The 72089-nt window shown below is 43.2% G+C and overlaps 1 protein-coding gene, 1 non-coding gene and 1 pseudogene across 4 annotated transcripts; all 3 read right to left on the bottom strand.

Annotated features, from left to right (window-relative positions):
- Window positions 1-17246: 17246 nt before the first annotated feature.
- TRNAV-UAC (transfer RNA valine (anticodon UAC)) lies at window positions 17247-17319 on the bottom strand. The gene has a single exon. It is a non-coding gene; the product is annotated as a tRNA-Val (tRNA).
- An 801-nt stretch (window positions 17320-18120) lies between these two features.
- LOC147422370 (uncharacterized) lies at window positions 18121-45873 on the bottom strand. 3 transcript variants are annotated; one of them, XM_086503606.1, is made up of 4 exons: window positions 45256-45802; window positions 19060-19133; window positions 18825-18970; window positions 18121-18486 (listed from the first exon to the last, which is right to left on the bottom strand). In XM_086503606.1, the coding sequence occupies exons 3-4, from the start codon at window positions 18864-18866 to the stop codon at window positions 18193-18195; spliced, it is 336 nt and encodes a 111-aa protein (XP_086359732.1). In that variant the 5' UTR covers window positions 18867-18970; window positions 19060-19133; window positions 45256-45802; the 3' UTR covers window positions 18121-18192. The 3 variants fall into 3 exon arrangements, 2 of the variants coding, with proteins under 2 accessions (XP_086359732.1, XP_086359733.1); XM_086503607.1 differs by lacking the exon at window positions 19060-19133 and having other exon boundaries at window positions 45256-45803; XR_015186845.1 differs by lacking the exons at window positions 18825-18970; window positions 19060-19133 and having other exon boundaries at window positions 45256-45873.
- Window positions 45874-65116: 19243 nt separating this feature from the next.
- Window positions 65117-66654, bottom strand: LOC147422371 (high affinity iron permease 1 pseudogene; annotated as a pseudogene).
- Window positions 66655-72089: the final 5435 nt, after the last annotated feature.

Consider the following 72089-nt stretch of genomic DNA (forward strand, 5'->3'; position numbering starts at 1 on the left):
TATGTTTATGCCTCTATGACAGCTCATTGTTGATGCATTTTGTGGCACAGTTTGCCTAGGCCGGTTGAGTTACAGGTGTCACGGGTTTATGCATTTGTTTGTGGATTTCTACGTACGTTTTTTGACCATATTATGGGCTGATTTATACTCTATGCGTTTGCTCTTTGATTGAGCAGCAGGTGTTGTCAGATTTGCAACACTACTTTGTTGTGGCAGTTTGTTGGTTGGTTACAGGTTTCTCATTGTTGCATTCTTGTTGTAATGGGCACTAAAGAGGACACAGTTTTCAATATTGAGAAGTTGGATGGTGCTAACTTCTCATATTGGAAAGATCAGATTTGGGATGTCTTGGTGCAGAAGAAACAGATTCGACCTCTAAAGTTGCAGGGAGTTAAGCCAGAGAACATGGAGAGGGATGATTGGGAGGAGTTGGATGAGATGTGCAGGTCTACCATTAGGCTTTCCCTTTCAAAGTCTGTTTATTACAATGTGAAAGATGCACAGGGTGGAGCTTATGAGCTATGGCAGCGGATTTGCGATATGTATGATAAGCATTCGACTGCTTCTATGGTGTATTGGATTAAAAAGCTTATTGATTTGCGAATGGAGGAAGGTGCTTCCATGAATGCGCATTTGAATGAGTTCAATACGATTTTCAGCCAACTTGCTACGCAGGAAATTACGTTTGAGGAAAATGTAAAAGCTATGTTTTTACTTGTCACGTTGCCTGAGTCATGGGACACATTTAGCACAGCCATAAGTAACTCGGTTCCTGCGAATGAGTTGACAAGTACTAATGTGGAGTCTAGTCTTCTCACGGAAGAGATTAATCGAAAGAATAATGCAGGTAATAAGTCTTCTAGTGCAATGGTTGTCAGAGGCAGGACTATGGACAAGTATAAGTCCAACAGGGGTAAATCTAGAAGCAGGTCCCGTGCAGGCACAAGTAAAAAGGATGTGGAATGTTTCCATTGTGGTAGAAAAGGCCATTTCAAAAAGGATTGCTACAAGTGGAAAAGGGAAAATGGAGATGGTAAGAAGAAAGACCATGATGCTAAGGACAAGCCTAAATCCAATGTCAAGATTGAGGAGTTAAATGCAACACAGGGAGAGTGTAGCTCTCAAGATGACCATGTATGTGCTCCGACTAGTGCTACTAGTGAAGAGCTTGGTGATGTGTTGCTTGCATCCTATTTTGATGACGCTTTTCTTCTCACTCATGAGCGTAGTATGCCTATGGATTGGGTCATTGACAGTGGTTCTTCTTTTCACGTTACGCCTCATAGGTCGTGGTTTCATGACTATGATGCTTCGAGCACAAGTACTGTCAGGATTGCCGATGGGCGTTCTATGCAGATTCATGGCATTGGGGATATTCATTTGGCTATGCCAAACTCTACTACGTTTGTCTTGCAGCGTGTGCGTCATGTGCCGGCTCTTGCAAAAAGCTTGATTAGTGTGGGTCAGTTGGATTCACTTGGTTTCAATGTATCTTTTGGTGATGGAGGTTGGAAGATCTCTAAGGGCAGCCTTGTTTTGGTTAAAGGTGCTAAGAGGAATACGTTGTATTCCCTTTGTGTAGCTAGTGTGGCTGATCACATTGTGGGGATCACTGAGCAACCTCCTGCTTCTTTATGGCATCAGCGTTTGGGGCATATGTCACTAAAAGGTTTGAAGTTGTTGGCACGTGCGGATTACATTCCCGTTTCAGATTTTGGTGGTTTTGAGTTTTGTGAGCATTGCCTTTATGGTCGACATGCTCGGTCTTCTCATAAGAAAAGTGTTCCACACAGATCTTTGGAAAAGCTAGCTTTGGTGCATGGTGATGTATGTGGGCCGATTCCCAATGCTTCTCTTGGAGGTGCTATGTACTTTGTTACGTTCATTGATGATGCTAGCAGGAAGGTATGGGCATACCCCATTCGTAAGAAGGATATGGTGTTTGATATATTTAAGCAATGGTTGGCTCTTGTTGAGAACCAATCAGGTTGTAAGTTGAAGTGCTTACGTACGGACAATGGGGGTGAATTTATGTCTCATGCTTTCACAACATTATGTGTTGAGAAGGGTATACGGCGCGAGCTTAGTGCTCCCTATACACCTCCTCAAAATGGTGTGGCAGAGCGCATGAACAGGACTATACAGGAAAAAGTCTGTAGTATGCTTTCTATGGCTGGTTTGTCAAATGGATTTTGGGCTGAAGCTGTTGCCACTTCTATGCATTTGATAAATCGTTCACCTAGTGTTCCTTTGGGCTTCAAAGTGCCTGAAGAGGTATGGACAGGTTTTCCATCTTCGTATGGTCACCTTCGTGTTTTTGGCTGTGAAGCTTATGTACATGTACCTAAGGCAAAACGCAGCAAATTGGATCCAAAGAGCAAGAGATGTATCTTCTTGGGTTATGGTAGCTCTGGTGAGATGGGTTATCGATTGTGGGATCCTATTGACAGGAAGATTGTGCGCAGCCATGATGTTGTTTTTCATGAGGACTCTATGTATAGAGCATCACTGCGAACGGTTGAGGTTCGGCGTGTGATATTTGAGGAGGATGGACATCGATATGATGGTCCCATGGCTGCTCGTGGGCATCCCATTGACCCTCAAGTGGGAGATCGGCCCTTGTTGGGAGATCATGTAGATGTGGGACAGCCAGATGCACCTCTTGCACAGTCTTTGAGGCGTTCAGAGCGGCGTGCAAGACAACCTCAGCGTTTTGTGCCTTCTATGGATTATGTATTGTTGACTGATTGCGGGGATCCATCATGTTATGATGAGGCCATGTCTAGTGTTGACAAGCTCAAGTGGGAGCAGGCTATGCAGTCAGAGATGGATTCGTTGATCCAAAATGAAACGTGGGAGCTTACTCCTTTTCCAAAGGGTAAGAAGGCACTACCATGCAAGTGGGTTTACAAGATAAAACTGTGTTCAATGGATGCAAAGCCTAGGTACAAAGCAAGGCTTGTGGCTAAAGGATTCAAGCAACAGAAGGGCATTGATTTTGACGAGATCTTCTCCCCAGTGGTGAAGATGTCTACTTTGCATATTTTGTTTGCTTTGGTAGCTACAGAAGACATGGAATTGAAGCAAATGGATGTAAAGACAGCTTTCTTACATCCGGACTTGCACGAGGATTTGTACATGGAGCAACCAAGTGGGTTTGTTATTCATGGTTCAAAGAAGATGGTATGCCGGCTTCTTAAGACCTTGTATGGGCTGAAGCAATCATCTCGTGAATGGTATCGTAAGTTTGATGCATTCATGAGTTCATTGGGCTATGTACGCAGTTATGAGGACCCATGCCTCTATACTCGCAAGGCTGTAGATGGTAGTCTTATTGTTTTGGTTTTGTATGTGGATGACATGCTGATCGCAGGGAAGTGTATTTCTGATGTGGATGCCTTGAAACATAGGCTACATGAGACCTTTTCCATGAAGGATCTTGGTGATGCCAGTCATATTTTGGGTATGCGGATCACTCGTGATCGTTCTCGCAAGATGCTCTTTCTTAGTCAGAAAGAGTACATTGACAGGGTGCTTGAGCGTTTTCATATGGAAGGGGGGAAGGCCATTAGTAACCCGTTGCCTCCATATGTAAAACTCAGCCATGATGACTGCCCTCAGACAGATTTGGAGACTACAGATATGTCTCAGATTCCCTATGCGTCAGCTGTTGGTTCCTTGATGTATGCCATGGTGGCTACGAGTCCAGATCTTGCTCATGCAGTTGGGGTGGTTAGCAGGTACATGTCTAACCCGGGCAAGCGTCATTGGGATGCAGTGAGAGGTATTCTCAGATACTTGAGAGGGACTTTAGAGTTGTCCCTATGTTATGGTGAGAAGGATATGTCTGTTTGCGGATATACAGATTCAGACTATGCAGGGTCAGTGGACTCGAGGAAGTCTACTAGCGGCTATGTGTTCACAGTTGCAGGTGGACCGGTTTCGTGGGCATCACGTTTACAGCCATGCGTTGCTTTGAGCACTACAGAGGCTCAATATATGGCTGCCATTGAGGCTGCCAAGGAGGCCGTATGGCTCTCACGACTAGTGGGAGATCTTGGTATGCCTTGTGATGCTCCGATTCTACATTGTGATAGCCAGAGTGCCATAGCGTTGGCACGGAATCCTGTCTTCCATGCGAAGACAAAGCACATTGAGGTGAGGTATCACTTCATACGAGAGGTGCTAGAGGACAAGCGCATAGAGCTTGTCAAGGTACACACTGACGATAACCCTGTTGATATACTCACGAAGTCGTTAGCCTCACAGCGGTTTGCACACTGTAGATCGCTGATGGGTATGGCTTGACTTCTTTTGCTGTACTTTGGCCATTTTAAAGGCACACTGCCTTTAAGTGGGAGATTGTTGGGTTAAAGGCCCCTGTGCCCGGCTGCCCGTTGTTCAGCCGCCCATGTACAGCCATTCATTTACTCATTCATAATAACTATACTCATAACTACACATTGTAGTGTGAGTACCGCCCCGCCACACACTGCGTCTATCTCCTTCTTCGTGCTGGCTCTCTGTGTGTGTGCTCTCCGATCCCAACAATTTCATTAGAGTAGATTCCTAATGAGAATTACAAGAGTGCTTGGGTGGAGAGAGCAACAAAAAGCATAACACCTAGTTATATAGCATCGACAATACTTTCAAAAGAGAGAACAATTAAGCTATTGACAACAGTTGAGGACCGGATTTTCATGGAGCCGGTCCCCCCTCCAAAAGGCTTTGTATTATGGTTTCTCCCATCAAGAGAGACATTGTACAATACAATTCTTTGTGTTCCTTCAAGACTAGCTAGTGCAATGAAGATGGAAACTTCATGCACTAAGCAAAACACTTAACAAACACAACTTGAATTATCCCCTTTCTCAGACCCAAGACCTCACACACCTTGGAAGATGGTGAGAGCTAGCAGGGTATGAGAGTAGATTGAGAGGAAGGAGTATCTTACGAGAAAGATGTACATCTCCTCACATAATCACTCATATGTAGCATAGCTTAGCTTAGGAATTAGCTTGGTAGAGGAGATGAGCATGCATTGAAGCTTGGCTCTTGGTTGGATTTGCATCCACATGCCAAGCGAGTGTTGATGTAGGCTTCTATCTCACAAGCTTGGAGTAGGTGATGAGTTCTCCATTAAAGCTTGGGAAGAGATAGTCTTCTCTTTCTTCACACATGAGCTTGTGTGAGTGTGTGTGTGTGTGATAATGCCTTGCAAAAATCAGCCCCCTCTCTCTCTTGGGCGAGCCCTCTTGCTAAATGCTCTTCCTGAAGCCTCATTGGCCCTCCCCAAGTCAAGCCAATTACAATTAAGCAGCATAAGTGATAGCCTTCTGACATGTGTCCCCCTTTCCCCTTTTGTGAGAGCTTTAGGTAATTAAATAATTAAACTAAACTCTCATTGGACCCCTTTGCCTCCTGGCCAATAGGAATCAGGCAAGCCATGGGGCTCCTGAATGCTCATTGGACCCCTTGGGAGACTGCCCAATAGTCTTCTAGAAGACTTAATTCTCATTGGTTTCTTTTATTAAATGTTTTTAAATTAATTAAACTAGATTTACTCTGGCTTAATTTTCATTGGTCCACTTCAAGGGTCATCCAATAGAAATTGGGCACACCTTGTGGGCATCTGGCCTAGGGAGCTGACATGTGTCCCTCATTCCCTTTGTGTGAAGGGAGCTTGTGTGTGTGTGTGGCTTTCTCTCTCATCCCCTACCTTTAGGGATTGCCCCCTCCCATGTAGGGATGTGCAAAGACTTTTAGGGCACACACAAAGCATCCAATTTTCCCTAGGGTTGACCTTTGGACACAACCTTTGAATTTTGGAACCTTAGCATTTTGGAAGTCTTAATGGGTTGAACCTTAGGGTCTTTTTAGCCCATTGTTGCACATGGCTCTTTTGCAGATGGCCCCCCCTTTGGATCCTTATTTTCCCTCCTTTGGATCCCTACTGTGGCCGGTCTGCTAGCTTAACCAATATTCTAGCTTTTTCTCCCATGGCCTTCCCCACATTAAATGATCAGTTTAATATGAGAAAATCATTTAGGAGAATTAGATATTGATTATTATGACAAGCAACCTACTGTGGCCACTTCGAGTTGTGAGGCTGAGTATAGGGCAGTCTTCACAGCTACGGTTGAGTGTGTATGGCTCAGACGCCTTATGGCTGATTTGGGTGTTGGACAGGACACTGCCAACACTATCTACACTGACAGTCAAAGCGCATTGGAAGTTGCGAGGAACCCAGTTTTTCATGCTCGCACGAAGCACATTGAGGTGCATTACCACTAGGTCAGGGAGAGGCTCTCAGCAGGAGAGATCAGCTTGGCTTATGTGCCAACACAGGACAACCTTGCAGATCTTTTCACAAAGGCATTGTCTCATGAGAAGCTTGAAGCTTTCCGCAAATCTTTGGGTTACTCCCCTTTGTGGACTGATCCTGTCCTCAGGGCATGGCACTTCCCTTTACTCATGTGCCAACTCTCGTTCACTGCATCACTCCAGGGGGGATTTGTTACCATATACATGTGGTAGTGATGTGTGTGAACACACTAGGACCGCCGGGGCATTTTTTCCCTCTTTAGGAGTTTTTTTCCCCGTGCATTGTATATACGCCCATCACTCTAGGGCTATCTATCTTTCCATTGCACACTAAGTAACACACTCTCTATTGTGTGCCTTGAGCTTCCTTCGTCTTCTCCAAGCTGTGTGCGTTTCTCTGCAACCCTAATTCCAACACTTTTTATTATCTCTCTCTAAGCTGACCTGGCATTTCTTACAAGGCCCATTTTTTAGTCCAAACTTTTCCTAATGTCTACTCGTAGCCAAAGCTGAACCGAATGATTGCAATCAAATATGTTTTTAGGAGACTATGCTTTTCACCACAAGGAATCTTATCTTAAATCTCAAAGTAATAGTAAAGCCTACCTCAAGAGAGATGCTCTAGCTAAGCAAAATGTATTGCTTCTACTTCTCAGCTAATAGTCGAGCCTACTTCAAGCAAGGTGCCCTAACTTTATTAAAAAAAAACTTATTGATCTCATTTCTCAGCTAATCGTAGAGCATACTTCAAGCAAGATGTTGTAACTAAACAAAACTTATTGCTCTCTCTTCTCTATAAATTTCTTCCAAACTAGACTGCTTTCTACTAAATACCAGTCAAGCAGTTGCTAGGTAGTGAGCATTTGGACTTTCTTGTGGCACATGAAAAACATTTGGCACCCTAAGTCTCATAGGTACATTCACTCTCCAAGTGCAGATTAAATCCCAAACTGGTGTTGTTCTTGTAAAAGAACAAAAGCCTTTTGAGGAGTATATTCTCCTTAGCTTAGCACGATCCCTACAACTTCTTAACTCCACAATTTGAGGGAGTTTATAGTGTGTCCAATCATGGCTTCACATAATTGAACCTTGATCCTTTCGCTTAAATTGTGCTCCCTTACAGTTGCACATTGCCTCTAGTTTGAGTAGCCAATGATGTGAAAATTTGAATTATAAACACATCTAATGTAGACATATAGTGTCATGATGTAGTGAAACTGGTCTTGGTTTGCAATTTGCTCAATATGCACTCAAGATATACCATACCATCTTGTATATATACTGATAGAAAGTGGCAATATAATTGTTGATGAGAAAAATCAAAACTAGAATTACTCATCATACTTACTCTTAGCCATAGCCGTCTTCTGACATGCTTAGACTGCCTTAGTCTAGAAACTGCATAATATGATAGTACATATGATCAATGTTATAATCAAAATTGCACACTCATAGTGTCTTGATGAGAATTAATCTTGGTTTAAATGTTCACCAAGGCATTACACTCATAAAACATACCATACCACCTCACAGAGGTAATGATAAAATTTGCACTAGAATTGTCGAATAATAAATATAGTTCCTATGCTACTTGCACATCCCCAAAGATGTGTGAAAGTATTGTAGAGGCAATGATAAAATTTATACTAGAACTACCGGAGAATAAATATAAATCATCAATTCCTATGGTACTTGCACATCCTCATAGATGTGTGAAAGCATTCATAATTTTGCACTTAGAATGCAGCTGGAAATTTTGACCTCCACTCTCTAAACGATCATAGCATAACAAAAAAAATACCATTAAAACTAACATCATAGTCTTGCCTTTCTTTGCATGGATGTGCATAGACTTGCCTTACTTGGCATACACGTTATATAGAGCCTTGCTCTGTCAAACCTCAGTTGCCCATTAATTGTAAGCCATGCTTGATGATCACTAAATTAGTAAGAGCATGATTTAAATTACTTGAGAGAGATCGTTACAAGTTGTGATGTAAAGAGTCAAACCTTGCTTGATATCCTCCATGCTTGTAAATAATCAAACCTTAAACCTTGCTTAGACCTCGTAACGTTATATTGAATGAAAATCTCATCAAGCTTTGATGGCTCCTTGCCCTACTCCAAGGCCATGGTTTGCCTTGAATTAGACTCCACATCAACATTAACACATGAATTTCATGGGCGATAGCTTGTAGACCAACATACCCTCTTTGGTTGTTCCTCATGTGGGTGTGGCTACTCAAGCCATGCTTACTTGTGGGAATAGTCCCCTTAAAAGGGTTTTAAAATAAATTGGCCGATTAGGCCACCAAATTATCCTCAAAAGGGGATAAAATAATAGTACTAACTCACTACTTTTTGTGTAGGCCAACCCTTGCCTTCCTTGTATGAAAGACATGCTTCTCGCATGGATCACCGCTCATTCAAGCTCACAATGGAAGATTTTGCATGTCCATGCACATGTCATAGTGGCTCTCCACGACCCTCCTTTCCTAGAAAACTTAACTGCTCTGATACCACTGGAAGGACAAGGGACTCAAACATGATCTTCTTTACTTATAGGCCTCCTAGCCCATCTTTAGGATACCCTGAACTTGCATGCCTAGCCGGCCGCTTGGTCCTACGCTTGGCTTGAGAATGACATGCTAGTGAGTAAATTTAACTCGGTCATTGAAAGAACAAAAGTTTTCTCATGCTCGCACCTATTCAAGTTCTTCTCATTTTGGTATGAACCTATTCAATCCACTACATGATGGTTGTTAGCATTTCCTATGATTTCACAAAAGCATTAAGTTCATAACTCTATAGAATTTGTGCCACTTACTTTGTTTACAACTCATGTACCTTATTTGTTAAGAGGTTTCTAAGAGTACCTATCTTTATTGCTACTTGATGTAAGGGAGTGTATCTTCTTCGGGCTTGCAAACTTCAGAGGTTTAAGCTTCATATGCATATTACATAGGCTAATATTAAGGGCATGCTTACCTAGACTGTTATCTCCTTCGATGTTTTATCAAGTTTTCATGGATGTTCCAATTGGAAGACCATTATATAATGTTCTTTCTTACGTAATGCACTCATGACTATGTTATTTGATTACATCTATTTTGCTAATTCATTATTTTTCATCAAATGTTACCGTATACATGTGGTAGTGATGTGTGTGAACACACTAGGACCGCCGGGGCTTTTTTTCCCTCTTTAGGATATTTTTTCTCCCGTGCATTGTATATACGCCCCACTCTAGGGCTATCTATCTTTCCATTGCACAATAAGTAATACACTCTCAGTTGTGTGCCTTGAGCTTCCTTCGTCTTCTCCAAGCTATGTGCATTTCTCGACAACCTTAATTCCAATATTTGATATCAGAGCAGGTTGCGTCCTCCCGGGCTTAGTCGCCAGCAGCTCCAGCACACGCCTGCTCACTTTCTCTAATTTTTGCGAGCTTTGGCTTAGTCTATTCAGATTTTTGATTCGGGCTCATTTCGGCCTCCATTTTCACTACAGACAGGTCTACACAGGCAATTTCGTCATTTAGTGCATAATTTCTGTCAGTGCCGTTTCTTGCATAACATGTCCTATACAGTCTACTATGGGTTGTGCTAAATAGCACGTGCTGGTCTCACTCAGTTTCTCCTCATTTTGGGCAGTTTTCACATTAGGTGCAGACATTTTCCATGCCTAACAACAACACGTATGTGTTCAAGATGTTTGCTGCTAAGGACAGGTTGGATGGGGACAATTACCCTATGTGGGCTTACATGATGCAACTTGTTCTTGTGTCAAAGGGCGTCTGGAATATTGTGCAGGGCATTGATGTACGTCCTGGTTTTGAGGATGTAGGCAATGTTGAGGATGTTGTAGGTCTTGCTGCAAGGATTCCTGCTATTAGAGTTGTTTTGCCTACGGCAGAACAAGCTCGTTGGCATGTAAAGGATGTGCAGGCTCATGCATTGATTGTGTTGTCTGTGAAGCGCACCATTACTCCTCACATTCGTTCAACAAAATCTGCAAAATAGGCTTGGGATATTCTAGCAGGTCTTTATGCAAGCCGCAATGAGACTAAAATTGCTTTGCTGCATAAAGAGCTGGAATCGAAGATTATGCATGAGGAAGATGATATGGAAACTTTTCTTGCTGGTGTCAAGGATATCAATGAGCAACTTATTTTTGCAGATGAAGTCATTTCAAACAGTTCCCTTGATTCCTTACCAGATTCTTACCAAACTTTTGCTAGTACTTGGAGACTTATGACCCAAGGAAATCCTGAAGCTTTCAAGTTTGATGCATTACACATTGCCGTTGTAAGAGTCACTTTCTAGAAAAAACAAGAGTAGGTAGCGTGCAGTTGAACAGGCTTTTATTGCTTCTCAAAGAAAGGGTGGTAACAGCAATGTAGCCACTTCTTATGGTTCTGCTGCGGGTGGCAAAAATTCTGTTCCTAATGCTTCAGCTGGCAGCAATTCATCTGGAAATTCTAGTGATAAGGGCAAAAAGAAGATGTGTTGCCATTATTGTAAATCTAATGATCACTTGATCAAGCAGTGTCCTAAGTTGAGCCAAAGAGGCTAAGAAGAAAGAGGGTGGTTCCACTAGAAATGCAGCCATTGTTAAGTCTTCTGTGAAAGGAGATTGTGATGCTGACGTTGATGCAAAATGGGCTTTTAGTGTAGAGTGCACTTACAATCCTGTTGTCCATGATTCATGCATGTCAGTTGTTGCAGATTCACATGTGTGGTATTTTGACGTTGGTGCTACAAAGCACATTACCTCACATCATGAATTTTTCACCTCTCTCGAGTTTGTCCCTCATGGGAATTCAGACACTTGTGCCAACAATACCTCTTATCTTGTTCACGGGGTTGGAAAGATTGTGCTTACTGCTGCAAATGGCAGCTCTTTCACACTTGTTGATGCACTTTAGTACTTGGGATCAAGTAGAATCTTTTGTCTGTATCTGCACTTGCTAGACTTGGACTTGTAATCAAATTTGTGGATGACAGATGTACAATTCATGATCTCAGTTTTGGTGATACAATTGTTGCATCTTGCCTTTTGTGCCGTGGGCTGTATAAGCTCACTTTGTATGACAAATTTGGACAAAATTTTGCAAATGCAGTTGCAGATTCAAGGGCTGTTTTAGATGCAAAACTGTGGCATGCACGTTTTGGGCATCTGAATTTTTGCTAGTTTGCTACATTTGCAAAAATTTGATATGGTTGCTTCTTTGCCACCTCTTGAAGCACTTGTCAAACATGTTTGTGAAGGTTGTATCTTGGGTAAGATGCAACGTTCGAAGTTTCCAAAGGATGGTTCAATCAGGGCCACATGCAAGTTGCAGCTTGTGCATAGTGATGTTTGTGGGCCAATGCAAACTTCGTCCATGGGCAATTACCTTTACTTCATGACTTTCATTAATGATTACTCTAGGCATGCATGGGTATTTCCGCTTAAAGCGAAGTCCGAAGTTTTTATGTGCTTTAAACAATTTCTGGCTATGGCTGAAAACGTCTCGAAATGTACTATGGGCACCCTCCGTTCCGATCGAGGGGGGGAGTATATGTCTCATGAATTTAATGTATTTTTGGCTAGTCGTGGGATAAAACACCAATGTACAGTGCCTTATACACCTCAGCAAAATAGTGTAGCTGAGAGGAAAAACATGTCACTTACGGAAATGGCACAATCTATGGTTAAAAGTTAAGCTTTGCCGCATTCTTTTTGGTTTGAGGCCATCATGTGTGCCACTTATGTACTTAACAGGTGTCCTACGAAAGCTTTGCAGTCTATTACTCCATATGAAGCATGGCATGATAAAAAGCCTTCTATTGGGCACATGCGTGTTTTTGGTTGTTTCGCATATGCTTTGGTGCCACAAACACAGCGCAATAAATTGGATGATAAGGCTGTATAATGTATTTTTGTTGGTTATAGTGCTGAAAGAAAAGGTTACAGGTTGTATCATCCGCAAACAAAGCGTATTTTGGTTTCAAAGGATGTAGTGTTTGTGGAAGATTCTGTCCAGCCCTTGATGTCATGTACTAGAGACAATAATGTAAGCTCGCAGGACGTTTATGACACTTTGTTGCCGCTTTTCAAGGGTGGAAGTTCGACTGTAAATTCCAATGAGGCAAATGTACAGCCTATGGGGGTTTTTGAAAATGTTACAGATGATCCTATTACTGATGCAGATGTACATGATGTACTTGATGAGGAAAGGGTTGAGAATGAGCAGGCTAGAGGTATGCAAAAATGGCTGGTGCATACATTACGTAACAATAAATTGGATGCACCTTTGTCTAATCGTACTCGTTCAGGCTCTCGCCATGCATCTTATGCCTCAGATTGTTATGCTTTGGTTGTGCCTAGCTTACATGATGTTGAGGAACCTCTCTCTTTTGATGAAGCACAGAATTTAGAAAATTGGATGGCTGCCATGCAATCAGAATATGATGCACTCATAGAAAATGACACATAGACTTTATGTGATTTGCCTCTTGGCAAAAAGGCCATTGGTACAAAGTGAGTTTACAAGTTGAAACGCAAGCCGGATGAGGTTGATCGCCACAAGGCTTGACTTGTTGCAAAAGGCTATGCGCAGCAAAAAGGCATAGATTATGAAGAAACTTTTGCTCCCACTTGTCGTATAACTACTATGCGTTTTCTATGTGCATTGGCAACTCATTTTGGTTGGGATGTACATCAATCAGACATTCTTACTGCTATCTTGAATGGTGACATATTTGAGGAAGTTTATGTAATGCAGCCTCGTGGTTGTGGTTTTGTCGAAAGGACAAGAGGACAAAGTGTGCATATGTAAGAAGGCTTTGTATGGGTTGAAGTAATCTCCTCGTGCTTGGTATGAGAAAGCTGACACTCATTTGGTCAAACGAGGCTTTCGTAACAGTCCAACAAAAAGCACATTGTATGTAAAGCTGTGTAGATGATTTTCTGATCACTCGACCAAATGAGAGACATATTGCTTAATTTAAGGCTGATTTGAATGCTACTTTCAAGATGAAAGATTTGGGACTGTTGCATCATTACTTGGGTATACAGTTTAAGCAGTGTGATGGTGGTATTGCTTTGTGTTAGAAAAGTTACATCGAGACATTGCTATGTAAGTTTGGACTTAAGGATTGCAAACATATTGCCACTCCCATGGAAACAGGTTTTAAATTGAGTCTTCATGACACTGGTGGTCCTCCTAATGTCACTCTTTACCAAATTGATGTCGGATGCCTCATTTATATATGCAACAGGAGGCCAGATATTCAGTTTGCAGTCTCACAAGTCAGCAGATTTATGCATAGCCAAGTGTCTAAGCATTGGCAGGCTGTCAAGAGGATTTTTTGCTACCTTAGTGGCACTTTACATCTTGGCTTGTTTTATCTCAAGGGGGGATCATTGCCGCCAGACTTACATGCTTTTTGACACGCGAGGGTCTACAAGTGGTTTTGTTTCATGCTTGGCAGTTCATGTATATCATGGTTGAGCAAGAAGCAACCTACTGTGGCCACTTCGAGTTGTGAGGCTGAGTACAGGGCATTCTTCACAGCTACGGTTGAGTGTGTATGGCTCAGACGCCTTATGGTTGATATGGGTGGGGCAGGACACTGCCAACACTATCTACACTGATAGTCAGAGCGCATTGGCAGTTGCAAGGAACCTAGTTTTTCATGCTCGCACAAAGAACATTGAGGTGCATTACCACTGTGTCAGGGAGAGGCTCAGCAAGAGAGATCCGCTTGGCTTATGTGCCAACACAGGACAACCTTGCAGATCTTTTCACAAAGGCATTGTCTCGTGAGAAGTTCAAAGCTTTCCGCAAAGCTTTGGGCTTACTCTCCTTTGTGGACTGATCATGTTCTCAGGGCATGGCACTTCCCTTTACTCATGTGCCAGCTCTCGTTCACCGCATCACTCCAGGGGGGATTTGTTACCATATACATGTGGTAGTGATGTGTGTGAACACGCTAGGACTGCCGGGGCATTTTTTCCCCCGTGCATTGTATATACGCCCATCACTCTAGGGCTATCTATCTTTCATTGCACACTAAGTAATACACTCTCAGTTGTGTGCCTTGAGCTTCCTTCGTCTTCTCCAAGCTGTGTGCGTTTCTCTACAACCCTAATTCCAACATCAAAGTGTTGTTTTTGCTTCTTATTAGAGTAAGTAAAGCTTCACCAAATAATACATGTAGTGAGTCTAGGTGAAGTCAATTCAAAGTCATTACAAACAACATCATTAACGCTCATGAGTCATTGTTAAGTAAGTTGAGTGAAAAAGAACCCATGCTTCTGCAAAGCAAAAAGGACTTGGCTTAGCTGGGTACTCCTTGGCCATGTCAGCACCATCCATCAATCATGTTGCTATTAAAAATTGTAATAAACAATTTGTATGTGTGTCACCCTTTCCCTTTGTTAGATGTAAATTGAGTTCTCTTTGCTTCTATTATATGTAGAAATTGAAATAAACTATTTGCATGTGTGTCACCCTTTCCCTTTGTTAGATGTAAATTGAGCTTATCTTTGCTTAGATATTATATACAACTTGCTTATTCTCTTGCTCTCTAGACATCAATTATGTTTAAGTTTTGCACCATGTAGCCAAGTATGGATGCAACTTGTTATGAATATTTGTTGTTCTCTGGGCCTTTTGTAACCAATACATTTGTTTCTTAGTCCTCTCTCCTCACACTCGAGGTATGAGAGTTTTGGGAGAATCTTGGGTACATAATGGTTGATGTATTACCAAGATCTAATATTCTAATATTTCAGACATACTTAGACTGTCTCCACCAAGGTCCTAGGATGGTACCGTTGGATTCAAGGATACCCTTGTTTTTGTGATCCACTAGATATAGACATGAAGCAAGTGTTCATCATAATCGCTTGCTTAAGAGTGTTGAGCTCTAGGTTTTGACATCTACTTCACATCTCCTTCACATAAACATGAAGTATGTCTTCATGAGAATCACTCACTTAAAAGTGTTGAAGACACAAACTTTTTATGCTTTGAGTGGGACAAGAGATTCCCACCGAACTCCACAAGGTATGGTGGGTAGAGATTCAGACTCAAGCTTTGTCTTTAATCTTGAACTAAGGTATTCTTGGGTTACATATATTAAATCCTCATGATTGAATTGGCTTGCTAACAATTTATCTAGGAAGTGTAGTATGTCTCACTTTTTTTAGAGGGGTGTACTAGCAGTTGTGGTGCAGGCTACATGAATAAAAATGGAATTTTGTTGATCGTGGTTTCAAAATTGGACTTTAAATTAGAAACTGCACATCAAATTAATAGTTTATGATGTTTTGTTGGTATGGAATGCCAAGATTACATGAACTAGTTCGACTTCACATCAACTCTTTATGCATTTTTGGTGGTATGGGACACCAAGATTGTATGAATTATTTGGAGTTTACAACAACCATTCATTCATTTTTGGTAGTATGGGATGCCAAGATTGTGTGAGCTAGTTGAAATTTTATTAAGGTGTTCCTTGTTTGCTGCTTTTTGGTCGTATGGGATGATGAAGTTATTCTAGACATATGGTATGTTCCAAAATTTTCAATCGATTTTATAAAGTCTATATGGTATTCATAAGTGCAATACATTGTGTACTTCTAGTTTTACGCTTGTCATCATCAAATTTTCTATTAAAAGTCATATTTGATGGGTCCTTTTCATCGATAATCTTATCAATATCGATTCGAGATGGTACATAATGACTTGTGAGAGTATTTACTACAAGTCTTTTGGTCATTACATCATGATACGAAGTGTAGAATGTGCATCATAAGTTATCTTTAATCATTTGTAGGATCACATCCTTCAATATTCAATTTAAAGGATTGCAAGGCCATTTAAGCAAAAGTCTATGGATGTAGGTTAGGATATTGCACATGATGATGTTTTAAGGGGAAAAATTATCTCCAACATATTGAGATTTCATTTTATTGCTCAACATAGGTGAAGAATCTAGTAAGGAATATCGACAGAGCATGAGATATCTAGTATAGAAATATCCTGAAGGCGTGAGATCAATGTAGCATGAGATATCTAGTATAGGAATATCTTATAGGCATGACCGAGCGTATCAAGTTGAGCAATAAGTGAGGTTCATGCATGTTGAATCAATAGCACTACAAATAAACATATTAAAACTTAACTTGCAATCATCTTAGACTTATACATTCCATGTTAGCATCTGACATAGTAACATCGTTGGTGGTAGAACCTTGCTACGACTTGAGCAGAGTGTCCTACAGGAGATAAGTTTTGTATGTTGGAGAGGCGAATGCATGTTTAGTTGCTCATGTGTGGTGGGTGGTTTGAATTTTTCCTAAGAAGGGTGGATTGTAAGCTTAAAACAAACAATATATAAATATAAACTTTTTTGGAAATCTTATCCTTTACACAAATCCTCGAGCACTAGCTCCTCGTGAGGTTGTTTGAATATTCATCTCAAGGTTAAGGGTCCATGCGTTAGTTAGTCCATTTGGCTCGTTGCAGAAAGATTGTGCATAGTGCATTCCCAAATGACCGAAGGGATCTATGGCTGACATTAACTTTTAGGCAGTGACTACAATCTTGGCCATTGAATGCAGTTTGTTGAAATACTGTTGAGCAATTCACCTCTAGTTCTTAGCTTCATCCGACGGCCAAGATTGTAGACGCTCTCCCCTACACCTAATGTCAACCATAGATCCCCAACAAAGGATCCCTACGCAAGATAGTAACAAGGGTGGTGTGTGCGTCCTTCAAAAGACTGCATAATAAGATGGAAGTGCTTGGCCCAATGCTCCACAAAAGTAAATGATCTCCCGTGCATCAAAGGAATAACACAGTATGGCCGCTTTATCTAACGGCGCGCAAGGTCAGGTGAAAAAACGTGGAATCAAAAGAACAAAGATGGTTCCAGCGAGTTTCGAACTCGCGACCTTTCGCGTGTAAAGCGAACGTGATAACCACTACACTATGGAACCGCAGATGACCTCAAATGAGAATAGTTAATATCTGTATCTGTAATATAACTAATGTCGGAACGTCGCTAAAAATCGCCATATATGTATAATTGGACTAATATATCAAGTCTAGAGATAAAACCGTCCATTAGCCTCAGCTCGTGAATCAGAAATATGATAGTAGCATCCTTAAACAACTACACCCATTAACCCATAATCGCAGCCATGGCAGACATACTTCTTTGCTAAACAAGATTACAAGGTTCTCAACATCAGCATACACCTCTTTGAAGATATTTCAGTACACCAGTTTTTTCTACTTGTCTTAAGTCTTTCTCAAGATAAAGAGCTTTCTTTGGGGAGTATTTGATTAAATTTTAACTCCCTAGACCAAAGAGTGTAAGTGCGTTTCGGCGAAAGGGCCACATAATTGGTTAGAGTCAAGAAGAGCTTTCTTCCTACCGCTCATGGGGACTCTACAAAGGTCCCTAGTCCTTCATAGATAGCCCATCTACATAAGGCCTTAGTAAAGCATTCAACTCTTGAGAATAATTGTGGATTGTTGGTGGACAAAGCTTGTCGATCAGCACCACATGCCAAGTTAATCATGGCTAACTTTTTTTGCTTCTATGTTTTATAAGAGGCAATAACTAAGGATTGCCTTTTTCATTTGTGACTTTTCACCTTGTTTCTTTTGCATCTGTGCACACGAGCAAACTACACAATGAAGAACTAGCAACTTCTTCAATATTAAAATGAGGAACAAAACCACAATAAATATTACCATTAAAAAAGGCAGGAAAAGAAGCACCACACAGCAGAGACAATCTATTGTGCCATCTTTGATCTTCCTGACTGAAACATCAGGACCTTTATCATGCATAGCTTGGACAATTATCTGCTCATGTCAATGGTGCCCAAAGGCTGCAACTTGCGATGGAAAACTTCGTCGCAATGCCTCACAATTTGAAAAAATACAAACTCTATTTCACAAAGATGGCTTCCCCGAGCGGATGATGGCGATACAAGTAACAAAGATGTGCATGGTTGAGCAATGTTTTGAGTTACAAAATGGTAGCATTCCTGAAGTGACCAGATAAATAAGAGGGCATAATATAACTTGGCAGCTGCATGTATCACAGCAAGATGTGGGACAGTTTTGGAAATCAAGCTGCCATGCTTCTCTATCTGCAGAATCAGCAAAGCAAAAGCATGAGCAAAATAGAAAAGCTAAGCAAACAAATCATCCGCACACATGCACAACTCCTTTGTATGAATGATTTGACACAAAAATATGAAATATGAAGTGAAATATGAAACCCTTACGCATTAGAGGTCAGGTATTCCCTGGTCATGAAGTTATGCTGCTACTTAAATGTGAATAACCAAATTTGCCTACTAGCATGTTCCCAATTTTAATTTTTTCCTTCCATCAGCACGGGGTTAGGTAGTAGGGAGAGCTTTATACATATCTGTGTATTTACAACCGGACTTGCTGTACACATCACATGCACAAGGGGCCATACCGTGGGAATGGCTTCCCCAATGGAGAAGTTGTTATCACCCATCGAGTGCAGCCCATGCGCCTCGAACCCTCTGCCTTGGGATTACATTATGACGGCTCAACCAACTGAGCTGCTCTCTTTGGGTATGTTCCCAATTTCACAAGTACCTAAAACATAAACTCCATCAATGTTGGTAAAATCGTCCACGTTGGCACACACTAAATACACAAAAGGAAAGTAATCCATGATCTTACACCTCAAGCACATCCAATAGGTTCTATCGGCCTCAGCCATCCCCCTCAATTCAACAGTTGCTCCTGGTGTAGATACCTGAAGGCCACAGATTTAACAGTATGCTCCTGTTTAGTTTGTTGTGGTTTGAGCTAGCTACAGGAAGTTCAACAAGGCTCTCTGAACATGCTTTTATTATACACACTATCAAGCATTTTCTTCCCGTGAATTACTTGGCAGTTCCTATGATATGTCACATTATGGGAGCTATGCACATAGCAACACTACCACACCTGATTGAGCTGAGCACTATCGATGAGTTTAGTCAAATTTAGGCAGTGCGCAGCTTGCACGTTAAGATGGTCTTATTTTCTGAGATTACTTAGCCAATATGTGTGGGGATACTCAGTTGGTTCTTCACAAGCAGCACTACTTAGAAGTGCTTAGCTCCTCTATTTTTTTTTTCTTTTTTCTTTTTTCTTTTTTTTTGGTCGGGGAGGGGGGGGTGTGGATTCTGCTTCAGCCTAACGGCCAGGCGCTTGCATTGGTTTCACTCATCTTGATAGCTGGCTTTGTGTCGTTTTCTTCAGTCTCAATACCTTAGTATTATTTTCCATTGAGCCTGTGCAACTCATATACACGGAAATATATAGTGAAGAGAGAGAGAGAGAGAGAGAGAGAGAGAGAGAGAGAGAGAGAGAGAGAGAGATGAAATGAAATGATATATTAACGTCTTCAAAAGGTCAAAATGACCTATGAGACCAATCCGTTACAAACTTGTGAATCTGGTACGTGTCTTGAGTACAAAAAAAGAAATACTAAAATGAATTTAGAAGTGCTACTAGCTCAAACTGTTTGGGGTATGTGTGATCACTGATACAATGGGTGCCCAATACAAAAGAAAGATAGAATGAGTGATGGATCCATCCTCATATGTACTCAGGATGTCGAGATAGTATGGCTCGAATCCTCTGTTGTAGTCTCCGTTGATGCTATGAAGCTCCTCTCCTAATCATGGGCGTCTCAATCTCCCTAGTTCCAATGCTCGATCAATGAGTGTCCCGCGTGTGTGAGTATGAGCTGAGCTTTGCAGTGGTGGTTGCTCCTCTATCTGTCCAGTGTTTGGTGTGAAGAAATCAGTAATCTGTCTCTGAGATTATCTCTCTCCAGATCTCCTTAGTCCAAAATGACCTATGAGACCAATCCGTTACAAACTGATGAATCTGATACCATGTTTGAGTACAAAAAAAAGAGATACTAAAATGAATCTAGAAGTGCTCCTAGCTGAAATTGTGTGGGGTATGTGTGACCACTGATACAATGGGTGCCCAATACAAGAGGGTGATATAATGGGTGATGAATCCATCCTCATCTATACTCTTCTCGATCTCCCTAGCTCCAATGCTCAGTCAATGAGAGTATCGCGGGTGTGAGTATGAGCTGAGCTTTGCAGTGGTGGCTGCTAGTGTTTGGTGTGAAGAATCCGTAATCTGTCTCTGGAATTGTCTCTCTCCAGATCTCCTCAGTAAACTATCTCTGTGTCTGTGTAACTCAAGTAGATACAGTCCAAGACATCACTGGTCCTGATAACTCATGACTCTAGAAAAGGGGGCAAAGCCCTCTCTGAATAGACAGTGGAAGCAACCCCGTATCTCATAATACACTATGCACTAACATATATCATGCATCTCTATCTCTGGCTCTGTATGGCATAGGCAGCATATCCTACTAGCTGCTTGTATCCCTCTGAATCTACCAGTCTCAATCTCAAGCTGGTGTGAAGATGTCGGTATCTGACCAATGGCACACCGCAAACCCATGAGATAGATGTGTACCCATATAGCTCGGTCCAATCACAAACCCATCCCTTGTGAGTTGGAGAAGATGCTCTCTATAGAAAGCCATCTTCATGCCCAACTCCTTTGTCGGCTCTATCCATGTCCTCCTGGTGTACAATTTGGGTCAGTTCCTGGCAAATGAGTCTAGTAATCTCCACCCATGTAAGAGACACTGAACACGATCAAGGGAGTACTTGAAGGGAGGCAAGCTGTCCATGTTGAAGCCATGTATCTAGAACCATGATGACATGTGCATACCATCATGATGTGTCCCCATGTAAAGCTAACTGTTTGGAGGACTCAAGGGTTAATGTGGCATATTTGTCTCTGGTGGTATCCCATAAGCTGTGCATAAAGGCGACTGATCTGGTAAGTGCCTTTATCTCCATGGGGGGGCTGCTAGCTCCGCTCTAATGATCTTGTGTGGCATGGAGACCTTGGCTCTAATCAGCCAAGAGATCATATCTCTCCACCCATCCTGACCCACAGAGGGTCCCCAAACCTGAACCCCATAGAGCATAGTTGAAGCAACCAAGGTATCAAAGAGCCACAGTTTTTTCGGGGTTCCTGGAACTGAACATGCGAACACATCCTCCAATCTTCCCAACACCCCATACGCTCTGGTCAGTCTAGTCTCAGCTGCTCTCTTCAAAGAAAACCCTGCCCAGTGCAGACTACCCCAAGATAAGTGTATGCATCTGTGTACTCCAACATTTGGGTCCACGCTGGGGTGGATGTTTCCTCTAAGCAGATCACTTCCATTTTATAGTCCAAACTCCATTCATCATAAGCTGTCTTCTCCTTTGTGTCACTGACCGGTCGTGCGTTGGGGGCACAATGCACACCAGAAGCTCTTGGTTACAGCTGTTCATTTACTGTTTCTTACTGGATTATACACTCAGGGATATGGTTTAACCCAATTAAACCGCTTAATCTAGAACTTCTTCAGGGAGGTTCTGATCAGATGCCTGATACGAGAGCTAGGTTGCTTCCACGACAATGATCATGCCACGGGTAGAGAGTGGATTGGGCATCATTGATCTGGAGATGCAAGTTTTGCATCGCTTTCCAAGCTCATTCGAGCTCCCACTCGTTGGATCCGCTCATATCAGTTTATTTTCAGAGGCTTCTATAACTTATTCTGAGTGTTCACCACTCATGTCGTGAATGCCCTGAAATAAACACAAAAATGAAATGAGTTTGATTTCTTACGAACAACAAGAACTAGGAACCAAAAAGACCGTATTTGGGGAGGGCGAAGCCTCCAGCACAAGAATTCACCTGGTTTTGGTTTCTCATTATCCGATTGATAAAAATGAGAAACAAAATTACCTACGTGTTCCGTGTCATGCAATTGGTCGGAGACAATGTCCATAGGTCGAAGGGATGGTGTGTAGGGAAATGATGATCCTTGGTAAGCACGGAATTGACCTTGAGAAATCGTTCACTATACCTGTCAAGAATACCCAAATTGGTCGAAGTCAAATGACCCGAACGACCGAGTCCAATACTCCACTGCGTAGTTTCCTGCTAGTGTGGACATGAGAGATTCAAGGAGACGATGCCATGCCTGTGTCAAAGTCGACGATGCAGGAGCGTAAAGACGATAGGGAGAATGCGAGAGAGAGAGAGAGAGAGAGAGAGAGAGAGAGAGAGAGAGAGAGAGAGAGAGAGAGAGAATCGCCTGAACCAACCAACCTTGGCAATGAATAACTGATGCTTAATACAATGGGGGATATGAGTTGCATATATACCCACCTCGGTAAATTTTCCTACCCAAACTTTCACAAATAAGTAAAATAAATACCTAAAAGTCAAAATAAATAATGGAATAACATTGGGCAGTTCACTTGAAATGCCATAACTTACCCTCTCTGCAGCTCATAGTGGACATAAATAGTGAGACCAAGTCGATGAAGAAGCTACCATGGACACTCTAGTGGTTGATCAGTCTACTGGATACACCTCGACTATGCTACCCTCAACTTTTTACCTCAGAAGAATGCCATCTTGAGCATCAGTTGCCTTTTAGAAAATTGAACTATAGACCACACTACATCCAACAATCCCCATTCGTGGACTGTCAAGGTTGTATCAGTCCATACGTACTAAACCGTACTATACGGCACGTTCGTACTCATCTATACAGTACAAGGACTAATCGTATTGTACGGCAGTTTTTTTAATGAAAAAAATTCGGGTGATTTGGTGTCCGGATGCGAGCAACAAGCTTATCGATTTAACTTTTGCACCAAGGGCTATGAAAATTTCCATACGCAAAGTGTACTTTTCAATCAGGTAAATGAGCATCCTATCCTCTCTCTCTCTCTCTCTCTCTCTCTCTCTCTCTCTCTCTCTCTCTCTCTCTCTCTCTCTCTCGTGCCACACACATACTTCATAGATAAGGCGTTGGTCCCTGTGAAGGCCGGATGGAAGCAGTTTGGATGCACCATCATCTCTGATGGATGGAGTGACAATCCTCAGTCAGAGACTGAACTACATTACATATACTCAGATGAATTTAGGATAAGCCCAGATTCACCCTTGAAGGAAAGTGCAAGGTATAGACCTATGGTAGTCACCCACAAGACAATATAACCATCAACTCCATCATGCATAGTATTGACTAAATACCACGACATCCCCACTAACGTCGTCAGTGCCAAATAGTGGGTGTAGAACTAGGTACTAACATATGCTCCCTAACACAACACACACCACACGCACACACACATGAGCATACATCAACACAAAGTTCAGCGTACTGAGTTTCTGTCATGACTCCGGAGATCAAGGGCAGACTCAGCCATAATGAAGCCTAGCACTAAAAGAAGCATGAAATCAAAAAAAATTAGCGCAAATGAGGTAGTTGATAGGGCATACGCACCACAAAAGATAGAAAGAATTAGCACAATATCAACTGGTCGTAACTCGGAAGAAAACTTCACAATGTGAAGTCTGCATGTCCGCTATACAACTAAAAAATATACTCAAATGAATTTAGGATAAGCCCAGATTCACCCTTGAAGGAAAGTGCAAGGTATAGACCTATGGTAGTCACCCACAAGACAATATAACCATCAACTCCATCATGCATAGTATTGACTAAATACCACGACATCCCCACTAACGTCGTCAGTGCCCAATAGTGGGTGTAGAACTAGGTACTAACATATGCTCCCTAACACAACACACACCACACGCACACACACATGAGCATACATCAACACAAAGTTCAGCGTACTGAGTTTCTGTCATTGCACAGTGTACTATAAGATACGGGGCCGTTTCCACTGCTTATTCAGAGAGGGTTTCGGTCCTTTCTCTAGGGTCATGAGTTATGAGGATCAAATATGTCTTGGGCTATATCTACTTGAGTTACACAGATATAGAGACACTTTACTCGGGAGAGAGAGAGAGAGAGAGTCCTAGAGATAGATTACAGATTTCTTTTCACTAGATATAGGAGAGCCAGAGGAGCAGCCATTACTGCAGAGCTTGGCCCACACTCATTCAACCACTACCGACACTCTCATCGACCGAGCACTGGAGCTACGGAGATCCAGATGGCCAGGATTGAGGAGAGGGACTACACAGCATCGACAGAGACTACAGCAGAGGATTCGAGCCATACTCTCTCGACATCCAGAGTGCAGATGAGGATGGATTCTGGTAGTAGCATCTTTGTTCTAGTTCTTTTGTACCCAGTGTCACAAGACGGGCACCACGTGCCAATAGAAAAGAACAGACTGAACATACTTTGAGCACTTCAATAACAACTGAACTGAAAGAGAGAGACGACACGCGACACGAAGTGGCGGAATTCCACTCCAAAGAGTATTGGCCCCAAACCTTGGCACCCCTTTTGGTATTTCTTTATATTGCACAGTACAAGCCTGTACTCCAGACTCTGCACCTTCTCCAGGAAGCATGCCAGAGAATGAGCCCTAACCTCATATTTAAAGGCCCTTGGCCTATGAAAAGCACTTTACATGAAAAGCCTTCAAACTCAAAAGCTTCTGGTCCAAAAGCAATGCCAAAAAGCTGCCAGCGTAAAATCCGGAATTCCGTACAATTGCCACGTCAGCAATCATCGCAAAACGCGAAATCCATACAACATGCCATGTCATCAATCAGTGTGATTTTTGGAAATCTGCCACGTCATCAACCAGCTTCGCAATTCTTTTGTGTGTGTGTGAATCCTGCTTTATTTTAATACTTTGTCACTTGGGGCCCCATCGGACGGAATCCCCATAAGTTGGTAGGACTTCTTCTTTTGTTACTTGTTCTTCTTAGGGTTTAGGCCCCTCGGCCGGCATCTATAGGTTGGCTACATTCTTTAGGCTTTGACACGTCAGCAGTTTGTTACATCTCCCCTTCTTGAAAGAGAGTAATCATCCACGATTACAGCATATCTACAAAACAACTCAAGTTAGCTCAAAAAAAATTCTGAGGGTCATTCCAAGGGACATTCAGTTTGCTCTTTTTGTTAAAGAGTTAGCTTCTCCTTTCAGCTCTTTTGATCAAGGAGTTAGCTTCTCCATTCATCCAGATCGAAACTCTTGATATTCCAGTGTAGTAAAATTAGCCATCACACCCAGACCGTACTGATCTTCCACGGGTGTCTTGATGCACTAAAATTACATACCCAGGCTGTCACATGACACATCCAACCCTATGTGTCCGTGGACAAGCTACACCATAACAGGGTTTCCGTCAGTCCAGTCAGTCTAGATTAGAAGTGATCTGGCACTTTCGTGAGTCTATTCGTAGACCGTGCATGCCCAGTCACTTAGTGTAGATGCATATCCTCCGGTTACACACAACATGATCATAAGCATTCCCATCAGATTCCATCAAGAGAATTTTCCAATGCATTTAGCCTATTTTACCTATTTTTGGCATTTCACTTATTAATTTAAGTGACTTTCCAACAAAAGTAGATAGGGCAATTTTGCTAAGTTTGTATAAAAGCAAACTAGAGCTAGCACTATTTGGCAGAAGAGGCAACAGGAGCCAAGCTCAGCAGGCAACTTCTCAGCAAGACAAAGACCTTGGTGGTTTCCCTCCAAGCAGCATACCCCCATCCTAACGTTTCTTCATCAGCATTGTCTGGCATTTTTGCACTAGCCAATCATCGCCATACCTCCCACTGCATAGCGTTCGTCATCAACATCATCGCCAGCAAACCCAAGCAGCTAGCGTTTTTTATAAACCCCAGCCTAGCGTTTTTGAGAACATCAACCCTAGCGTTTTGAATGACCTAGCGCTTGCAGATCCCAGCCTTGGCGATTCCAAGCAAAGAAAGACCAGCAGATCCAGCCATAAAGAAGTAGCAGATTCAGCTGGTAAAGACCTAAGTTTTCAGCCTTAAGAAACCTCAGTTTTCAGCCCTAAACCTGCAGATTTTCAGCGACAAAGACCCACAGAAAACAGCGCCCCAAATCAGCGTTTTTGGATTGTAGCATATTTCAGCCCATAGCGTTTTTGGACAGCAGATAAAAGATTGCAGATTTCAGCCCTAGTGTTAGCTTCGTCGTCATCGTCGACATAGCCTAGATTTGCATCAGTCTCATGCATTCAATTTGTACCAGATTGTGCAATAATAAGTAGAACACTCTCGCCGACGAGAGTGGGGCCTTCGAAGGAGGGTTTTACAACGTCTCTGGTATCGTATCTCTCTTCTCTCTCTATCTCTCAGTCTCATACACTTGCACGCACAGTGTCCATTCACTTTGTTTGTGATCATAGCATTCTCTCATTAAGAACAGAAGGCTCTCCCTTCCATAAGAACAAAAGGAACCCTTGAGCACAGTTCGGAGCACTCATCTTGAGCAAAGCGCAAACATTCATTCCGTTGCACCTAACATTGGTATCAGAGCTTTGGCAATGTTCTGTATCACTCAAGGAAAGAACCACAAGAATCACAAGTTTTTTTTTGCTTGTTGCGGTCGCACAAACCCAAGTTCGCTTCGGCGTGTCGATTCTTAATCGTGTTTTTGAAGAGTGACAGGAATCCCAAGAAAGAAGGGCTTGTCCAGCCTCCCCTTGTGTCTCTTTTCACTCATTGAGAGCGGACCGAGTACTTAGCGGCCGGACAATCGACGTGAGGTGGGAAAAAGCAACCTTGGTGTGAGCGCAAGGCCGCCAAGGGGTGCACCCACGGAAAGGAGTAGAACTCGGGTGAAGAGAAGATCCTTCTCAAATGCGGTTTGCAAGCGAAAGAAAACCCTCAAGAACCTCAAGACCCGCAAGAACCCAAGTTCCTCGTGAACTTAAGAACCCAAGACCGCAAGAACCCACGACTTCAGGATGGTCATCACTCGAAGCGGAATGGATACTTCGCTTGGAGGTGATGAGCATGAGAGAGGCGAAGAAGAATTTTCCCCACCAAGATGTTTTTCCGACCCTCCCCCATTCCCATCTACATCAAGGATTGCACTAACTCCTATGGAGGCTTTGGAGCTGATGTTTATGGAAAGGAATTTAGAACGCGAAGCAAGAAATGCAGAAAGAATGACAAAAATGAAACGCAGACACGAAGACGACAAAGCAGAAAGAAAGGCAAGACAAGAACAATGCGAGCGACACATGCAAGAGTTCTTGCGACTCTATTCTCAAGTTCAGGCACAGATGCAGAGATTTGGGGAAAGGAGACTCTCTCAGTCTCTTCTTCTCCCAAGCATGACACACAGGATTTGCATGATTATGAGAAGCATGATGATTTGAATGATAATGATTTGCATGATGATTTGGATGACAATGACAAGGATTTTCATGATCAAGATGTGATTTCTCACGAGCATGATGATTTGCATGATCAAAAGGCGATTTCTCACAAGCATGATGCTTTGCATGAAGATGACGTGATTGTTCACAAGGATGATGATTTAGTTGATGCTTTTTCTAGCGAAGCTAATCTCGTTGCAGATTCGATCAATCACGAAGAACTGATCTTGGCTCTCGAGTCGAGGTCCAAAGAACCCCCACAAGAAGATTCGATCAATCAAGAAGAACCGATCTTGGCTCTCGAGCCTAGGTCCAAAGAACCCTCACAGGAAGTATTATGTGTTCGCATGATTCATACGCACGCATTGTTCGAGTGTTTCATTCGTGATCGTTTCCTGTATTTTAGTCAGCGTCTTTATGTGATCCCTTTTCCTAGGCATGACATATTGTACGTTGAGCACGTTTCACTCATGAATGAGCATGAATGTATGCGGATTGTTCATGAAAAGATGAAAAGTATGCATTCAAGGACGTCACATTCCATGTCTCTTCCTTGGCATGACACATTTGTAGAAAGAGCACATGAAAGTAAAAGCACCAAGCATGGGCATTTCCGTTGTGAATTGCCACAGTTGATTGCTCTAGATCATAAGAGAAAGATTCGATCTCATTGTTTACATATGTTTGATGAACGGTTTGTCACTCCGTCTCTATGTTCATCTACATTGCATGCACAGTCTTTGAGGAAGACACGATTTTTTCCACTCACTTTACATGAAATAGGTATATTCATGGTTTTGTGTTGTAAGTGGTTTCAGGAATTTTCAGCCATGGAGATTCTTGAAGAAGAAAGAAGCATGACTCTAGATGAAGTTGAAGCATCGAAGGAGCCACAGAAGACTTTGTGTAGCTTTCGGCGCGGCCGAAAGAAGAAGGCATTGCAGACCTTTCTGAAGTTCAAGTACCGCACGACCCACACATCAGAGTGGGCCGGCGAAGAGTCCCTTCCAGGATTCCGGATGCTATTGGCGATCTCCCTCGACGCCATACAGTTCGGTACCAGTACCTCACTCTGAAAAGGAGGGGATGTCACGTGACACATCCAACCCTATATGTTCGTGGACAAGCTACACCATAACAGGGTTTCCGTCAGTCCAGTCAGTCTAGATTAGAAGTGATCTGGCACTTTTGTGAGTCTATTCGTAGACCATGCATGCCCAGTCACTTAGTGTAGATGCATATCCTCTCGTTGCACACAGCATGATCATAAGCATTCCCATCAAATCCATCAGATTCCATCAAGGGAATTTTCCAGTGCATTTAGCCTATTTTACCCATTTTTGGCATTTCACTTATTAATTTAAGTGACTTTCCAACAAAAGTAGGTAGGGCAATTTTGCTAAGTTTGTATATAAGCAAACTAGAGCTAGCACTATTTGGCAGAAGAGGCAACAGGAGCCAAGCTCAACAGGCAACTTCTCAGCAAGACAAAGACCTTGGCGGTTTCCCTCCAAGCAGCAAACCCCCGATCCTAGAGTTTCTTCATCAGCATTGTCTGGCGTTTTTGCACCAGCCAATCATCGCCATACCTCCCACTGCATAGCGTTCGTCATCAACATCATCGCCAGCAAACCCAAGCAGCTAGCGTTTTTTATAAACCCCAGCCTAGCATTTTTGAGAACATCAACCCTAGCGTTTTGAATGACCTAGCGCTTGCAGATCCCAGCCTTGGCGATTCCAAGCAAAGAAAGACTAGCAGATCTAGCCATAAAGAAGTAGCAGATTCAGTCGGTAAAGACCTCAGTTTTCAGCCTTAAGAAACCTGCAAATTTTCAGCGACAAAGACCCACAAAAAACAGCCCCCCAAATCAGCGTTTTTGGATTGTAGCAGATTTCAGCCCATAGCGTTTTTGGACAGCAGATAAAAGAGTGCAGATTTCAGCCCTAGTGTTAGCTTCGTCGTCATCGTCGATATAGCCTAGATTTGCATCAGTCTCATGCATTCAATTTGTACCAGATTGTGCAATAATAAGTAGAACACTCTCGCCGACAAGAGTGGGGCCTTCGAAGGAGGGTTTTACAACGTCTCTGGTGTAGTATCTCTCTTCTCTCTCTATCTCTCAGTCTCATACACTTGCACGCACAGTGTCCATTCACTTTGTTTGTGATCATAGCATTCTCTCATTAAGAACGGAAGGCTCTCCCTTCCATAAGAACAAAAGGAACCCTTGAGCACAGTTCGGAGCACTCATCTTGAGCAAAGCGCAAGCATTCATTCCGCTGCACCTAGCACAAGCAATCTCGTCCAATTAGGAATATTCAGTAGTTGGCACATCACAATGCCACACAAATGCTTACATATGCATGTTACAAGGCACAACAAGCAGCGCCGCTGAGCACTCCTCCGAGACAAACGGTCTACGGTATGAAGCTACTCAACAACTACCTCGTCACTCCCCCCGCAAATAACCTAAAAGGTCCGGGCCATGAGCTCAGAGGACTGTACAACCAAACGCTCCCACACCGCAGTGTGCGTCGCTCGGAGGTTCATGTATAGAACCAAACGCTCCCCAGGCATCGGCCTGCGTCGTTCGGAGGTTTTCTAGCATACAACGAAACGCTCCCCAAGCATCGGCTTGCGTCGTTCCGAGGTTCAAACAATACCAAAACAGTATTTCTCACTTCTCCACCCGGGAGTAAAAATCACCAATCAATGAAACCAGTATTAAAACCAGAGTCAAACATTTCAAATCGGCACCAAGACAGGTTTAAAACAGATACCATCCATTTCAAAAAAACTTCAAACAAGATCACTTAACAAGTTCTCAAACAGAAGTCAAACTTAAAAAGCGATCTGGACATCAGTCGAGCTCGAAAAGTTGACTGACTTTCCATCCTGGAACCTGCACCAAAAAGTAGGGTTAGGTTCATTCCATAAGGTTGTAGCCGAGCACAGCATGGTCCATGAGCTCTTGGGCAAACAGTGTTTCTTTGGCAACGATGGTAGTCCCAAGATAGCAATCGTACTAGACCTCCAATGTCATCTGCTCGTGAAGAGACATCTACTAGGAGATGTCGAGAAATTTCAAGTTATAATCTGCTAGGGTTTCCATGGCAAGCATTTCAGGATACCCCACTCTACAAGAAGTTGCACTCTGAAGGAAGATGTCAGAAACCATACAACTTCGGGCAAAATTTTTCTTGAAAGCTTACCAAGTACTTGGAGTATGTTGCTTGGTAGCTGTAGACATCAACATCTGCATGGCACTGCTTCTGAGAAAAACAGTGACTTGAAACAAATCTGGATCCTTCTCTTGCAAGTGATCTTAATTGGCTTATGCCCTGTAACACATGAGCGGTGAAGATGAGAGCGCGCCCGATGCGCGATGAATTAAGGGTGTCACGTGCGCACTTCACTTGCGCCACGTGGACACGCTTCTGCCATAGTCTAGTATGAGTCTTAGCTTAGGACTGAGCCTCGGGCACCTTTGTGAGCCTCTAGCAGGAAGTGCATGCCCATGCCAGACACACTTGCATACCCTCTCTTGCACAAGAACATTCATTTCATCATGCAGGCATTTTATCGCGTGAACCACCTCTTATAAGTCATTTTATTAAAAGTGACTTTTGGAATTCTTTTTGTAAGTTTGTTGGAAAATTGTTGAAGATCTATAAAAGAAACCCATTGGGCACTCAGTAGAGGCAGAAGAAGCAGGGACACAAGGAGGCAAGCAGCACCTCAGTAGGAGCCCTAGCGTTTTCTTAAGAAGAAGAAGACCCAGATCAGCCTGGCGTTTTCAGATTTCAGCAGACAGTCCAACGTTTTCAGTTTTCAGCCTTGACGCCGTTGTCGTCGCCGTCGTCATCGTCGTCGAAGTCCCTATCTTGACGACGACACCTTCGTCATCGTCATCGCAGATCCCTATCTTGACGACAACACCTTCATCGTCGTCGTCTCGCAGACACCATCGTCGTCATCGTCACAGTCACCATCGTCATCGTCATCGACATCGTCGTCGTCGACATAGACCAACAGTACCCGTCGTCGACATCATGGTCTTTGACATAGACCCCGTCCTCGACACAGAACCGTCGTTGACTTCACCGTCTTCGACACAGAACCGTCATCGACTTCACCGTGTTCGACACAGTACTATCGTCGACTTCATTGTCATCGACAAAGACCCTTAGTACCTCGTCGTCAACTTCATCGTCTTCGACATAGACCTCGTCTTCGACATAGAGCCCGTCGTCGACATCATCGTCTTCGACATAGACCCTTCAGTACCTCAATAGCATCAATACCCTTCAGCATCAGCATCATTGTAGTCGCATTTGTGCAAGAATAAAGAAAGTACTTGCTCTGGCAACAGAGCAAGGGGGCCCTTGAGGGTTGGGACCCGACATCCCTGTGTCGTCTCTTTTCTCTCTCTCGTCTCTCTCTTTCTTTCAGTATAGTTCAGTTCTTTCAAGTGAAGTAAAGTGTCCCTTGTGTTTGTGTGTGGAGTACTAGATCCGAGCAAATCCTTTTTCTCTCCCGCTGCACCTGACATTGGTATCAGAGCTCTGTGCGTGCTTTGGCTTAACGAACTCAAGGGAAGAACCATCAAGAACCTAAAGAACAACCTCAAGAACCAAGAACCCCAAGGAACCCAAGAAGAACCATCGAGCCCAAGAACCCAAGGAACCTCTCCCAAATTTTTTTCCCTGAAGAATCTTTGAGTCCCGACCATGGATTTACCAGATTCCATCTTCATTGCCATGTCTTTGAAAGAAGATCAACATCGGATACACGAGAACCCAGATCTTGAGTACCAAGATCTCCTAGCTTTGTATGCGGATATGGAAGGAGTTGGAGACAAGATCCCTAACCTCTTTTGCATTCGCATTTGCATGTAGCGTGCATCCATTTCCCTCGTCATTGAACCTTTGGAAAGGACTCCGGAACCACACGACAGTCCATCAGCATCGGTAATGTTTTCACCACAGTCAGTGTTCAGGGAACACCTCTTGCTACAGCAGGCAGAGTCAGCACTATCTGGTATAGAGCCCAGGCTGATATTTAGCAATCGTAGTAAGGCTGGACAGTGACCCTTACACGGTGTTTGCATCGCCAACAGTACCCACAGCACCCAGAGCACCCGCAGTACCATCAGACCCTGGTTTCAGAGAAATCTGCATTGGTTTGTGCATCCACGGCATCAGAAGCATTCATCAGTCAGCATTAGAAGTACAGAAAGAAATTCGACAGCTGTGCCTTACTTTTAACAGGGGGGAATGTCACGTGCGCACTTCACTTGCGCCACGTGGACACGCTTCTGCCATAGTCTAGTATGAGTCTTAGCTTAGGACTGAGCCTGGGGCACCCTTGTGAGCCTCTAGCTAGATGTGCATTCCCATGCCAGTCACACTTGCATACCCTCTCTTGCACAAGACCATTCATTTCATCATGCAAGCATTTTATCGCATGAACCACCTCTTATAAGTCATTTTATTAAAAGTGACTTTTGAAATTCTTTTTGTAAGTTTGTTGGAAAAGTAGGTAGGGAAAATTGCTAAAAGAAACCCATTGGGCACTTAGTAGAGGCAAAAGAAGCAAGGAGACAAGGAAGCAGGCACCCAACAAGCAGGCAGCACCTCAGCAGGAGCCCTAGCATTTTCTTAAGAAGAAGAAGACCTAGATCAGCCTGGCGTTTTCAGATTTCAGCAGACAGTCCAGCGTTTTCAGTTTTCAGCCTTGACACCGTCGTCGTTGCCATCATCATCGTCGTCGAAGTCCCTATCTTGACGACGACACCTTCGTCATCGTCATTGCAAATTCCTATCTTGACGACGACACCTTCGTCGTCGTCGTTGTCGTCGCAGACACCATCGTCGTCATCGTCACAGTCACCATCGTCATCGTCATCGACATAGACATAGACATAGACATAGACATAGACATAGATATAGACATAGACATAGACATAGACATAGACATAGACATAGACATAGACATAGACATAGACATAGACCAGCAGTACCCGTCGTCGACATCATTGTCTTCGACATAGACCCCGTCCTCGACACGGAACCGTCGTTGACTTCACCGTCTTCGACACAGTACCGTCGTCGACTTCACCGTCTTCGACACAAAACTGTCGTCGACTTCACCGTCTTCGACACAGTACCGTCATCGACTTCATTGTCATCGACAAAGACCCTTAGTACCTCGTTGTCGACTTCATCGTCTTCGACACAGACCTCCTCGTCGACCTCCTCGTCTTCGACATAGAACCCACAGAGCCCGTCGTCGACATCATCGTCTTCGACATAGACCCCTCAGTACTTCAGTAGCATCAATACCCTTCAGCATCAGCATCATTGTAGTCGCATTTGTGCAAGAATAAAGAAAGTACTTGCTCTCGCAATAGAGCAAGGGGGCCCTTGAGGGTTAGGACCCGACATCCCTGTGTCGTTTCTTTTCTCTCTCTCGTCTCTCTCTTTCTTTCAGTATAGTTCAGTTCTCTCAAGCGAAGTAAAGTGTCCCTTGTGTTTGTGTGCGGAGTACTAGATCCGAGCAAATCCTTATTCTCTTCCGCTACACCTGACAGGGTGGGAGTGGCTAATGAGTGCAGGTTGGATGGCGAAGATACCTCGAATAAAATTCCAATATCTCTGCCTGCTCTTTTGTGGGACCGGTATGCTTTTAGAAAAGCACATGCCTGATGCTCTGATACCACTGTCACAAGACGGTCACCACGTGCCAATAGAAAAGAACATACTGAATAGACTTTTAGCACTTCAATAACAACTGAACTGAAAGAGAGACGACACGTGACACGGAGTGGCGGAATTCGTATTGGCCCCAAACCTTGGCGCCCCTTTCGGTATTTCTTTATATTGCATCAACACAGTACAAGCCGGTACTCTAGACTCTACACCTTCTCCAGGAAGCATGCCAGAGAATGCAAACCCAAGCCATTGACAGTGCTAGCAGATCCGGCATTCGGCAAGACTTTGCAAGTTGGTAAAACTTCGTCTCCTCTTTCTGCTTTCTCATTTAGGGTTTAGGCCCCTCGGCCTGGATCTGCAAGTCGGCTACGTTCTTCAGTGGCTTGACACATAAGCAATTTGTGACATCTCCCCTTCTTGAAAGAAAGTAATCCAGCATTAGTTGAGCTCGAGAAGTCAACTGACTTTCCATCCTGAAAACCGCACCAAAAATTAGGGTTAGGTTCCTTCCATAGGTCGTAGCCGACTGCAGCATGGTCCATAAGCACTTGAATAGTTGAAACACGCCTCCATAGACAGTGTTCCTGTGGCAGTGATGGTAGCCGCAAGATATACCAATCACACTGGACCTCCAAGGTTATCAACTTGAGAAGAGACACCTGTTGCGAGGTGTCGAAAAATTTGAAGTCGTATTCTGCTAGGGTTTCCGTGGCAAGCATTTTCAAGTTGGCCCACTCTGCCAAGATCCGGACTTCAAAGAGAGAAGTCATGTAATTGCGTGCAAAGACTGTCTTGCAAGCTTGCTAGGTCCTTGGAGCATGCGGTTGTGTCGCGATTGAGCTCCACCACTTCATATCATTATCTTTAAGAAATCCCGTTGCTCGAGAAATCTTGGATTCTTCTGTATAGTTCCATAGAGCATAGATGTGGTCGAATTTTTGTAGGAACTGCAATGCTTTCTTCCAATCTTTCACCCCAAAAAAACTGAAAATTTTGATTGTTGTGCCGCCATCCTTGAAATCTTTCGGTTGGTTAGGCGCATATCCCGAGTACGGATAATAAGGGTATCCATATGGGCTCCAAACCGTTGTAGCCGGTGGCGGTGGTGGTGAGGGAGGTACCACCTGGGGCATCAGAGGGGGTAACATGTAATTCAAAAACTGTTGAAAACTTTGAAACATCGGACGATTCTGCTGAGGATGCTGTGAAAGAATGTCGCGAAGCTCGTCGAGGAGAATCTGCAAGTATTCTGCTGAATCCATGAAAGGCATGTGTCACGTGACACATGCAGCCCTATGTGTCCGTGGACAAGCTACAGCATGATCAGGGTTCAGTCAGTCCAGTCAATCTAGATTAGCAGTGATCTGGCACTTTTGTGAGTCTATTCGTAGACCGTGCATGCCCATGCACTTAGTGTAGATGCATATCCTCTGGTTGCTCACAGCATGATCATCAGTATTCCCATTAGAATCCATCAGATTCCATTAGGGGAATTTTCCAGTGCATTTAGCCTATTTTACCTATTTTTGACATTTTTCACTTATTAATTTAAGTTACTTTCCAACAAAAGTAGGTAGGGCAATTTGGGTAAGAAAATATATAAGCAAACCAAAGCTAGCACTATTGGGCAGAAGAGGCAACAGGAGCCAAGCTCAACAGGCAACTTCTCAATAGGACCTTGGTGGATTCCCTCCAAGCAAGAAACCCCATCACTAGCGTTTTCCTCCCACAAGAATCCATCGCCATCCACAAGCATCCCCAACGTTTTGCATCAAGCTTCATCGCCCAAGCAAAGCATCAGCATTGGCATTTTTGGCATCAGATCCTCCCGCAAGCAGATCACAGCAGCTAGCGTTTTTGGATGAGCCTCTCTGCCTCATTTTTGGAACACAACAGTCCAGAGTTTTTGGTCCCATCTTCAGCCTTGCAAATCCAGCATATGCAGCGATTTGCAGCCCTAAAAGACCATCAAGATCAGTCCTAAAAGGAGTAGCAGATTCAGCCCGGATAGACCATCGGTTTTCAGCTTAAAGACACCTCAGTTTTCAGCTTAAAGACACCTCAGTTTTCAGCCCTAACCCTGCAGAATTTCAGCAACAAAGACCCACAGAAAAAGCCCCAAAAATCAGCGTTTTTGGACTCGCAGCAAATTTCAGCCCATAGCGTTTTGGACCGCAGTAGAAAGATTGCACATTTCAGCCCTTAGGTCGGTCTCGTCATCGCCGACATAGCCTAGACTTGCATCAGTCTCATGCATACCGTTTGTACCAGATTGTGCAATCATAAGTAGACCACTCTCGCTGACAAGAGTGGAGCCTTCGGAGGAGGGTTTTACAACGTCTGTGGTGTCGTATCTCTCTTCTCTCTCTATCTCTCAGTCTCGTACACTTGCACGCACAATGTCCATTCACTTTGTTTGTGATCATAGCATTCTCTCATTAAGAACGGAAGGCTCTACCTTCCATAAGAACAAAAGGAACCTTGAGCACGGTTCGGAGCACTCATCTTGAGCAAAGCGCAAACATTCATTCCGCTGCACCTAACATTGGTATCAGAGCTTTGGCAGTGTTCTGTATTACTCAAGGAAAGAACCACAAGAATCACAAGAATTTTTTTTGCTTGTTGGGGTCGCACGAACCCAAGTTCGCTTGGGCGTGTCAATTCCTAATCGTGTTTTTGAAGAGTGACAGAAATCCAAGGAAAGAAGGGCTTGTCCAGTCTCCCCTTGTGTCTCTTTCCACTCATTGAGAGCGGACCGTGCACTTAGCGGCCGGCCAATTGACGTGAGGTGGGAAAAAGAAACCTTGGTGTGAGCGCAAGGCCGCCAAGGGGTGCGCCCACGGAAAGGAGTAGAACTCCAGTGAAGAGAAGATCCTTCTCAAACGCGGTTTGCAAGCGAAAGAAAACCTCAAGACCCTCAAGCACCCAAGAACCCAAGACCCTCAAGAACCCAAGTTCCTCGTGAACTTAAGAACCAAAGATCATAGTGCATGGTCGTCACCCGAAGCGGAATGGATACTTCGCATACAGGTGATAAGCATGAGAGAGGCAATGAAGAATTTTCCCCACCAAGAGATTTTTCCGACCCTCCCCCTTCGCCATCTACGCCACAAAGTGTACCAACCCCTATGGAGGCAATGGTCAAGTAGATGATGGACATGATGGCCAAACAAGAAGAAACTCGCATGAACATGATGGCCCAACATCAAGAAGCGAATCGAATTGCGTTGGCTCAACAAGAAGCAAATTGCATTGCTTTAAAACGCGAACGCGACGATCGAAAAGAAAGAAAAGAACAAAGAAAGGAGGAAGCGGCAGCACGAAGCGCGGCCTTGGAGGCCGAGCGTGAAGCTCAAAAGGTGGCCTTGGCGGCCGAGTGCGAAGCTCAAGAGTGGCTTTGGAGATCAAGCGTGAAGCTCAAAGAGAACTACGCACTCAAGAATTGATTTGACAAGTACTTGCTTCGGAATCCGAACCAGTCAAAGATCGTGGGAGTTCCTCAAGTGACGCAAGCCACGATGCGGATTCCAACCATCCAGTCACAGAGAAGTTGACTTTCAACTACGGTTATTCATTCTTGGTTGCATCAATTTAATGCTTATTTTGCGACAACTAAGAAGACAGGAAATAGCAAAGTTTTGACGGCAGCCATGTACCTTGCTGGTGATGCCATTAATTGATACCACGCATGGCAAGAGGCACAGTTAGCCGTGCACCTAGAGGAAGCCGACGAATTCACTCCCCTTTCCCTTCAATTGGGCTGATTTCCAAGACAAGCTCAAGACGCGGTTTATGCCACCTCAGTACCCCGCACGATTGAAGGACGATTGGCACGCTCTCAAGCAAAATGGTATGCCGGTTATGTCTTTCTCTAATCGTGTTTTGCAGCTAGGTACCCAATTACGCAAGTCAGATGATGAACGCAAAGAGGCATTCCTTTATGGATTGGACAAGTATATCAAGTACGATGTCGAGGTGCTCGATCCAATCGATCTCAACAAGGCGGTAGCGATTACTCTCGCACAGGAGATGAAGCACAACAAGGGAAAGCCTAAGGAGAAGAAGACTAAGTACCTCGCAAACTTCTCAAAACCCTCAGAACGGCAAGAACGGCAAGAACGGTAAGAATGGTAAGAATGGTAACTCTTCTAACCAATCTTCCAACAGTCTCTCAAAAAAGAATTCTTCCAATGAATCTAAGGGTAAGGCTAACACAATTGTTAAACCTAAGCTGACTCCAAATGAAAAGGTAGCACAAGGAATTGTAGGAGGATACATCACGTCGGAAGAGCAAAGCACTTATTCTAAGGAAGGTCGTTGTTTTCATTGTCACATTAAGGGTCACATAAAAAGAACATGTCCTAAGCTTCAATCGAATGAATCTAAAGAATCCACAGAACCCACTTCCTCTGTCAATGCAATTAATGATAACATGAGTGTGCCCCAAGTTTCTCATGACCCTCCCATTGATGATTCTCTCATTAAATGTTATGGTCATATGACGGGGCAGCGTTTTGTCATATTGTTTGACCCAGGTAGTCTGCATGATGTGATCAGTCCCTCTCTTGTTGAGAGAGCCCACCTAGAAGTTAGTCAGAGATCTCCTATCGAGGTCTCTAGCTTTGTTCCCGGTATGGACGCTCTCATCACGGAGGAGTGCCTTGATGTGTTGTTTGCAATTCAAAAGGCTGCCTTCACTAGAAGATTTGTTCTCTCTCCTCTCTCAAGATGTGATATGATTTTGGACATTCGATGGTTTCATGATGCTAACCCTCTCATTGATTGGGAGGCTAACACTTTCACTCTCAATGCCAAAAGTGATTCTCCCATTGTCATTCATGGAGAGGACGTTGTTCATTCTCCATCTCTCATTGCTAATATACAGGACAAGATTGAACGGATTCATGAGAAGGAGACTCTCTCAGTCTCTTTTTCTCCAAAGCATGACGCACAGGATTTGCATGATGATAAGCATGATGATTTGAATGACAATGATTTGCATGATGATTTGAATGATAATGACAGGCATGATGATTTGCATGATCAAGATGTGATTTCTCACAAGCATGATGATTTGCATGAAGAAGATGTGGTTGTTCACAGGATAGATGAGTTAGTGAATGCTTTTTCTAGCGAAGCTAACCTCGTTGTAGATTCGATCAATCACGAAGAACCGATCTTGGCTTTCAAGTCGAGGTCCAAAGAACCCCAACAGGACGATTCGATCATTTAGGAAGAACCGATCTTGGCTCTCGAGCCTAGGTCCACAGAACCATCACAGAAAGTATTATGTGTTCGCATGATTGATGCGCACGCAGTCTCTTTGTTCATCTACATTGCATGCATAGTCTTTGAGGAAGACATTTCCACTCACTTTACATGGAATAGGTATGTTCATGGTTTTGTGTTGGAAATGGTTTCAGGAATTTTCCGCCATGGAGATTCTTGAAGAAGAAAGAAGCATGACTCTAAACGAAGTTGAAGCATCGAAGGAGCCACAGAAGACTTTGTGTCGCTTTCGACGCGGCCCAAAGAAGCAGGCGTTGCAGACCTTCATGAAGTTCAAGTACCGCACGACCCACACATCAGAGTGGGCCGACGAAGAGTCCCTTCCAGGATTCTAGATGCTATTGGTGATCTCGCTCGACGCCATACACTTCGGTACCAATACCTCACTTTACAATGCCGGTACTCGCGCTCTGCACCTTCTCATTTAAGGGTTCCAGAGACTGAGCCCTCTGCACATATTTAAAGGCCCTTGGCCTTGAAAAGCAGTTGCATGAAAAGCAGTCAAACTCAAAAGCAACTGGTCCCAAAAGCTAGCGCTGAAAACTGCCCAACGCAAATCATGGAAATCCTTACGACTGCCACATTAGCACATCATCATAAAATCCGAAAATCCGTACAGGCTGCCACGTCATCAGCTTCTACGCAAATAAGCTTGTCTGTGTGTGTGTGTGTGCTGGTCCTGCTTTATTTTAACATCTTTAGGTCACTTGGGCCCCATCGGACGGATCCCATAAGTTGGTGGGAACTCTTCTTTAAAAATAGGCCACTCGGCAAGACTTTGCAAGTTGGTAAAACTTCGTCTGCTGTTTTTGCCTCCTCACTTACGGTTTAGGCCCCTCGGCCGGGATCTGCAAGTCGGCTCCATTCTTCAGTGGCTTGACACGTCAGTAATTTGTGACAAACGCCGAAGTCTCCCTCCTTTTTTTGGCTTAGCGTTTCAAAACGTTGTGCACAGAAGAGTGGTGGGCACCTTGGGGCAGCAAATTGGTTGAAAGCCGACCATCTTGGTCACTTGAAGCAAAGGATTTTTTGGAGCGCCCTTTGGGCAGCGAGGTGAACCCTCCAGCGACCGTCTTGGCGACTTTGTGTGCGGACTTCGGAGATCTCTCCCCTCCTCGTAGAATTTGGTGATTAGCTTGGACTTTGCGGCCACTCTTTGGAGTGCGAGAAGGAATTCATCACTTTCAGATCGAGCAACTGCAACATGGCCCCCCCTTGCTTGAGCGCCAATGATGACCAACTACCAACTATTGCCTATGGAAAGCGGATCGACCAGTACCCAGTTAGCGGCCTATGCACTGACGAAGTTCTCAAGGAAGTTGTACATTTGTTTGGCTCGAGATTGTGAAGCCAAAAGTGTGAGGATTAGTGGTGCTAATCCCATAGTTACACGGAACGGGAATGGGGGCCTCCGGAGTGGGGGCCCCGAAACAGCGGAATGGGAGCGGGGGCCGGAACAGTGAACCTAAGATATGCCATGGGGGGGCCTTTTTTTAACTCTTGAGAGCTTGAGGGTTTGGATTGTCTAGGAGAGGATGGGAAGGATACCCACCTTCCCCCCCAATGAAGCTTGTAAGTTGTGCCATATTGATGGCGCTTGAGGCTTGAGCCATATTGATGGTTGCCCGTTCTGCTTGAGTCATATTGATAGCTTTTAAAGATAAAAGGACCCCCCCTGCCCCTCCCTTGTGTGAGTCTTGAGAGGTTTGAAATCTTCCCCAAACTGCCACCTCTCTCTCTCTCTCTCTCTCTCTCTCTCTCTCTCTCTCTCTCTCTCTCTCTAATTTTTTTTCAATTTCCCGTTCCGGCTCCAAAAGGTTTTTCCTTTCCCGACACCGTTTCAGCGCACAGAACCGGCCAGAACGCCGTTTCGATACGATGACCCCCAGTTCTGCCCATTTCGTGTTACTATGGCTAATCCTATAATTAAGATTGAAAACTTCATACTTAAGATCACACTGAGACTCAAGAGACTGAATATGTGTTTGATTGATTAAATGATTGCTTGAAAACTAAGTACAGTAGGCTCCTTATATAGGAGACGAAGAGACACAAATGAAAGACATGTCTCATGGTGAAGAGACATGACTTTAGACGTAAAGACACATCCTTCCAACGAAGAGCTGCAACCATTGGGCAAAGAGTTGCAACCGTAGAGCGAGGGGTGTGACCAGTCGTCGAATGAGTGTGGCTTTTTGCGAAGAGGCATGTCTCTTGAGTGAAAGGTCGTGACCATCCAAGCGCAGGGGTCCTCCTTGGCATGGCACTTCGCATATCTACAACTTGAAGTAGATGTAGTACTGTAACATAGTCATTATCGTGACATTCCCTCCCATTTAAAATGAGAGCCTCGGTTAAAGAAATGACTTTTGATGTTGACAGAGCTCTGGGAAAGCATTGAATCTTCGAAAATCTTCAGTTTTTGAGTTATCTGAAACCTTTGTCGAACCTTTGCTTCTTGCGAAACCTTTTTGCTTTGACTCCTCAATCCCATGTCATTGCATTATTCAAAGACTTTTTTGAAGAATCTGGCTTCATCAGGTTGATTGCAACAAGGGATTGATCTTCAAAATCTTTCATGAGGTGTAAGACTTCTGGTTCAAAATCTTGTCATAACTGCGAAACATTTGGTGAAAAGGAAATCTTCTCAAGGCATTCTTCGAAGGGGTTAACTTCATCTTTGCTAATCATTGGAGAGGATTTTGGATTGAGACTACAATCATCTTCCAATAATGAATCCCAAAATTCTTCACAATCATCTTCAGAAACTGCCACTTCACGACTTGTAATTGGTATATCAACATCCAACAAAGAATCAAAGAATGCATAATCGTCTTCTGACTCAAAATCTGCAACTATGTCTTTATCTTTGTCTGGGAATGAAGTACCACTTGGAAAATTTTCTTGCTTGAGATCATTTTTGTCTTCATCAATTGATTCAGAAGAAGTTAACGAACTCAAAAATTCATCAATAATAATTTCAGCACGAACATCGGGTATGCCATCCCTCCGTATCGCTGCATTATGTATGTTTTACGCGTAGTGTAGAGTAAGGGTTACCTCATGCTATTGGGAGAAAAATTGCATTCCATCTTTCTTCTCCTTCAATACAACTCCGAGAAAGGGTTAGCGTGTAGCAGCGAGGGTGAGAGGCTCACAACCGTCGGGACCCGGGAAAAAGATTTACTCTGATACCACTGTAAGGATTAGTGGTGCTAATCCTATAATTAAGACTGAGAACTTCATACTTAAGATCAAACCGAAACTCAAGAGACTGAATGTGTGTTTGATTTGATTGAATGATTGCTTGAAAACTGAGGACAATAGGCTCCTTATATAGGAGACGAAGAGACAAATGAAAAGACACGTCTCATGGTGAAGAGACATGACTTTAGGCATAAAGACACATCCTTCCGGCAAAGAGCTACAACCATTGAGCGAAGAGTCGCAACAGTAAAGCGAGGGGTGTGGCCAGTCGTCGAAGGAGTGTGGCTTTTGGCAAAGAGGCATGTCCCTTGAGTGAGAGTTCGTGACCATCCAAGCGTAGGGGTCCTCCTTGGCATGGCACTTCGCATATCTGCAACTTGGAGTAGATTTAATACTGTAACATAGTCATAATCGAGACAAAAAGAAAATGCCCGAGTTCTCTAGAGGACAAAGGCAAAGGCAGCTTGACAAGGATGGCAGTACCGGTACTTAGTTAGCTGTCTCGGCACCCACGAGGTCTGAGTGCCATTGTTATAAATATGGTAAGATGCTTTGTTTGGCTCGGAAATGCAAAGCCAAAGGCAAAAGTAGGAACTCACAAAAAGAGAAAGGCAAAGGCAAGATGGACAAAGATAACGGTGATAGACAATTAACAGAGAAGATCCGCATGGCACACACGGCAACAGCCATAGTGGCCACGCCGCCATATTTCTAGTCAGTAGGTGGTTGCCGCAACTAGCTTTAGTGAGGGAGAAGCTTGTGAGTTGCAGAGAGGGGCAAGCAACGCTCCCTATAAATAATTTGGACCCTTGTGTTGGAATTTAAGTTATCGGTGTTTGAACCTGTGGGTCGGAGTTCAAGGCACATGCATCTGGTAGGGAACCAATCAGATCTATCTAAAACACCATGGATGAGTGCACCAATTCATTATTGTTGATCGGATTATGGACACGATGTGTTTCAAAATTCATTGTCGACGGCCAGTCTCGTGGCGAAGAATGATATCTCTGCCAATGCGGACGCTGTACTTAAAAAATGACACCGTCTCCTCTGCAATATGTCCCGACCACATCCAGTCTCCCAGATCCTAGACACGATGTGCTAGTGGTAAACCTTCCAAGACCCACAACCTCCATAACGCTGCCTCCTCTGAAGAAAACACAGGGTCTACACATAAGCGCTTGCCAAACGCACCTACCACTCGAACTGGCTCATAATGCAAATCAAGCTGCTCATCCAAAGGAGAAGAGCCTTGAAATGTCAAGCGCATGTGCCCTCTACTACCTCCGTGATCTGCAAGCGAGAGGACAAGAGTGCCTTTCTGCACCAAGCGTGGATGCCTATCATCATCAAAAAAAGCCCACCACCCCTCATGCATGGGCAGATCCGAGTCACCCAGGATAGCCTGCCACCAATCCGGAGGAAGAGCATCCTCAAACTCTAGCATTCGGGTGGCAACTCCCCTGCGTATACCGAACTCAATGCTAATGAAATCCGCATCAAGTAAACCTGCCTCTAACCAAATCCGTACACAAGCTGCTGGCCCATCATCCCATATGGCCCAATCAATACGAATCCGCTCCCCTAACTGGCGTCCCTCATGATCACGAACATATGCATTCCAAATCAAGGGTTGTCTCTCAATCTCCTCAATGCATCGCGGTCTACGGCGGATCATACCCTGACGTACCATCAGCCAAATCCGTAAAAGTGATCTCATAAAAGGAGATAACTGAGTATAATCCAAAGGAGCATCAGTGAAGATAAAACGGATAGTCGTGCGCCAAGGCCCCTCTGTATCTAATGATCCAAAACGTGGCACTACACGAGACAAAGCATGATACAAAAATTGTTTCCAAGGCTCAGCCCCAGGAAATAAGCCTCTAACTATACATTTAGACAGCAGAGCACCACTCTGCATCTCTGGATCAATGATGCCCAACCCTCCCTCTTCACGAGGCAATATAATGGTATACCGTCGTCGTGCTTTTCTCTCCCCACTTGCTCTTAGGGAAAAATGTGAAAGCCAGGGGGAATACAAATTATTATATATTGCAAAGATAGCTGCTCCAAGTTATGTTTTTGGCCATTACAAGAATGCACCATGGTCTAAGTACAAAATGAGAGCATGTTGCTCTCATATTCTTTTATGATCAGATAAAGCAGGGAACATTTTATTAGACAGCATGTTGCTCTCATTTTCTTTTATGATCAGATAAATAAGGGAACATTTTATTACACAGCATGTATCACATAAGCAAGATGTGGGATGGTCTAAAACTCAAGCTTGACACGTTTATCTGTCTGCAGAATTCCCAAAGGAAAAGCATAGGCAAAACGGTAAAGTACTCACGAAAGGCTAAAACAACTGATCCGCGCACATGCACAACTCTATTTTCTGCATCATGGACACAACCATTGTATGTGGAATATGAAACTCTTACCCATCAGAGGTCATAAAAAGATGGGATTGACAACTCGTGAAGTTAAGCTGCTCCTGGCTCATCATGAAAGCGTTTCCAGGTTCCAGGAGTACCGGAATTAATCCCATGCATTTGAAATAAACCTTCCACATTGGCATACAACAGATATAAGAGAGCAAACTGCTCCGCGTTTGCATATCACGAGCTAGCCCTTATCCTCAATTCAACAGTCCACTAGAGTCGTGAGAGCTACAATAAGGTCAAATAATCAAAGCCCTCTTCTATTGGGTGTCCCAGAATGGCTGCTGACTAACTGCTCCCTGGAGATGCGGACTTGACTGCTTGTCAAGCTTCAATGGGGCTCGCTGGTAGTCTAATATCTGAGGGCGGTTACAGACTGGCTGCCCAAACTTGGGCGGCAGGTACGTGAGCTGAGCTGGCCGCCAGATGCCAAAAGATTATTCGCTCCGTGAGATGCGCGCTGGACAACTCCGTGGACTGCCAAGCTCCCCCGCCCATCCACGGGCAGGGGTTGAACCACAGACCCCACCGAAAAAGACAAAGTGCGTAACCAATAGAACAAGACTGCTTTACATGTAAGTGGGGTCGCTTTTATTAATATATTACGACTTGGGCATATTAGTGTGTAAAGCCTCCCCGCCCGTCCCCTGAGTGGATGGGCAGAGGCTTTGGCAGTCTGTGACCGCCCTGATTTAAACAATGAGAAAAGGAGAGCTATGCCATGTGGCAGCAAGTGATAGGCCTCTTAAAATCGGAGAAGGGATATCTTGGAGGAAAAAGGGGGGAGAGAGAGAGAGAGAGTGTGTGAAGAAGCAAGGGAGTGTTAAAACTAACTAGTTTGCCTTGATTGCTTCACTATGTATATGGTAAGAAGTAAAAAAGTGATAGTAGTGTGGATCTTACCGCATGGCATAGCTTTTGATAAAGGCTCCACAGCATCTTTCCTCGAAGATTTCGCCAAAAGCTCTATGACCTCGCATCACAAATGAGATTTTGCATTAAAAGATGTATGGATGTAAAAATTTTCACATTATAATAAAAACGGAGCAAGATGCATTTTTGTGCATTTGCGATGCTTGTGCCCAAAAAAAAATCATATGTATCTATAGTGTGGAGCTGGCACCGTTCTCCACATTTATAAAGATACCGTAAGGAATGTGCCCTTCTCCCGCCACTTGTATCGCCTCCAATGTTGAAGGGGGACTTGTGCTTCTCCTTCGGTGTTGGAGGGACCTTTTATTGTAAAAATATCATAATTGGACAAGGAAGAACTGATTACCGATGTTTTATAAAGACATGTATCATTCCACATTGCCATTTCTTGTTGTATTCTCCGTGTGTCCCTTTGTTGGGCATAACAAGTCCTTGTCACCTTCGTCTGAAATCTTTTCAACAAAAATGATATAAATTCATTGCTTTATTGTATACATGATGTAATCTAAGAACTTTGACATCACATAGAGGAAATTAAAACACAAAATATGAGTGTACCTTTGCTATTCGTCGTCTGCATGAAGCACAATGTTGGATGGATCGATTGCCAGACCTCCCTTGCATTGTTGCATCACCTTCCCACCATTATGTGTTGCTCGACTTTTGCCAACATGTTGACTCTCACATTCACTTTTTCTATCATGCATACCATAACCTACATTACTTTTGATGTTCGTGGTCTTAGGGTAGGTTGAATCTTTCGGATGGTCCGTTTGTAAGCTCACACACATACACATACACAAACTCACAGTCTTTGGGACAACCCATCTGGTTGCCCTTGTGGAGAAAATCCTGCAATCAGGAGAGAGGCCATCGTTTTGCATCTATCGAAAACTGCCCCTATGGGGAAAATCTTGCAATCGGTGCATTCTAGCTCCGGATGGGAAGCTTTTCGAGAAGTTTTGGTGCTCTCTAAACTGCACCACATGCTTTCAAGATGCACGCGTACGTGATTGCATCATGAGAGAGGCCCTCGATTTGCATCGGCTAAAAACAACTTAAAGATTTATGTCCTTCTCCTCTTGTGCATATCCCACAATCAATACACTCGAAGAGATGATGTTCTGGACAGGAAGCTCCTCAAGCACTTTCTTTGTTTTTTGAAGTGCACCACATTTGGCATTCATATCAACCAAGGCATGCCGAGCATGACATTTTTTGCAACAACCCTCGGACTAACAATATCAAAAGTGAATTTTTAAAGTGCACCTCATTTAGCAAACATGTCAACCTAGGCATTCCCAAGAATGACATCTTTTTCAACATTCCCCGAATAACAATATCAATGTGAATTTTTATGCACATATCAGCATCTTGTGTAGAGCCACACGCCTTCAAGATGCACGCGTATGTGAGTGCATCAGGAGAGAGGCCATCACTTTGCATCCGCTAAAAACAGCCTAGAGATTTTTGGTCTTGCTCATGTTGCACCTATCCCGTAATCAATGCACTCCAGGAGAAGACATTCCAGACAGAAATGTCCTCAAGCACTTTCTGTGCTCCCTAAAGTACACCGAATTTGGCCTACATATCAACCAAGGCATTGCGAAGCACGACAGTTTTTTGCAACAACCCGAGACTAACCATATCAGAGTGAATTTTTAAGTGAGCCACATGCCTTCAAGATGCATGAGTAGGTGATTTCAAATGGACAAAGGCCCTCACTTTGCATCCACTGAAAATAGCCTAAAGCTTTTTGGCCCTGCTCTTGTTGTGCTTATCCTACAATCAATGCTTGGCATACATATCGACCAAGGAAGTGCAAAGTATGACATCGTTTTTCAATAGCCTTTAACTAACAATACAATTGTGAATTTTTGTGCCCACATCAGCATCTTGCGTAGAGCCACATGTTTTCAAGATGCATACGTAGCTGATTGCATCTAGAGAGAGGCCCTCGCTTCGCATCTGCTGAAAACAAACTGGAGCTTTTTGGCCCTACCCTGTGTGGAAAATCCTTCAATCAGTGGATCGAAGAGTCCAAACTCTGGACAAAAATCTCCTTGAGCACTTTTTGTGCTCTCTTAAGGGCACCACATTTATCAAACACGTCAACCAAGGCATTGTGCACGATACCCTTTTTCAACAGCCCTTGACTAACAATATGAGCAAGAATTTTTATGCCCATATCAGTATCTTGCATAGAGCCACGTGCCTTCTAGATGCACACATATATAATGATTGCATCTGGAGAGAAGTCCTCGCTTTGCATCGGCCGCTGGAATTAGCCTGGAGCTCTCTGGCCCTGCTTCTGTTGTGCATATCCCGCAATCAATGCACAACATTCTTGACAAAAGGTCCTCAAGATCTTTGTGTGCTTTACAAAACGCACCACATTTGGCATACATATCGACCAAGGCATTGCCAAGCACAACAATCTTTTGCAACAACCCCTCACTAATAATATCACAATAGATTTTAAGCCCATATCAACATCTTGCGTAGAGTCGCATGCCTTCAAGATGCATGCGTAGGTGATTGCATATGGACAAAGGCCCTCGCCTTGCATTAGCATCTTGCGTAGAGCCACATTAATTCATGCGTAGGTGATTGCATCTGGAGAGAGGCCCTAGCTTCGCATCTGTTGAAAACAGATTGGCACATCTCTTTTCAGTAGCCTTAGACTAACAATATCATTGTGAATTTTTGTGTCTATATCAGCATCTTGCGTAGAGCCACAATGCGCATGCCTTTAAGATGCACGCGTAGATGATTGCGTCTGGAGATAGGCCCTTGCTACCCACCATCTGAAAACAGCCCACAGCTTCCTAGCTTTGTCTAGGCATATCCTGCAATCAATGCATTCCACAAGATGAAATCTTGCACAGTAACCTTGTCAAAGACTTGATAGGTGCACCGCACTTGACATACTTACTGACCAACATTGTCCCCAAGTATGCATTTTTTTCAAGCCTACCCACTATCTCAAAGATCAGCATAAATGCTATTGCCTTGGTACAAAACCTTCTCCTTAGCACAATCTTTAAGTGAGCTAACAAAAGAAAGACTCGTTCTCTTGCTCTCCAATTTTGCTTGTCTAGCCTTTATTGCTGCTTGCTTGGGGGTGTTGCGAGAGAAAATGGATGTGTGTGGAGCAAGGCATTGCCAAGCACAACAATTTTTGCAAGAACCCTTTGCTAACAATATCAGAGCAAATATCTAAGCCCATATCAACATCTTGGGTAGAGCAACATGCCTCCATGCATAGGTGATTGCATCTCTGCTCAGCATATCCTGCAATCAGTGTGTTCCACAAGACTACGTCCCATACAGTAAGCTCATCAAAGACTTGTTGCACAAGCACTAACAACACTTGACATATATGCTGACCAACATTTTTCCAAGTAACCATTATTTTCAAGTTACCCACTATCGTGAATATCAACATGAATCCTAGTGCCTTGATACAGAAGGTCAAGATGCATGCGTATGTGATTGCATCTAGAGAGAAGCCCTTGCTTTGCATCCATTGAAATAGCCTTGAGATTTTTGGCCTGCTCTTATTACACGCATCCCTCAATCAATGCACTCCAAGAGAAAACATTCCGGATAAAAAGCTCCACAAGTACTTTTTGTGCTTTTTGAAGTGTCCCACATTTGGCATACATATCAAGAAAGGCATAGCAAATCACGAATTTTTTTTGAAACAGCAGTGCATTTCAAGAGACGCTGTTTCAAACAAAAAGATCATCAAGCACTATTTACGCTTTCTCAAGTGCACTACATTTGGCATACACATTGACCAAGGTAGTGCCGAGCACGACATCTCTTTTCAGTAGCCTCAAACTAACAATATCATCGTGAATTTTTGTGTACATATCAGCATCTTGCGTAGAGCCACAATCCGCATGCCTTTCAAATGCACGTGTAGGTGATTGCGTGTGGAGACAGACCCTCATCAGGTGAAACAGCCCACAACTTCCTAGCCCTGTCTTGGTTGGGCATATCCTGCAGGATGACATCTCGCACAGTAACCTCGTCAAAGATTTTTTGTACGGTGCACCGCACTTGACATACATACTGACCAACAATTTTTCCAAGTATGCATTCTTTTCAAGTAACCCACTATCGCAAACATCAGCATGAATGCTACTGCCTTGGTACAAAACCTTCTCCTTAGCACAGTCTTTAAGTGAGCTCACAAAAGAAAGATTCATTTTGTTACTCTTTATTTTTTCTTGTGTAGCCTTTATTGTTGCTTGATTGGCGATGTTTCAAGAGAAAACGGATGTGTGTGGAGCTAGGCATTGCCAAGCACAACAATTTTTGCAACAACCCTTGGTTAACAATATCAAAGCAAATATTTAAGCCCATATCAGCATCTTGGGTAGAGCCACATGCCTTTAAGATGCATGCATAGGTCATTGCATATGGACAGAAGCCCTCACTTTGCAACCGCTGAAAACAGCCTAAAGCTTTCTAGCCGTGCTCCTATTGTGCGTATCCTGCAATCAGTGCATTCCAAGAGACGCCACTCCGAACAATAAGCTCCTCAAGCACTTTTTGTGCTTTCTACATACATGCCAAGGCAGTGCCAAGTACACTGTTTTTTCCAACAATGTCAATTCTTTTGCCCATATCAGCATCTTGCATAACGCCACATGCCTTCAAGCTACAAGCGTAGATGAATGTATTTGGAGAGCTTCCTTCTCTTTGCATGTGTTGAAAATAGCCCAAAGTTTCCTGGCCCTGCCGCTATTGGGCAATATCCCGCGATCAAAGCATTCCAAGAGACAACATTCCAGAGAGGAAGCTTGTCAAGCACTTTCTGTGAAAATAGTCCGGAGCTTCTTGCCCTGCCACTATTGAGCATATCCCACGATCAAAGAATTCCAAGAGATGACATTCTGGAGAGGAAGCCCATATCAGCATCTTGCATAACGCCACATGCCTTCAAGATACAAGCATAGTTGAATGCATTTGGAGACCTTCCTTCTCTTTGCATGTGTTGAAAACAGCCCAAAGTTTCCTGGCCCTGCCGCTATTGGGCAATATCCCGCGATCAAAGCATTCCAAGAGACGACATTCCAGAGAGGAAGCTCGTCAAGCACTTTTTGTGAAAACAGTCCAAAGCTTCTTGCCCTGCCACTATTGAGCATATCCCGGGATCAAAGCATTCTAAGAGATGACATTCTGGAGAGGAAGCCCATATCAGCATCTTGCATAACACCACATGCCTTCAAGATACAAGAATAGTTGAATGCATTTGGAGACCTTCCTTCTCTTTGCATGTGCTGAAAACAACCCAAAGTTTCCTGGCCCTACCACCGCTATTGGGCAATAACCCGTGATCAAATCATTCCAAGAGACGACATTCCAGAGAGGAAGCTCGTCAAGCACTTTTTGTCTTCCTAGCCCTGCCACTTTTGAGCATATCCCGTGATCAAAGCATTCCAAGAGATGACATTCTGGAGAGGAAGCTCGTCTAGCACTTTTTGTGCTTCATGAAGTGCACCACAATTGTCATACATGTTAGCCAAGGTAGTGCCAAGCACTTTTTGTGAAAATAGTTCAGAGCTTCCTGCCGCGATCAAAGCATGTTAGCCAAGGCAGTGCCAAGCACGACATTTTTTGTCAATAACCTCTCTCTCGCGTTTTAGTGCACAACGCAGAGCTAGCTCTCTCTCTCTCTCTCTCTCTCTCTCTCTCTATATATATATATATATATATATATATATATATATATATATATATATATATATATATATATATATCTTTTTGCGCTTTCATCTCCTTTTCATGATGTGGTGCGGCCCAGTGCTTTGGTCTTCTTGCACCATTGATTTTTTCATTTTCTCTGTCTGCGTTTTACCATGAGTTTTTTATTTTACCAACTCTCCTATTTTAAGATCCACTTAATTCTCACCACATGGCATAGCTAGCTTTGCTGCATTCTCGGGGGGTTCACTATGTGTAAAACTACCATATCACGTGCGTTCGAGACATGTTTGTAAAACCCCTTAGCTGTGAATTTTTTTAGGAATATAATATACCCTTTTCTTTTAAAATTTGTAAATTTTTTAAAATTTTGAAAAAATAATGCCCTTCTGTATATGTATTTCTGTAAGTTTCAAGAACTTTAAATACCCTTCTGTTGAACTCACGTGATAAGTTACATTTTTATTAGGTGACCTCCCCGGGGTTGCATTTTTCAAATTGTTATTACATAATCAAGGTAATCATGAAAATAACGACTGTGGGCGTTTTAAAAAACTCGCAAAAAAATGGCCTCAATTAGCAACAGACCACGTATAAAAGTGCAAAGAGAGAGACTGAGAAGAGAATTGCATAGAGAAAGCTTTGCAAGGAAACAAGGTACAGAGCGCTCTCTGGTAAGTAGCGTACTACGTGCCTATTTCAAAATTTCCATGTTTAAGTTAAATGCACTCGTTGTCTTTTCATTGACTGGGAAGAGAGCATTTCAAGCGCTTAGTGCAACGTGGCACAGTTGAATGGGCCTCCGATACTTCTTATCAAAGTTTTTTTTAGAGAGAGAGTGAATAAGGAAGGGCGTGTTTAAAAAAAAACCATGAAAAGAATGGCTATGGGTGTCTAAGACTAGAGGGGACTGGACCATGCAACTCTCCACCCAACCTGGCTATCTATAGGCTCGTAGTCGTCCGAATATAGCACCCCTTCACCGCATGTCCGTCCTAGCCGTTGGCTTGCCTGATCTTACCCTAATCATGACATTACTACCCCCTTGGAGAAGCGTTTTTTTCCTCAAAAATAAAAGTGGTGATATCAACGGCCGAGGATACATCTTTAGTGGAAGTAGTTGACTGGTTCCAGTCAGTGAACATGGAGACGGCAAATTTTTTTGTTCTGGCTCATGAAGGGTACGCAATGTTTTCAATAGTAAAATTATTTTATCTTGAACTCTAATTTGTTGTGATGACATATGTTTTGCTTATGTTTATTTGTAACAGTGCTCATTGGAGTCTTGTTCTCTTACACCTTGAACGAAACCGGTGCTACCTTGCTAATTCATCCCATGGATTTCATGGTGAAGTACGTAGGTAAGAGCTTTTGTATTTTGTTCGACATCGCATAGAATTTTGTTAAAAGTCGCTTATGAAATTTAATTGTATTTTGCGCAGATCTATTCGAAAGCTTGTGTCTGCTCTTGAAGCTTCAACACAAGAGCAGATATATGAGAATCTTACGATTATTAGTTGCAAAGTCTCTAAGCAGGACGATGCCTACTCTTGTGGATGGAGGGTCTTAATCAATGCAGAAATTTTGTTAGGGGTCATGCTTGATGGAAGTCGTAGAAGTGTAAGCATTTGACACTCGTTTACAGATTTGTATCTTAATAAGTTAGTAGCTATGTTAATAAACATGATGTTCTTAACGCAGGTAAGAAATTTGGCAGATTATTCAAAGGCTGATTTTTCTTCGTTTAGAAACAAAATGATTGAAAACTTGATCAATTGCACGACCATGCGTCCAGACGGAGCACGTGATGCTTTTATCCCGCTAGCACCAAGGCCCACGCCGAGGCCTCCGCCGACAAGATACCCCTTGTCTGCCATACCAACACAAGCACATATCAATATCTCCCCAGATGCCTCCCCAACCCAAGCTCCCACCAACTCTCGTCCACAAGAAACAGCTCCACAATCCTCAAACCCCCCACCCAGCACCTCTCCTACTCATGAAGCAGCTCCAGAGCCCCCAAACCCCAAACCCCCCACCCAACACCTCTCCTACTCATGAAGCAGTTCCAGAGCCCCAAAACCCCCAAGCCACCACCTCTCCTCAACCTCAACCACAACCAATAGCCCCCACATCACCGCACGCACAAGATTAGAAAGAGATTATGAAATGTACTTTTGACAAATTGATTACAAGCAGTGGATCGAAATTTGACTTTTGTTTTGATATATTATGGTTCAAAGTTTACAAAATGTTGTGTACAGCTTTCCAAAAAAATGGGAGAGTGAGGATCCAATGGTGTTTGGTAATGTAGAGAGCTGCCTTTGTCGAGTAATATTTGAGAATAGTATTTGAATCATTGTGTACAATTAGTTCACTATTTCAAGTCTGTCGCGCTGGTAATCTGTGCACAAAGAGTCATATTTTCTTGTCTGTGAGGTACCTGCAATGCAATGTACGCGATAAGACATTGGGATACATGAGCACGATAGAAACATCAATGTATAAAAGTAATACATCACTACAACAAAAAAAGGTGTCATCGACGCACTGCGTTGCTATGTGCGTCGATATCTGCGTCCCTGTGAACCTGTCGCTATTTGTGACGCAGATAGCGACGACCATAACAGAAATTTTTTTTCTTGGGCAGAGGGCAGGTAGCCTGGCCTGTGCCCAGTTAAAAGATGGACAGCCACAGCCAGACTTCCTGCCCTCTGCCCAAGAAAGCGAGCAGCACCAAAATCAACCATGCTCCCGCGCGCAGAAATTTCGGCAGAGTTCCCTTTGTTTTTACATAAACTTTTCAAAAAAAACCATATCATGTATACGCCTCCTACATGCTATCCATGTAGGATCTCACATGAGATTTAAGGCCAATGAATGACAAGTACCGTACGTACCAACTGAAAAGCATAACCATAACGAACCATAACCATATCTTAAAAGCATAACCATAACGAACCATAACCATAACTTAAAAGCATAACCATAATGCAGATAACCATAACCATAAACAAAATTAACAATAACCATAAGCATAACCAAAAAGTTAAACATAACCATTAACAAAACCTGAACCATAACTATGTCTATACAAGAATAGGAGAAGCAGGCGTCGTACCCATAGGCGTCCTCCCCCCCGTAGGCGTCCCCCCCCCTAGGGGTCGGACCCTCCGGTGTGAAGCCCGGAGGCGTAGTACCCGTGCCTCTGGCTACCCAGTACTGAGAAGCCTTTGCCATCTGAGCAGGCGTCATCCGTGTAACGAAGCCCATGAATGCATCTGCACTCATAGAAGCGGGATCTGGAATTTGGTCTGCCATACTAAAGTCCTGCACAAAGAAAGTAAAATAAAGCGTCAGAACACAATTGTTTAAACTAACTTTAAGCTTAATTTTAAATCAACGTCTTCACACAAACACTTACAGGCCTAGGCCTTGACGAGTGAGGCATCATCGATAAGATCTTGCACCGTATCATCGTCTATCTCTAATTGCAAACATAACTCTGCCCCAACTCGTTCTAGCAGATTGTCTTCATCCATTGCATCTTCATCTACAAGTGTCAATTCTGGCTCGTCTGCATCATCCCTCGTATATCTATCAGCTTCCTCTGCCATACCTTCGTCCATATCATCTAATGTCACAGTAGTATGGACGTCGTCTGACTGACTTTCCTCCAGGAGATCATGCAAACTGCCTCAATGGAGTTAGCCCTTGCGACTGCAATAGATTCCTCCCGTATCTCCTTGGAAGAGATCCACCGCACTAGCTCTGAAATCTTGTATATGCAGGTCCGTACTTCCTCCGTTAAACACCCCTTGATCGCAATTGGAAGAATGAATTGCAAGAACTTATGCCAGTCGTGCGATTTCAATCCTGATAGTTGATCATCACGGGTGAATGCTGTCTTGAGACATCGCATATATCCTGTTGGCGTCATGAACTCTGAAATCACCCTTTTCACTTGTCGCTCTTCGTTTTTTAGCAATACCCATGACGCTCTTGGAAGTTTTGTTTGGCCAGCTGCATTGGTGAAAGGCCATAGCTCTGGCGTCTTTCGAACTGACTGCAAATCATCTCGTGAAGCTCGATTGTCTTTCATTCCCATGATTGTCTTCCAGAGGAGCTCTCCCACATTCTTGAATATATGCATTGGATCCAGCAAATGGTTAATTAGTAGATCACCCTAGTACAGCAACGTATGGAGAATGGACAAACGTTTCATTCCTGGAACAGGTTGCCCCTCATGTTGCTCCCATCGGCGACGCCACTCTTGTATATGCATAGGACGACATTCGACGCGACCAAGCTGACCTTCGCGCAAGTGATGGCCATCTGGAAGATAACGGTGGTGGCCTTGATAAATTGTCTTTCGAAGAGATGCAGAATAGCGCACATCCAAAGAATGCCCGCAAATTGGACATGCATTGTATCCCGAAGTTGTTAGCCCTGCATATATTAAAGCATGAATCAGGCCAAGGCAAAGGACTTACAAATAGGGAGAATTTTGTAAATCAATAACCATTACCAAAAGCTTCTCCGTATCCTGGCCAATCATGCATAGTCCACATAAGAAGTCCATGGATCCTTGCATGCTGTTGTCCTACTGGTTCAACCGCATCTGCTATGTTGATCCCGTGCCATAACTCCTGGAGCTTGTCAACTAGTGGAGCTAGATAAACATCCATGTTTTTTGCCTTGAACTTACCAGGTACAATCAAGCTTAATATCAAATGACCCTTCTTAATGGCAAGCCACGGCGGGAGGTTGTAATTGATAAGGCACACAGGCCAAGTGCTCCATGACGAGCTTCTCAAGAGAAATGGATTGACTCCATCCATTGCCATGCCCAAACGCCAATTGCGTGGTTCACTCTTAAAATGTGGCCAGGTATCTTCAATGTGCCTCCAAGCCTTTGAATCAGCGGGCACCCTAAATGTTGCGTCAGTGGATCTATTCGTAGAATGCCACCGCATTAACTTTGCAATGGAACCACAACGAAACATGCTTTTTTATCCTAGGAATAATAGGGAAATGCCGCAACACTTTAGCTGGCACTGTCTCGCCAACTGCATCTTGTTTGTAGCGCATTGCTCCGCTCTTAGGACACGATAGACAATCTGCGAATTCATTGCGAAAAAGAATGCAATCATTTGGACATGCATGAATCTTGTTGTAGTCCAAGCCAACTGAGGTCAGAAGTTGCTTTGCGTCTGGCCTGCAGGGGGGCATTTCATTGCCAGCCGGGAGAAGTTGCTCCCGCAATAACCTGTTTAAGCCACATTAAATTAAAAAGCTCTCCGAGCACATCACCGTTGCAATCGGAAAATCTCTTTTGTAAATTACGTACCTAAACAAAGCAGTGACGCTTGCATCTAACCACCCGTACACTGACTGAAGATTCAAAAACGCCAGACAAGTACGAAGCACAGATATTTTGGCGCCTTCATAGATTGGTTGACGTGCCAACTTTCTCAACATGTCTTCAGGAGATAGGCGCACGGCTTCTGGTGCTGCTTCGTTCGCGTTCTCCTCGCTTGTCTGGAAGAAGGCATCCAACATCTCCTCCATGCCGTCGTCTTCTGTCTGTCAGCCCTTTTTTGCTTCCATCCGTGGCTCTATATTGGTCGGACCTTCACGCATAATCTTTTTTCTCTCTCTCTCTCTCTCTCTCAGGTGTAGGTTCTATGTCGCAGAAATCAATGCCCGTTCCGTAGGAGTCGTACCGTAGATTCTGTACGATTTCTCTAGAAAACTCTCCGTACTTGTGCACATGCTCATTACATATCCTACGCTTGCGCAGAATTTGATACTTGCAGAGCGTGCACGAGCATGCAATCTTTTCCTCCATGTTAGTTGATGACGTTGCCATCTACAATGATTATGAATATTGTTTTAATATATATATATATACTCCTCACAATGTAAACTACCTTGCATTCTCTAGTCTTGCCCAATCTCTGTACTCCTCGGTCCAGAGGTGTACGGAGATCAGGACCACCGGGTGGTCAAATCCTATATGGGTAGACACATACGTGCACTTCCAGGTGTACATGGAAATGCATGTAGCAAGCAAAACCCCTTTGCCTCTTTTAGTTCCATAGTTTCTTCTTTGTCTACGTACCCTATCTCTCGTTCTTTCTCTCTCGATCTCGCTCTCACTATCTCTCTTTCTCTCTCTATTTCCCTATTTTCCTATCTCTCTCTCTCTCTCTCTCTCTCTCGCTCTCCACTTCCCTCTCTCTCTCTCTCTCTCTCTCTCTCTCTCTCTATATATATATATATATATATATATATATATATATATAACTCTCTTTCTCTATCTCTCTATTTCCTATCTCTCTCTCTCTCTCTCTCTCTCTCTCTCTCTCTCTCTCGCTCTCTACTTCCCTATCTCTCTACTGATTGAACGAGCGACTGAGCTAGGGAGATCTAGACGCCCACGACTGTGGAGGACTACACACATCGACAGAGGCGGCATCAGAGGATCTAGCTAGGTCACTTTGGCTCGACATGCACAACGCCCGGTTAGACTACTGACCATGGAGGAGATTGATGAGATCCGCCAGCGACAGATGCTGGGTCTCCTATGATCTACCTATCCCAGCTAGCTGGTTTAGACGTTTAGTCCACACCCATCAGTGTAGGATTCCATAATATTTTATTTTGTCATCTTCTTACTCTGACTTTGTATCAGATCCATCACATTGTAACTTTCTTGTGTCATGTCTCATAGGTCACTTTGGCCTTTCGAAGACGTTCATATAACATTTCATTTCATTTCTCTCTTTAATGTTTTTTCTTTAATTTTAATTTCCTAAGCATACATTAATTCTCTCTCTCTCTCTCTCTCTCTCTCTCTCTCTCTCTCTCTCTTTCCTACACACACACACACCGCTCTCTCTCTCTCTCTCTCTATTTCCTACACACACACACACACACACACACCTCTCTCTCTCTTTCCTACACACACACACACACACACCGCTCTCTCTCTCTCTCTCTCTTTCATACAAACACACACACCGCTCTCTCTCTCTCTCTCTACATCGTGTGTGTATGTGTAGGAAAGAGAGAGAGAGAGAGAGAGAGAGAGAGAGAGAGAGAGGGAGGGGTTGGGGGGGGGGGGGGGAGATGGACATAATACCTGCGCAGCAGGTTTCGGCCAAGATCTGAGCAGGCGAAAATGGCCCCTGTGCGCAGGTTTCGCTTTTTTCCCCCAAATTTTTTTGCGTCGCTATACGCGTGGATATACACGTCGATATACGCATGGCAAATAAAGCCTTTCCACGCGTATATCGACGCACACTGCGATGCGTATAGCGACGCATGCTAATTACGTCGATATACACGTGGAAAAGCATGGCCGTCGATATATACGCGTCGATATCTTCATGTAGTGTTGTAGTGCATGTAGCTTAGTACCTTTCGCATGTTACACTTGAAAACAAATTTTGAAGGCAAATTGAGATCAGACTCATTTAACAAATCCTCTCGAATCTGTCTTAAAGTGACATTTGATCTGACCACAACAACTGTAAAATAACATATTAGACAGTTTGAGACTTTAGAGCTAGTTTGGGAATCACCAATGGCTTGAAGATTTGGCCATATGGACGGATCTCAAACTTTTTTTAAGACCAAAGCCTTCCACAAGGTAGTACTCGAAAAGGTCTTTCGAGCCATACTCTCAAAAATTTGGCAAAGATTTGACCATGTGGTCAAATCTTGAGCTCTTTTTGAAAGTGGGGATTGGGAAATTCCCAAATTTACCAATATGGTGTTGTAAGCAAATAATTTGAAAACCATATCTCGATGGACATCAAGGGATTAAAAGCATTGTCACTTAAATCTTGATCCATAGCTACCAAGTGACCATTCACTCGATGCCACCTCATGTAGTAGAAAGAAACTATAAAATTCTGTGATGCTATCATACACTTGCACACAACCGAGCGCTTGTCAACTTTGCACAAAATGCCTTCAGAATCACTGACATCCCAATTATCATCCAAAAAATCAAGGCAAGTTTGGGAGTTGCAGATGAACATGGTTTCTGTTTTTCTAACCTCCTCATCGTGGAAGAAATCTATAAAGACATGTAATGGCATAAATAGACTGACTCGTACTTGCCTTCTTGCAATGTTTGGTCGCAAATACTTCAAATTTTTTTGACGAAGCTTGAGTTTAAAACACTCAGAGGTTTCTGAAGTTGGAACTGGCCACTTTGGGAAATCTTGTTGGGGAAGAGGGAAAGGTTTCAAAGTGCCAAATCCATGGACAGAGCAAGGGGCGTTGTAAAAGTAGTCGTAAAAGAAAACTCCTCTCTCTGCGAGAGCTCTTCTCGCACTAGTTTTGTACATAAGTTCTCCCACCGAAGCATGAAAAGCATCAATACCAATAATGCACTCAACTGGTTGCCAGTCTTCTTTGTTAGAAGGATAAATATCTGCAAAAACAAAAGATAAGAGAATGGTCACAAGAAATAGTTAACAAAATAACTTGAAGGATCTTTAAAGACTTTTTAGCAATATAGTAGTCACACAGTTTGGTCTATGAGCAGGAAACCCCAAAGGTGACTGTTGTAGTCGTAGTTCGGAGTGCATATATGCATGCTCAATGAGCACCTCTTTCACTGTCTTTCCCGTTTGAGACAAGAAAATCTTTCACACGTCCTTTGTAGCTGTTGATGAATTCATTTGACATCCGTTTTCTTCTTCTTGTTTAAAGCAGAACCCAACTACCAATCGTGACTGTGGTAGACATCCAACGACCATGGTCTAAGTCAAAGCTGTTGAATAGTTTCATAGATTTAACAGAGACGGATGGTCGTCGTGGTCGTCTTCCTTCCATCTCTGCTTCTATTAGCTGCGAAGTGACAATACGCAAAAACGATAGAAGAAAAGAGGCTCACTAGTTTACACAAGAAGTAGTAGCTTGAAAAGTGTTCATCAAAAGGTGTGCCTCATTGAATGTGAGTTATGGTAGATTCGGCGTTCGTCGGCCATGGTAGGGGAGTAATTTTTACAAATCGCATCGTATCTTCTTATTCAGATCTTTTTAACAGAAAAAACTCTTTTTTGAAAACACAAAAATTTGAGATAAAAATCAAATAAATTGGAGCTACTGTTGTGGTGACTCAAACTCTATTGGTCGAACAACATTCTCTCTCTAACGCCAAAAAGTCCTTTTTTGAGTCCAAACTTTTCCTAATGTAATTCCACATATGAATACCATATTTGGTAATTATGTGGATCACTTGGCCTGATGTAGGTTTACAAAAGGAAAACATGGAATTCTTTTGAAGAGTTTTTTCATTCATGTCTTCGAGGAAAAAAACTCTCCTTCAAGAGGGCAGTAATGTTAGGACAATGGTAGGACCAGAGGGGGAGGGTCCACGGCTCTTGGGCATGAGTGGCTAGGCATGCAAGTTAAGGGGGTCCTAAATATGGGCTAGGAGGCCTAGAAGAGGAGGTGGTTGGGTGGAGGAGAGCATGCTTTAGTCCCTTATCCTTTTGCTCATACTTGTAATAGTCTTGAATCCAAAACCAGCAATAATAGTTAGATCATTAATTTTTTTAATCTTTACCAACATGCTTTGCTTATATAACTTGTGTTACTTTTGATTGCTTGTGACGATACATATAGACTTGTAGTACCTTCTCTAACCCTATTTAAAAGGAGCTATCGTGTACCATTTGCACTACTTTCTCTAGCCCTATTTAAAGATGCTATCATGCAGAGTTTTCAAGTAGTTTAATAAGCAAGTTAGATTTTTGTTCTCTTGATGCATGCTTTGATTAAGTGTGTCATTAAGTCTCTAATATCCATAAGTGGATCGTAAGTGACGAATGCATCTTCTGTATAGTAACCATTTCCGTCAAGTGGTATCACAACTAGAAGAGGATTCATAATTCTTAGTTCCATTGGGACCAATAACAACTAGAAAAGGGATGTTTGTTAATCTAAGTATTAAAGAATAGTCCAATAGTCATTTGAAACATATAAAAAATTATGGCATTCCTGCCTCCTCTATCTTGTGTCTTATGGTCCTATTTTGGTGGAGAACGGCTAAATGTCTTGGTCTTTTGGCTAAAACCTCTATATTTGGGTGTTTTCAACGGCTAACATTAAAGTTTGTATCCAAAGTACTAGCCTTTTGCTCCATTTTATATTTCAAAAAATCAAGTAAGAAGATACGAAATCTCTCTTTTCATGTGTTGAAAACAATGCTATTAATGACAAATTACCTAGTTTTTTCCAACGTCTACCTTTTTCACCCTCTCTCTATTTTGTGAGAGATTTTTTCCACTTTTTGTTGTTTTTTCACACTCTTCCACTCTAATCTTTGAGCTTACATGGAATCCTCTATATGTCATCCTTCTCATACCATAAATTATTGTGATTTTCATAGCATCAGAGAGGATGTTCTTTGGAAACCCTTGTCTTTTCTTGTGAATGATTGGGTAGCAATGCTCCCTTCATGCAAAGGTGCACACAAAGTGAGAGAACCAAGTGGGTTGAAGTGAAAAACCATTGGAAAGGTTGTGTTCTTGCCTTCAAAGTGACCGACACTGGCTGGCTAGCAAAGGTTCAATCAACATGTCTACATGGCCAAAGACATGGTGCTAAAGTTGGATGAACATCCCAATCTCCATTCTTACTGTAAGGAACACAAAAGATTATCTTTTTGATACAATGAACTTGACATACTCCAATTTTTATCTCTCATTTCGTTTATTTTTTCTTCAATTTTAGTTATCTTTTCGTCAACAACTATGGAGTGGCAGACAATGGAGAGCCTAAGTGGCACATTCAAAGCAATTCACAAGGGGATTGCAGATGTTATGTATGATGACAAGCCACCTTCTACAAAACAATGGGTTCTTTGTGTATTTTGTAGAATACAGGGTTCCATCAAGAGAAGTTGCCCTTGGAGAACTACATGAGTTGCTTGTTCTTACCATAAGATCACTGGAATGGAAAGCCCTTGATCGAAGTACCATATCGAGTTTCAAATCCGAATTCAAAGAATATATTCTTAAAGCTATGTCTTCGGGCATGATTTCAAGCATGATTTTAAATGGTTGTTTCCTATATATGTCTTTGTGGCATGTTTCAAAACAATGGATTTGTAGAGGAGAAGGATGATGTGGCTTACTAGAAGACTTTCCACGAATTAACTTGACACTATACTTGGACAATGCTGGGGTACCAATGAAACTTCCCATATTGGCCACCTTATCAGTTGTAGAATAAGCTCAAACTCTATGTCTATCTCATACCAACTATATCGTTAGCCATTAGTTTTGGGCTATGACTACAAGAGATACCACAAAAAATGCATAAGTTTATTGAGCCTGTTGCTTCGGGAACAAAGTTAGAAACATCTAGACGACCATAAACAGTTTAGAGCGAGTGTACAAAGCAGTTCAAAACCTCTATTCATATTCAAAATTTTTTTTCCAAGTTTTATGGATCTTGTGTCCTTGTTGATTGTGGAAGAGAAAAACATTGGTGAAGATTCGTGTTCACAGTGTGCAAGTAATTCTGATCATTGCCATTGTTCCCTCGTATATGGGCAAGATGCTAAGCTCTCTATTGGTAAAGCAACCATATGACCTCTTTAATGACCTTATCAACATGTCTCTTTCAATGGAGATTTAAAATCTTAAGCTTCCCTCTACCATGCCTTTTCCTAGTTGGTGCTTGAATTTATGAACGTGTATGTGATTGTTAATCATTGCTATAGTATTTATTTGGTTAGCGAGCCTGTATGCTTTAGTATGTTGGAAGGGGAGCACTTCACGTGGACAAATAACTAAGGTCCACATGCAAATGTGTCGTTATAGATGTGTCTCTCTCTCTCTCTCTCTCTCTCTCTCTCTCTCTCTCTCTTTTCGTCTCCCCCCTTTCAATTTGAGATTTGTGAGTTATCAAGGTAATTACTTCACCTTCCCTAGTTGTAGTCCAAAATATCTTGATTGGTGTTTTTTGGGCATGCTAAGCACTAGAAAAGAGTAAGCATGATTGAGAAATAACATTTATTGAGAGAGATCAATAGTTTGGAGATGACAAAGGCAAAAGGTTTAAGATTGTGTATAAAAGGTTCTTTGTGGGAGCTAGGGCTTTCAACTTTTCAACCTTCTTACTCATTCAATACTTTTGAATGCTCTTTATATATATATATATATATATATATATATATATAGAGAGAGAGAGAGAGAGAGAGAGAGAAGAAGAAGAGGCAAAAATTCTAATGTTGTGGAACAATCCTAGAAGACCTCAAAATTCTCTCTCATGAGTTTGAGCTCAAGATCCAGAGAAAGATACAGATGGTTGAGTTTCAATTAGATCTATCTTCTACCTTTTAATCATCTACCTTGACCACATACGTTGTGTGTCGGAGCAAAGCAAAGAATGATCTTAGCAATGAGGTGACAAGACTTTCAAGTTCATCTCATCATTCCGAGATTCATATGCCTATGTTGTTGGTTGACTACATGATTGACTACGGGGCTGGCGCGATTTCTATTTCTTATAAACATCTTGAAGAGATACCATGCCAACTCTCCACCATGCTTTCCTATGGCACTCAAGTAGTTTAAGCACTAAAAATGTTTTGTAATTCTTTTGCAAATTATTGTTTATAACAAAAATAACTCTCTTTACGTTTGTAGCTTCTCGAGGGGATGAACACCTCACTCATGAGGTCGGTTCTGTCGTTTGATAGTATAAACTACTGTTCAAGGCCAACGAAGACGCCTAGCTAACTATATAAACCAATTTACTTTGCATCAATCGATAGGGCTCACACAAGAAGATTTAGAAATTTTCTCATGTAGGAAAACGGAGTCTTTCTCAGTGTTTTTCATACAATGCATAACATCATGGAGAGGCACCATATACCTAGCTAGGTATGCGCGCCTCCCTCACAGAAGCTCATGATGTTGAGGTAAGTCACAATGTGGGAAATATTGTGAGAATTTGTCCAAAATTTCTTGTGTCAAGAGTAATCTCCTATGTGCCTCCATCACTCGTTTTGAAACATTGGAGAGAAGAGTAATCTCCTATGTGCCTCCATCACTCGTTTTGAAACATTGGAGAGAAGAATTTAACGCTGATGATCTCACAAAAACCCTTTCCTGTGAAAACGCTCTAAAGAACTCCAATTAATAAATACCAATCTCTTTTATATTCTCTTAAAAGAAAAAATATTACAAAATGCAGGAAGGCCATTGATTTGATAGGAAAGAATGAGTTATTATTGGTGGGTCTACACAAAAAGGCTTTAATACATTTTTACATTGTTTGGGGAAGGACTGGCGCCGGGTTTTGGTTCTCCAGTTCGGCCTCGCGTCGCCATTTGTAGCGCAGAAAGATGAGAGCGATGACGACAAAGATCCAGTAGGAGATGTAAGCGCCGAGGGTGCCCTGCGTGGCCTCGTTGCGCCAGCCGGCCACGGCGTTAAAAACTGTCCAGAAGTTGTTGCCCCCCTGGTAGCAGCACTCGAGCTCCCATATCTTCACCTCATGATGCGTATACTCCTCGAACTCGTGAACGGAGCCGGTGAAGAGGCCGGCCGCAATGACGAGCAGCAGAAGCGTGGCGGCGCCCAAGAACCACCGGAATGCGGTCACGCTGCCACCCTTGTAGAGAACGTAGCCGACGGCGATGCCGCAGAAAATGCCCACAATGGCGGGGATGGGATAGGCAGTGCCGGAGCCCTCAAGGCCGACCCCGCCGAGAAAGATGACCGCCTCCACGCCTTCACGCAGAACAACCGTGAACGGAATGAGAAAAAGAGCGTACTTGTTGCGCTTTCGTTCGAGGACGTCGCCTTCCTTGTTAAGAGCATCTATGGTTACCTGGGTCAGCTTGCGTTCCCACTTGGCCCGCCATGTGTCCACCCTGATCATGGAGAAGGCCATGAGCGTGATGAGCACCACCGCTATAAGCCCGAAGATACCCTCCCACAGAGCCTCCGAGTCCTCCCACGCCTCCTTAGCCACGGTGTAGTAGAGAGACAAGAACACTACTGCGGCCAACAGAGACAGCCCCACCCCCAGCGCCACTCCCAGCCACACCTGCCGCCTCATCCGCTTCCTTGTCGTCTTGTTCTCCACTATCTTGTTTATTAGGGCAAGCATCACAGAGAGAATGATCGACGCCTCCAGCGTCTCTCTGAACAAGATGAAGAAGGCCGGCACGCTGAAGAGCTCTACCATGGCTGCGCCTTACTAAGCTAGCTGAAGCAGCTGCTTGCAAGCAGAGATAATTGGCTCAATTAATTGCTTGGAGAGAGGCTCTGCAGATCACATTGCTAGCTTGCTTATGTATAGGCTCCTGAGAGTTGACTTTTGTGAGAGCTTGTGTCAGGAGTGTGTAAAGTGTCCACAGCACAGAGTGTGCCAGAGTGTGCTGAGCTGTACGGAGAGCATGTACGGAGCCTCACGGCTTTCCGTACCGAGTCTCCGTGGATTGCAGGGGGGTGCGCTGAGGGCCCTACAAAATTACTTGCGTACTGTGCAGCAGAAAATGACTGGCGAAGAATGGGAGCAGCCTGGCAGGCCTCAAACCTTGTTTTACACTGTACAGCTGACGCGCCGAGACTCGGCCTCATAGGCAATCCCCGCAAAGCGGGTAGCGCATGGGCTTCATATTGTAGCTCCTGCAAGGCGTTTGCGGGCCGGTGCTGTGAGAGAGGAGAGTGTGAGCCACACATGTGCAAGGCCCGTGGACTTCCGTAGTCCTGCGCGTGCCTGTTAGCCCCCGCCCACCACACTCTCCTCTTCCATGAATGGCAATGCTGTGATTGCTGTCAACGCTTATCGTTAATTCTACTTATGTCCTGTGACGACCACTGCAGTCCCTACATATAGCTCTATTTTCGAAGTCGCAAGCTCTATTTTTGGAGTAGGTAGAGAGAGAGAGAGAGAGAGAGAGAGAGAGGCTGCAAACATGCATAAGAGCTGCATCCCACCATGCGCTTACATCGCTTCAATGTCCTAGATGTGTTGAGAAGTGGTGGTTCCACTCAGTAGCTATAGTGTTTCCAAAGCTTCAATTTCACCCTGTATAACCGTTGCAAAGTGGTGCCAATTTATGAAATTTTGTGGCGCCTGCTACTTGTCCAGTCCATCAGCGGAATTTTTGACTGATTGCATCCAAGAAATGTACGGAGGAAGGTGTTCAGTTCAATCGGCTTCAACGTTCTCGCGATCAGCATCCTTGAATTAGGTACAGACTATGCCAATGCTACAATGATTGTAGGGTTTTTTTGAGACTGGTTTCAAGCGCACTATAAGAGGAAAACTCAAGAACTACCAGCATTGGAAATTTAACAAAGGAAATTAGAAAGATAATTTTTTGCGTGAGGCGGTAATAGGAGCAAAAATGTATGCAGTAATGGTTTATCGGTAATATGCGCGGTAAAAGTTGCGATCACGCCTATTACTGGGTGTATCAGGCTTTTTGGAAATAAAGATGCTAAAATTGGGCCATCCAAAATTGGGTGGCCCAAATGAGCATCTTTATTTTTTACTTGCTACATAAAACACATGAATATCTATTGCATTTTGAAAAGTGTACAAAAATAATTAAAAATACAACTCACGTCTTACCTTTATAAATTGAGATGAAAAAGAACAATAGTTTAGAAAGATTAAAAATAAAGACAAATTTTCAAATGAGTTTTTATAAAAAACATGAGGGCTTTTTTATACCACATCCGCACTTGTAGAAGAGGAGTATATAAAAATATATATCTATTATAATCCTCTTCATTATCCTCCTCGTTCTTGTCCTTAGTTGCATACATTGGACCGCTTTGACTCTACAACAACCAAGAACAAATTAGATAAATCAATTACCCAAATTAACTTTTAAAATAATATTCCCTGTCTACACTTATCGCTTATAGCGTTCTGACTCCTGAGTTGAATTGCTCATGAGAGATATCATGGTTTTTCAACAACCATCGCTAAGTATCGAACTCTATGTGTCTCTCTCGATACTTGACCATCTCTTTAGAAGGATGGCTCTAGCTTACATATTTATCGTTCCAAGCGGCTTTCACTATGAAAATCTCCAAGTGTTTACCGCGTTGTTTTACCGCGTTTTGTAAAGAGAAGGTGCAAATTCAAGTAGAGAAACAAGAGAGAGGAGGGCGGAATTCTTTTTTTTGTGTTTAAAATATTACCGCGATTGTTTCCGCCATTATTATCGTGTTTATTGCCACTGTTATTATCGCGTCTATTACCGTTGTTATATTCGATAGCCAAATTCAGTGCCTAAACTTTCAAATTCTGGCTTACCCCCCCCCCCCGCCCCCAAATTTTGGTGTTTCCCTCCTCTCAATAAAAATTAAAGAATATTGTATATAATTTTCAAATTTAAAAAATAAGAGAAAGAGAGAGAGAGAGAGAGAGAGAGAGAGAGAGAGAGAGAGAGGAGAAGGAGGCGGGGGATATAAGATTATACTTGGTTACAACTAAAATAATCATTGTCAATTGATTAACATAATTGAGCATATTCTCAAATCTAAAGAGAGGAAGACGGGGGAGAGAGAGATAAATAAATTACACGACCAAAAAACTTCATAACTGCAAAATGTTTATGAATCATCTTCCAAAAGATCTCTACATAAAGCATCATCCAATTCTAAGCCCGTGGCTCCTAAATCAATAAAGAGAGAAACGGAATTCTCGTTTGTGGATGCATTACCTTCATTATCTTCGAGTTCGTCATCCTCCATCTCATCATCTTCATCATAATGACAATCACCCTCGCTAAGACTTGCTGCCCGCCGGACTTGATTCATCGACCTCCCTCTCCTCTGTTTCCACCTCATCCAAAGTTGCAGGTGGAAGAGGGTCGAAGATAGTCTCTACTTCATTAGTGGAAAAAATGGTTCTCTCCCGAGGTGTTACGGGAATTACGAACCAAAGTTTTGGTTGGTGGATTGTTGGGATATAGATGACCTATAAAATAGAAGCTCAAAGTGAGTAACATTAGTATAACTAAAGCTACAAGAAAATAGGAATAAAAAAGGCACATGTCGCTCACCTGCTCACAATTGTGCGGTAAAACTAAATTGTCATACCTCCCTATGTGATGCACAATAGAGTTCACCATGTAGAGGCCATTTTTATGTCGTCTAAACACATTTGCAAACCACTTGCACTCGAAGATGAAGGTATGAAAGGTTCTAAAATTAACCTTTAGTATCCTTTCAATAGTTCCGCAGTACCTGGCTTCATCACCATCTGTGTCAAAGTTGCCCATGATGGCACAATCCATGGTGGTTCTACACTCATCAATGTGGCCCGTACGAAAGTGATGACCCTTTGACCACATAGAGTTAAAGGAAAGGCACTACAGAATATAAAAATATATTAATTTATCAAATACATATTAAAGATAATTTCAAGAAATAGCGTTACAATATTGTTTAGGTATATGAGAACTCTACCTTTGGTACGCAGCCTCGTGCATACTCCCCTTCTTTGCTGGTGATGTCTTCTCCGCGCGCTTTTGCCTCGGTCATTCTCTCATGAATCCACTCCGCACTAATGAGATATGGGAAACATGCAAGGTGCATGTCTAAGCACTAGGGGTGCCCTCCTTCCTCCATGTGCTTGTTTCCATGCTTCCCTCTCTTGCAAACACCTTGACTTTGCCACTGTCCACAAGTCCACCCACTTGGTCATAATCTTTGCATCGAGAATGCAAAAGTTATTGACCACTCAGGATAGATTCATATCCATGTTAAGTAGTTCCCCTTTTCCACTTGGCAAGTGTGAAGTCATCCTTGCATCTTCCTCGTCTGACCACATGCGAGGCATTGAAGGATCAACTTATGCCAAATAACCTGATATGTTAACAAATGCCTCTTGAACGATCCACCTTGCAGCCATACATGCCTCTGTTTGAGACCATAGCCGCACAAAATCTTTGAGAGTCTTTAAAAACCTCTCTAAGAAGAACATCCATCGTGCTGCACTACTCCACATATAGCAATCTCCTCCACCACGTGAACCAAGAGGTGAATTTGACTAAGAAGGACCGATTGAGGAAATGCATATTCAATGGCACACACATTTTCTGTTGCAAATGTTTGAGTAGTAGGGATAGCATCTATTTTGATTTCCTTTGAGCTCACAAATCTGCAAGAAAACACACAAGGATACACTAAGTGCTAGTTGAATTATTGTGTACATAAAAAAGATGTAGTTGAGTGGAGTCTTGTGGTGTACCTTACTAGCTCTCCTAGTTTGAAAATAGCGCCCTTGACTTTCTTGTCCTGACATATACACATACCCACCGACAGAATGAACTACAATGTAAATAAGGGAACTACAAACTATAGATAGAATAGGGAGTATGAAGATTACCTGAAGTATCTTGTGCCAATCATGGGACTTCAACCCATACAATTGAACGGTTCTACTCTTCTTCGCTTTTGTGAGAGCTCCCTTTAGCAACCTCATGTATCCTGTTGGTGTGCAAATAGAGGCAATGGTACCCTTCACCTTGTTTAATTTTTCTTTGGTTAGCATCCATGGTGCTTTAGGAAGCACAATCTTTCCACTTGGGGCATGCCGCGGAGTAGCAGAGGCGGGGAGACGTTTTAAAAGCCTCAAATCCTCCCTTGCACCCAAAGAGTCCTTCTTGCCAATAATCTGGTCCCATAGCGTTTGGGCTACATTTTTGAATATGTGCATGGGATCCAAGAGAGGTTGTATTTTTAAGTCCTTCCAGTATGGAAGCCTTAAAAATATGGAATACCTTGACATACCTTTTGGTGGAGGACACGGAGCCCGATTGTTGTTGTGGTGTTCTTCCCAAATGGTTGCCCAATCTACCATCCTGAGCTTTAGAGGAGTCTTCTCATTTGTTGGAGCCTTGTGCTTGTTATGCCCTTGGGGTAAGAAACGATGGTTGTTTGGATAGATCAACTTGTGCAAAGAATCGGGCCCCTCCGTCACCAACGATGGCCCGCAAGTAGGACATGCATTGTGCACCAATGTGGACAACCCTGCATACATATCATATGGTTAGAGAGATGAGTGAACTGAAGTGAACTAAAGGGAGAGAGGGAAAGAGAGATAGAGGAAAGGGGGTTACTAGAAATCTCTCCAAGTCCAGGATAGTTGTGCATAGTCCACATAAAGATTCCCCTCACAAGGGCCTCTCTCCCCCCCTTTGCAAGTGAGACATTGACAACAGGATAACCTCTCCATAACTCTTCCAACTCCTCGACGAGGGGCTCGAGGTAAATGTCAATATTTGACACTTGTACTTCCCTGGCACAAGCAAGGAAAGAAGTATATTGCCCTTCTTGGTTGTCTCCCATGCTCGAATATTGTAGTTGACGATCATTACAGGCCAAGTGGTCCATGAAGTAGACTTAGTGCCGAAGGGGTTGACACCATCACTTGCTAACCCAAGCGTCAAGTGTCGAGGCTCCAACCCAAATTCTATCCATTGAGTTTCGATGTGCCTCCATGCAGGTGAATCGACAGAGACAGGCATCATTCCATCATTTGAGAAATGGTTCGCATGCCACACGAGAAGCTCCACGATAGACCTGCTTTTAAACATGTAATGGATGCGAGAAATAAATGAAAAATATCTCAATACCTTGCGGGGTAGGTGTACCCCGCCCACTCCTGTCTTGTATCGTGCCTCCCCGCACACGTGACATGAGGTAGCATTTGTGTGCTCGTTGCGGTATAGCATGCAATCGTTGACGCACGCATGGATGCGCTCATACTCCATTCCAAGTGCAGTGACATACGATCTAGTTCGTCGACGATCTGGAGGCATGTGGTGATCTTCTGGCAACATTTTGCCCATCAAACTACAACAAACATGCGTATTAGTATAATTCCTAGAAGACGGCACCATAAGCAAGTGGAGAGTATATAAAAGCCACATTCCATACTTACAAAAGTAGTGCATCGACACTTGCATTACTCCAACCGAATTTCACTTACAAGTTGAGGACTTCCAACGATGCTCGACGCACAGATTACTATGCACCATCGTAAAGAGGTGTTTGGGCACTCGTCATCAATCTATCCTCCGTTTCGATAGCTTGTTTAGTGCAAGACTGACAATCCTCGTCGCACACGTCGCGCTCATGAGCTAGTAACTTATCACACATTTCAAGCATGTG

The sequence above is a fragment of the Adiantum capillus-veneris genome, chromosome 27 (genome assembly GCF_014529385.1).
Source record: "Adiantum capillus-veneris isolate H3 chromosome 27, ASM1452938v2, whole genome shotgun sequence".
NCBI lineage: Eukaryota > Viridiplantae > Streptophyta > Polypodiopsida > Polypodiales > Pteridaceae > Adiantum > Adiantum capillus-veneris.

What these genes read in the sequence shown, in the direction of transcription:
- LOC147422370 (XM_086503607.1), bottom strand. Translation starts at nt 18,866, where the DNA reads ATGGGTGATAACAACTTCTCCATTGGGGAAGCCATTCCCACG. An exon ending in TTGGGGAAGCCATTCCCACG is followed by an intron (nt 18,487 to 18,824) that starts GTATGGCCCCTT and finishes CTGATTCTGCAG; the next exon opens with ATAGAGAAGCATGGCAGCTT.